Genomic DNA, 72,089 nt, shown 5'->3' on the forward strand with positions numbered 1-72,089 from the left:
CAGAGATGCATAAAGATAAACGAGCATATGTAGATTCATGTCCAGTCTGCACACAACATAAAGTCCTCACCGGGAAAACTTGGGGCCAGTTACAACCCTTACCTATTCCCACTAGACCATGGACATACATCTCCACAGATTTTATAGTAGAACTTCCTCCATCTGATGGCATCACGGTGATATGGGTAGTGGTAGATCGTTTTTCAAAAATGGCTCATTTTATTCCACTCCCCTCCCTCCCGTCTGCTCCACGACTGGCTCAATTGTTCATGCTCCACATCTTTCGCCTACATGGACTGCCTCAACACATCACCTCGGACCAGACTAATACATGTGTGTTTATTATTCCTTCAGGTAAACATGACACCTAATCCGTATGGTTAAGTTAATTCAGGAATCTGCATATTACAACTGGAATTTTCAGTAAGAGCTGCAACATGGTGCTTATTGTCAGAACATTCAAAAAGGATATCAATCAGATGTATTTGCATGCATGCAATCCGGTGGCATAGCCAGAATTGATTTTTTGGGTGGGCACAAGCTTAACATGGGTGGGCTGTAGGCATGCGGGTCTGAGACCTACTAGTTGTTAGGGGTGTGCATTCATTTTCGCAGTATTGGCAATCTGCAACGTATATGTCCCTATTCATTATATTTGTGGGGAGGCGAAAAGCATCGCGACTCCCAACGAATATAACCTGGCGATAGTTATCTCTGTTACCTGTGAACCGGAGTGATATGTATTGTATACAGGAACTTCCGGTATATAAAAACCAAAAATAAATAAATAAATAAACTTACTAGCTGTGCCCGGCCACACGTTGCAGTGGCAAAGTCAGGTTCTTTTCCCCCCCTCCCCCTTGCTCATATACCTCAGTCACACATCGCCCTCCCCCTTGGTCACTCACCCCCCCTTTCCTCCCCTGTCCCCACTCCAGCTCTCTCCCCTCACACTTACCCCTCCCCCTTCGGTCACTAACCCCCCCCCCCCTTCACTCCCCTGTCCCCACTCCAACTCTTACCCCTCACACTCACTTCTCCCCTCTGTGTCTCTCCACTGACACTCACTGCCCCATTCATTCACCCTCCCCTCACTGTCAACTCTCCCCGCCTACTCCCTACCCTTTTGTCAGTGATACCGCACCCTCTCTCAATCTCCTTCCTTGATTCTGATCCCCTCCGGCCGCAATGCCCTCCCAGCTGCACCCCCCCCCCATCCCTCTCCCTCTTGTGCGGTTCTGCGTGGCCCGCTCCCAAAGGCGAGAGGTCAGCGAGGATCCTTCCCTGTCGTGCACGTGAGCCATACCAGATCGCCGCTGCAGCTCCTCCCAGGTGTCGAATTTCGGCCGGCCGACACCACCACGCCCAATATTGCCGCCGGTACACCGCTGCTGCTCCTCCCAGCTCCATGTTGGTCCCGCTGTGCGCGACGTGCACCGCTGCTGCCCCTCCTAGCACCATGTTGGTCCCGCTGTACCCGACGTGCGCTCCCGCCCGTGCATGCGCAGTACAGCAGCTTCATTTCCCAAGGTAGATAGCATGTGTTGCATGTCTGTCCAACAGGTGTCGCTGTTTTCCCCACATACATGTAAAAACATGTTTTTTTCTGTAACCGTGTGACATCTATGTAATCTAGATAGAGAAGAACCTTGCCGAAAGTGAAAGCAAGGTTGTGTCCAAATTTGAAAGCAATTGGTGCAGTAGCTGAGCCTGGTTAAGTTGAAAAAACAGAACAGAGCAGTAAAGGTTACAGTTTGTGTTTTTTATTTATTTTTTTTACCCCAAATGAACAGCACCAGCAAAGAATAGTTTAAATATGCAAGCACGCCTTCCTGGCCCCCTCACCCGCAACCCGGCGAAATAGAGCAACCCACGCTACAGCCCCCCTCTCGGGAGATGTGGAGAATCAGTGCCCCCCCCTGTGAAAAACGTGCGGCGGAAAATAAGAACGGTCCCCCACCGTGCTCCTCCCGGCTACATGTGTAAACTGCCAGCCGGTGGCGAGGGTGTGTGCTAGGGTTTGTTCCACCAGCTGCCATGTCACAAAACTTCACTGGTGAAAGTGGTGCATCATGATTCCTGACCTACAGGTCGATACTGTAAGACCGCGGGAGAGCGGACGAACGCCCGCTCTCCCGGCACGCGCACCGGCCCCTCGCCGGTGCGGGCAATTCTGTATTTAAATGAGGCGACGCGGGAAAAACGGGGAAAAGGAGGCGCTAGGGACACTAGCGCGTCCCTAGCGCCTCCTTTTTCTCAGGAGCGGCGGCTGTCAGCGGGTTTGACAGCCGACGCTCAATTTTGCCGGCGTCGGTTCTCGAGCCTGCTGACAGCCACGGGCTCGGAAACCGGACGCCGGCAAAATTGAGCGTCCGGTTTTCGGCCCGACAGCCGCGGGCCGAATTCAAATTTTTTTTTTACTTTTTTTTACTTTTGGGGACCTCCGACAATATCGCTATGATATTAAGTCGGAGGGTGCACAGAAAAGCAGTTTTTACTGCTTTTCTGTGCACTTTCCTGGCGCCGGAAGAAATTAGCGCCGACCTTTGGGTCGGCGCTAATTTCTTAGAGTAAAATGTGCGGCTTGGCTGCACATTTTACTTACTGGATCGCTCGGGCATACCTAATAGGGCCATCAACATGCATTTGCATGTTGAGGGCGCTATTAGGTGCCGCAGGTGGGCCGCGTGTTTTCCTCCCCTTACTGAATAAGGGGTAAGGGAAAACACGCGTCCAGAGCAGGCTGACAGTGCGCTCCGACGGAGCACACTTTACTGTATCGACCTGCTAGTAAGGGCAAATTTCCGCTGAGGATATGGCGCCGACGGGCTGTTGCCCTTACTATGTCACATGGTGTACCGACGTCATTGTTGTCTCCGTATAGCATAGTAAGGGCAAGGTCCGCCGGCGCCATTTTGGTTGCTGGCATCTGACAGCCCTACTGAATGCGATGTGTCCCGGACCGTTCCTGTGGTGCCGGCGGAGAAGCACGGAATTGTATCAGGTGTAGTGTGTGATCGGCGTGCAGTGCGTGGGTGGGTGGAAGAGGGTACTTTAATTTAAATTCGGAGGGTGTGTGAGATACGTGGCTTCCCATTGTAGCAGCCAGGAATTCATGTTTTGGTGTGTTTTGGGAGAGTGGGTAAAGTAAGTGACATTGGCAGGCGTGTGGGTGGGGGTGTGTGGTGTGATGAGTGTGGATTTCTGTGTGTTATGAGGGAGTGTGAATGAAAGACAATAGCCCTGTGTGGGGGTGGGGTGGGGTGTGGTGTGTGTGTGTGAAAGGTGTAAGAGGTTGCGCTTGTGCTGACGGCCACCAGATGTCACTGTTTTGTGTATGCAATTTTAAAACTTGTATTACCTGTCACAGGTGTGACCTATATGTAATGTAAGTGTATAAGATCCTTCCCGTATGGGACGTGAATGTTGTGTGCAAATTTGATCGCATTCGGTTAAGCGGTTGGCGAGATTAGCGATGATGTACAAACTATTTAACATTTTTATTTATATAGATCATCCGTTTTATCCGTTGCACGGCGCACAGCGCGGACACTTTTCTTCGCCGCCATTTCCAATCAAAGGATGCCATTTTGCTGTATCCACTATCCAGAGCCAAAAAACTGCCCTTTCCTGTGAGTCATCGGTGACTCAGAGGAAAGGGTCAGACAGGTTTGGCACAGATACCGGAATGCAGCGTATTAGCGCTTACATTTTTTTTCATTCACCCTCTGGGTTAGGCTGCAAGCAAACATAATTTGGGTGTTGTGGCTGGGAGAGATATATTCAATTGTGCTAGAATTTGCATGGGAAAATATATTTCATCGATTTTCCTGCTGTGCCAAGAATTCCAGCTTTTTAAAACTGAGTTTGTTTAATTCAACTCATTCACAGGCCGATTCAGTAAAGGCCACAGGAGAGCGGGCGGCGCGAGCACCGGCGAGTGGCCGGTGCACGTGATTCAGTATTTAAATTAGGCCCGGCAGTAAAAACGTGCAAAAGGAGGTGCTAGGGACAGTAGCACATCCCTAACGCCTCCTTTTTGACAGGAGCGGCGGATGTCAGCGGGTTTGACAGCCGATGCTCAATTTTGCCGGCGTTGGTTCTCGAGCCCGCTGACAGCCACGGGCTCGGAAACCGGACACTGGCAAAATTGGGCATCCGGTTTTCGACCCGACAGCCACCGGCCGACTTCCAATTTTTTTTTAATTTTTTTTTTTAACTTTTTTCACGGTGCCGGAAGAAATTAGCGCCTACCTTTGGGTAGGCTCTAATATCTGAAAGTAAAATGTGCGGCTTGGCTGCACATTTTACTTTCTGAATCGCATGCAAAGACCTAATAGGGCCATCAACATTCATTTGCATGTTGAGGGCACTATTAGGTTTGGCGGGTTGGACGCACGTTTTCTTCTCCTTACTGAATAAGGGGTAAGGGAAAATGTGCGTCCAATAGCAGGATAACAGTGCGCTCCGTCGGAGCGCACTGTACTGTATCGGCCTGCCAATCTCTGTGTGCACTGGGCTTCAGTGGGCAGTGGGTAGTTTAACAGACTGAACTTTATTATTGGGACGGTCTGTGCAGTGAAATCCCCAGTCAGCCTCTTTTGTGCTTACAAGCAAGCTCCATGGGTGTGCACACCACACACGTTATATTAGTGCCTAGCTAGGCACCGTGACAGTGGGCAGTGGGTAGTTTAACAGACTGAACTTTATTATTGGGACGGTCTGTGCAGTGGAATCCCCAGTCTGCCTCTTTTGTGCTTACAAGCAGGCAGTGTGTGTGTGCACACCACACACGTTACATCAGTGCATAGTAAGGCACGGTAACAGTGGGCAGTGGGTAGTTTAACAGACTGAACTTTATTATTGGGATGGTCTGTGCACTGAAATCTCCAGTATGCCTCTTTTGTGCTTAGAAGCAAGCTGCATGTGTGTGTGCACCACACATGTTACATTAGTGCATAGCAAGGCATCGTGACAGTGGGCAGTGGGTAAACAGACTGAACTTTATTATTGGGATGGTCTGTGCACTGAAATCACCAGTCTGCCTCTTTTGTGCTTACAAGCAAGCTCTGTGTGTGCACACCACACACATTACATTATTGCATAACAAGACACAGTGACAGTCGGCAGCCAGTAGGCACTAGGCAGTGACATTAAATCCATAATGTCAGGGAAAGCTAGATGTAGTCGAGTGATTGGGACTGGCAGTGGAGGCACTTCAAAAGACACTAGTGCTACTCCCCCATTAAAGTTAAAAAGGCACCTGTAGCAATCTAAACTCTTTTTAGGGGCAGGCATTTCCATCCTGAAAAAAATGAAATCTGACCATGATGCATCGCCATCACCACCACCTGTTTCTGGCCCTGTAGTTTTGGAGGTGAGGGAAGGGGAAGCTGAGTCATGCGAGACAAAATGTCGACACCCAAAAGCAGCAGTCACTGTTTGCTTCTGATTCAGATGAAGAATCATCTTGTGTGGGATTCTAATCTGAAACAGAAACAGAAACAGAAACAGAAACAGAAACAGAAGAAGTAATAGCTGACGAAGCTTTAGGAGGATCAGTTAGTCTTGTCTTAGCCTCCACCAGTGCAGCAGGGGAGAGATGAAACTGAGGAGGAGGAGGAGGAAGAAGAGCAGTCAGCGCAGGCACAGAGGATGACTGAGGCCTCTGGCATTGCTTCTAAGGGTGCACCCACTACCTCAGCTCCAGTGCCAGCATCCACCCCCAAGGTTTTAGAGAAAGGAGGATCACGAAAAACATCTGTGATCTGGAGCCACTTTAAAGTGACAGATGACCTGTGTTTTGTTCAGTGTAATTACTGTGGCAGGGATATTAGCAGAGGCAAGCAAATGGGACATCTATCTAATTTTGGCATGACGCATCATATGAAGAGGCAACACCCAACAAGTGTACTGCCATCTGGGGATGGTGACAGTACCAATCAAGGGACCCCTTCCAAGCAGTGTAAAGTGGTTCAAAAGCAGCAGAGTCAGCCCACGCCCTCATCCCCTTCTAGTAGTCAGGTGGCAGGCCAGCAACCCCCTGACATGTGACAGAAATGACAACCCACCATGGAGGAACTGGGGTGGAGTGCGGTAATGCTCTGCCGGGGTAGGAGGCAGGCAGCCTCAAAGGTTGTAACCAGGATCATTGGGGAAATGATTGCCCTTGATGACCAGCCCTTGCAGTTAGTAGAGAATGTGGGTTTCAAGTGCTTTCTGAAGGTCATAGTTCCAAATTACAAAGTCCCCTCCAGAACCAGATTTAACAGAAAGGTCATCCCCAGCCTGTACAAGCAGTGTCACAGTCGCATGCAAGAGCTGCTAGCTAAGGCAGAGGGGAGAGTAAATTTCACCTGCGATATCTGGACCCCCATGAAGGCTGCACACTCTTACCTCTCCCTGACAGCACACTGCTGGGACCTGGCTGAGGCAGGGGCAGGCACCAGCTCTATTAGTGAAGAAGTATCAGGGTGGAGGTGGGCTTTACTGCACACCCACCTGACGGACCAGGCCCATACTGCAGCCAATATTCTAGCATGCATAAGACAGATGCTGGAGGGCTGGCAACTACACCAGCGAGACAGGAATCCACAGGCAGGATTCTTTGTCACAGACAATGGTGCAAACATGGTTAAGGCAATAAACGATGGGCACTTTAAGAACATCTGATGTTTTGCACACATTCTGCACCTGGTAGGGAAGTCAGCTCTGGGGTTAGAGTCCAATGACAAAGAGAATGAATACCTGCATAGGTTAATACAGAAGTGCAGGAACATAGCAGCGCACTTCCACAGAAATGTGAAGGCGGGGAAGATTCTCCGACAAAAGCAGACTGATTTGGAGATGCCTCACAAGCGTCTCACTCAAGACATTGCCACCCGGTGGAATTCCACCTTTATGATGCTGTTGCGTTCATGCCTGTTCTTGCCCTCGCTCCACCCTCTCTACCTTTGTGGCAACTCCCTTCGGGTCTGACGGACAGATGCTGCCACGGCTTCTCCTCGCATCTTTGCCCCGGAGTTCCCGGGCTGGCCTGATGCTATGGATCTTCCATGTTCCTGATGATGTAAGGGCATGCGTGCGTGCTCCAGACTTTGTACCAGCAAGGGCGCGAACCTCGGGGGCATTCCCCCGTAATGACGTCATCTGCTTCCAACATAAAAGGTCTTTGCTTGCAACTACGAATCAGCAACTCAGAGATCATAATTCCAGTATCTGAGGGCACATCAGCTCACTACTGCCAACTCTAGTGGTTCTACTTCCAGTCTAATAAAGAACTATCTGTGTTTGTCTCCAGCCTAGCCGGTGGTCCCTCTCAGGATCTCCTCTAGGGGGCGCTGTCATCTGCCATCAGCCCAGGGATTCACCATTTCTAGTAAGTGTTTATTCCTTACACTGATAGAGTGGTATTATATCAACTGCCACTCTGTGGGAGCCAACCCACATCAGATCACTAACTCTGCCTAAGGAGTATCACCAATTGTTAACTCCTCCCTTTGGGGGAAGCAGATCCATAACAGATTGTTATTTTCGTACAGAGATTATAATCAGGGTGAGCCATAACAGGTTGCTAATGCCCCGCGGAGATTATAATAGATTGCTAACTCTGCCCTCCTGGCGGAAGAGCGCTGTCATATTGCTAACTCCTCCCCTTGGAGGAGCCGAGCACTAACATATTGCTAATTCCGCCCTCCAGATGGAGTGAGCGCTAACAGATGCTGGAGAGGTTAATGGAGCTGCAGACACCCCTTCATGAACTTTCTGGTACAATGGGCATAGGTGTGCAGAATCCCCTAGGGCATCATGATTGGTTAGTCATGAGTCAGCTGGGAAAAATCCTGCAGCCCTTCAAGGATGTCACAGAGGAGCTGAGTTCCAGAAGTGCCACCTTGGCTGACATCATCCCTATAGTTAATCTCCTGGATGAACATTTGGAGGCCTTTAAACAGGAAGAGGGAATGACAGTTGAGGCGCTGCATTGTCTGGACATTTTGCAGCAGCAAGTGCAAGAGAGATTAAGGTCTTTAACAGAACAGAAGACATACATGCTCGCCACAGTCTGTGATCCCCGTGTGAAAGGGAAACTCGCCCTACAGTACGATTGTCTCTTATTGGTGAAGTACCTGGTGTTAGCAAAAGTCCATGAAGAGGAGCCCCATAGGCAGAGACAGATTAGGCGTGAAGCAGAGGTGGAAACAGTGGGCACTTCAGAGAGTTGTGCTGCTAGCCCAAGCAGGAGCAGCACTCTGTCAGCAACAGATAGTACCTCCTCCTCCACTTCAGAATGCCAAAGGCATATTGCCCATAAAGATTCATCTGTTGTTCGACGGGAGAGAGAGAAAGCAGCTGGCATGAGTGACTCTCAGCCCACCCAAGCAAAGGAGAAACCAGCACAGCTGTCAGTGACATGGTATCTCTCAGAGCCGACAGAGAGCATGCAGACAGATCCGCTGGCATATTGGGCACACAAGTCCACTGTCTGGCCACACCTAGCCAAAATGGCTCAGCATTATCTGTCATGTCCACCAACCAGTGTGCCCAGTGAATGTGTCTTTTCAATGACAGGGGGTATCATGAGCCCTCACACTCACGGCTGGCAACAGAGATGATGGAAATGCTAGTGTTTTTGAAAGTAAACCTGCCTTTGCTTGGGTTTCCAAATGTTCCCTGTGAATGGCAAGATGAAAAAAAGCAATTGAAAGCCTTATAACAGCTCTAACTGCCTCCTATGCTCCAGATAATATAAGCACTGCAGCACATGTACCTGACCTGAAATGCTGTATCTGTCTGTCCACTGTCCAGGCCGTACTTCTCTATAAGGGCCTGACCTCTAACGCTGTACCTGACCGTCCACTGTCTAGGCTGTATGTCCCTACAAGGGCCTGACCTCAAATGCTGTGCCTGTCCGTCCACATTTGGAATGTAAGAACATAAAAAGCTGACAACATATTTGGAGCTTTCATATTTCATATGCTCAATATTTCTCAAGACCTTGCCAACAGTAATGTTTCTAGTACTATTGAAAACTGGTGGTAGTTGTACTCTAGTTCATCCTCTCTGTTCCCATTGTTTACAGAGGTACTGTGTAAACCACAAAGTCAACATAGGTTGATATTGTAGATTTTGACTTGAATAGTGGTTTCCTTATTTCTGAGAGCTCTTTCTGTTCCTTTGTCATCAGCTGAAGTGCATAAGTACAGTTAATAGCTTCTGGGTATTCAAAAGTAATCTCCAGCTCAGTTCTTGCTTCACAAATGGCAGTCTCTATTGCTCTAAAAGCATCCTCTGTTGAATTATCTTTCAGAAATGAAAAAGATGCCATTTTCTTCTCGCAGTGAACCAGTTCAGGAAGAAGTGACAGGTCAAACTGAGGATGAACCTCAGTCTGCTTCACTTTTTGAAGGAGTTAATAAACATGTGGGTAAAGGTGAACCGGTAGATGTAGTATACTTGGATTTTCAGAGGGTGTTTGACAGAGTTCCTGATGAAAGGCTTCTAGGAAAAGTAAAAAGTCATGGGATAGGTGGCAATGTCCTTTCGTGAATTGCAAACTGGCTAAAATACAGGAAACAAAGAGTAGGATTAAATGGACAATTTTCTCAGTGGAAGGGTGTGGGCAGTGGAGTGCCTCAGGGATCTGTTTTGGGACCCTTACTTTTCAATATATTTATAAATGATCTGGAAAGAAATACGATGAGTGAGAAAGTCAGATTTGCAGATGATACAAAATTGTTCAGAGTAGTTAAATCACAAGCAGATTGTGATAAATTGCAGGAAGACCTTGTGAAACTGGAAAATTGGGCATCTAAATGGCAGATGAAATTTAATGTGGATAAGTGCAAGGTGATGCATAAAGGGAAAAATAACCTAATCTATATTTACACAATGTTGGGTTTCATATTGGGTGCTACAACCCAAGAAAGAGATCTAGGCGTCATAGTGAATAACACATTGAAATCGTCAGTTCAGTGTGCTGCGGGAGTCAAAAAAAGCAAACAGAATGTTGGGAATTATTAGAAATGGAATGGTAAATAAAATGGAAAATGTCATAATGCCTCTGTATCGCTCCATGGTGAGACTGCACCTTGAATACTGTGTACAATTCTGGTCGCCGCATCTCAAAAAAGGATATAATTGTGATGGAGAAGGCACAGAGAAGGGCTACCAAAATGATAAGGGGAATGGAAAAGCACCCCTATGAGGAAAGACTAAAGAGGTTAGGACTTTTCTGCTTGGAGAAGAGACGGCTAAGGGGGGGGTTTGATAGAGGTGTTTAAAATCATGAGAGTTCTAGAACGGTAGATGTGAATCGGTTATTTACTCTTTCGGATAATAGAAAGACTAGGGGGCACGCCATGAAGTTGGCATGTGGCACATTTAAAACTAATTGAAGAAAGTTCTTTTTTATTCAACACACAATTAAACTCTGGAATTTGTTGCCAGAGGATGTGGTTAGTGCAGTTAGTATAGCTGTGTTTAAAAGAGGATTGGATAAGTTCTTGGAGGAGAAGTCCATTACCTGCTATTAATTAAGTTGACTTAGAAAATAGCCACTGCTATTTCTAGCAACAGTAACATGGAATAGACTTAGTTTTTGGGTACTTGTCAGGTTCTTATGGCCTGGATTGGCCACTGTTGGAGACAGGATGCTGGGCTTGATGGACCCTTGGTCTGATCCAGTATGGCATGTTCTTATGTTCTTAAACCACAACATACCTGCACAAAGGAAATCCTCTATTGCTGTGCTTGTCCGTCCAGGCCTTATGTTCCTAGGTGGGATTGACTCCGTCCTGTATTGCTGTGCCTACATCAAGGTCTTATGTCCCTAAAAGGGTTTGGCCTCGAATGCTGTGCCTGTCCATCCAGGCCTTATGTCCCTAGGTGGGCTTGACCTCAGTCCTCGACTGCTTTGCCTGTCCGTCCAGGCCATATGTTCCTACAAGGGTTTGACCACGATTGCTTTGCCTGTCCATCCAGCCTTATGTCCCTACGTGGGATTGACTCTGTCCTCGAATGCTGTGCCTGTCCATTCGGGCCTTTTGTCCCTACAAGGGTTTGACCTCGATTGCTTTGCCTGTCTCTCAGTATGTTTGATATTTGATTTGTTATATCTCAGATAGTAAAGTTTGTATGTCAGCAGCTGTGCCATAAGCCTGGCCCCAGGAGCAAGCATCTTCACACCCTTTTCGTGTTTCCTTTCTGGAGTGGATAATGCCCGTCAGTCTCTGATTTGCATAGCAAACTGGGCAGCCGTCTCACACTGCTATCACTTTGCATTGTTTGGCCACCGCCTGATGATTATGGCAGACCTGCTGCATTGGGGGGGGGGGGGGTTTGATGTTTTCAGTATCATATTGGGAGGTCAGGTGGGACTGTAGTGCTGCCCAGCTTAGGTGGGAGTGCTCTGCTCGAGCGTCGACTGAATACTGCTCGGGCTGTTCAGAGGCCCAGAGATGAAATACCAAGACAGCACTAGTTGATTACGTCAAAGATTTTTTTGTAGTTGGTTTTTATGTGCACCATTACAGCTCTGCAATGCCCAGGCAGGTGATGCCAGATCATGAGGCAAAACCAGAAATAGTAGCAGATACTGTTGTGCTTATTTTGACATAAATATTAAATAAGTCCTGACTAGTACTGCAGCAAGAGGCACCATAAAAGCAAAATGGGAAGAACCCTCCCCCCCCCCCCTCCACAGATATTACTCATCTTCCAAAAGTATTGTCAACATGTTTGTAAACAGCACCCCTTTTTGGTTTTTTTTTATAACTTACTAACTAAATGACTTGGTGGGGGGGGGGGGGGGGTGTCCTAGCAGAACCCTCATTGCAAAGGGAAATCTCAGTCTCTGGCAATTCAAACTAGTAATCCTTCACAGCATGGATCCTTAAATAAAGCAAACAGTTTTCTTTAGTTTCAGTGCAGAGAAGAGAACTTCCTCCGTCTTGCTTATGAAGTCGTGATCTGTTTGCAAATGCTTAAATCCTAACAATTTGTACCATTATACACTCTGTGGGCCAACCCATTCCAGGGAGCCGTTTCCTGCTCAAAGGAACGGGAACTCTCCCCATTGTTGCAGCCTATCACTTACCACCTGTTGACCCCTGTTCAGAACAAGAAAAGATCTCCGAAGTACTTAGACTGTGCCAAACATAACACAGTGAGACCATGCTCCCAGTGAGATCCTGCTCCAGGTCGCCACGTTTTGAAGGCTCGTGCTCCATTTTAGGGGCCAACACATTCCTATTGCTGTGCCTGTCTGTCCAGGCCTTATGTCCCTAGGTGGGATTGACTCTGTCCTGTATTGCTGTGCCTGTTCTTCCAGCCTTATGTCACTACAAGGGTTTGACCTCGAAAGATGTGTCTGTCCGTCCAGGCCTTATGTTCCTAGGTGGGCTTGACCTCTGTCCTCGACTGCTTTGCCTGTTCGTCCAGGCCTTATGTCCCTACAAGGGTTTGTTTGTTTGTTTATTTATTTATTTATTTATTTAACATTTTTATATACCGCAATTCATGTAGCAAATATACATATCATTTCGGTTTACATAATAACAATAACAGGCATGTAAGAATGCAATTACATTAAAACAGGGGAGTGAAGTAGGATAAGAGTGAACAGGGTAAAAAACCATAGCTTATAAAATCATAGTTATATTGTGAGTCTTTTGAGCGATTGGCCATAGCTCTGGGTGAGAAATGGGTTAATAAATTTTACGGACTATGGATCATTTATTTGTGATGAGGAAAAAAGAGATGGAGTGTTATTCTAATATGTAAACAGGTTAATAGACTGGTGGGTAGTCTGACGGATTGTAAAGTAAGGTAAGAGTAATTGCTTGGCGTTAATTGAATGCTTGCTCGAATAACCAGGTTTGACCAAGATTGCTGTGCCTGTCTGTCTAGGCCTTATGCTCCTACAAGCGTTTGACCTCGATTGCTTTGCCTGTCCATCCAGGCCTTAAATCCTAGGGGTGTGCATTCGTTTTGAACTTAAATGGAAAACGCAACTTATTTTTTTTTTTTTACTTAAAAAAAAGATGAGGCTTAAACGATCGGATTTCCAACATATTCAACATAGCTATGTTGAATAAGTTGGAAATCGCGATTGTTGATCTAAATAAAAATTTAAGCCCCTCACCCTCCTTAATCCCCCCCCCAAGACTTACCAAAGCTGGCCAAAAGTTCCGTGAGGGTCCGGGAGCGGACGCGTGGGGAATCACGTGATGTCCGCGTCACGTTGGAGTGAGGCGGCGTCACGTGATTCCCCTCGGGTTCGCTCCTGGACCCCTCGTTGGGCCCAAAAGGCACTTTTGGCCAGCTTGGGGGGGGGGGGGGACAGGAGGCCCCCCCCAAGCTGGCCAAAAGTTCCTTTTGAGCCCAACGAGGGGTCCGGGAGCGAACCCGAGGGGAATCACGTGACGCCGCCTCACTCTGACGTGACGCCGACGTCACGTGCTCCTTGCAAAGGAGTTCAGGAATGGCGTCCTGACCCCGCTGGACCACCAGGGAGTTTTGGTAAGTCTTGGGGGGGGGGGGATTAAGGCGGGTGAGGGGTTTAAATTTTTATTTGCACATATGGACATAGACTCAACTTATCGAATTCTCCATATGTCCATATTGACCGCAAATGGGACCCCCTTTTGACTTATGGACTTATGAACTTAAACTTTTGGTCTGCACATCCCTATTAAATCCCTAGGTGGTATTCACCTCTGTCCTCGACTGCTGTGTCGGTCCATCCAGGCCTTATGACCCTATGTGGGATTGACCTCTGTCCTCAATTGCTGTGCCTGTTCGCCCAGGTATTATGTGCCTATAAGGGTTTGACCTCAATTGCTGTGCCTTTCTGTCCAGGCCTTATGTCCCAAGGTGGGCTTGACCTCTGTCCTCGACTGCTTTGCCTATTCGTCCAGGCCTTATGTCCCTATAAGGTTTGACCAAGATTGCTGTGCCTGTCTGTCCAGGCCTTATGTTTCTACAAGTGTTTGACCTCAATTGCTTTGCTTGTCCATCCAGGCCTTATGTCCTTACGTGGGATTGACTCTGCCCTCGATTGCTGTGCCTGTCCATCCAGGCCTTATGTCCCTAAAAGGGTTGGACCTCAATTGCTGTGGCTGTCTGTCCAGGCCTTATGATCCTACAAGTATTTGACCTCGATTGCTTTACCTGTTCGTCCAGGCCTTATGTCCCTATGTGGGATTAACTCTGTCCTTCACTGATGTGCCTGTCTGTCCAAGCCTTATGTCCCTAGGTGGGATTGACTCTCTCCTGTATTGCTGTACCTGTTTGTCCAGGCCTTATGTCCCTACGTGGGATTGACTCTGTCCTCGATTGCTGTGCCTGTTCATCCAGGCCTTATGTCCCTACAAGGGTTTGACCTCGATTGCTGTGCCTGCCTGTCCAGGCCTTATGTTCCTACAAGTGTTTGACCTCGATTGCTTTGCCTGTCCATCCAGGCCTTATGTCCCTAGGTGGGATTGTCTCTGTCCTGTATTGCTCTGCCTGTTCATCCAGGCCTTATGTCCTTTCAAGCGTTTGACCTCGATTGCTGTGCCTGTTCGTCCAGGCCTTATGTCCCAACATGGGATTGACTCTGTCCTGTATTGCTGTGCCTGTCTGTCCAGTCCTTATGTTCCTACAAATGTTTGACCTCGATTGCTGTGCCTGTTTGTCCAGCCTTATGTCCCTACGTGGGATTGACTCTGTCCTCGATTGCTTTGCCTGTCCGTCCATGCCTTATGTCCCTACGTGGGATTGACTCTGTCTAGATTGCTGTGCCTGTTCATCCAGGTCTTATGGCCATACAAGGGTTTGACCTCGATTGCTGTGCCTGTCTGTCCAAGCCTTATGTTCCTATAAGTGTTTCACCTCGATTCCTTTGCCTGTCCATCCAGGCCTTATGTCCCTATGTGGGATTGACTCTGTTCTATATTGCTGTGCCTGTCCATCCAGGCCTTATGTCCCTACAAGGGTTTGACCTTGTTGCGTCCGTCGCTGCTCGATGCCCCCACTCCACCCTCTTTACCTCTGTGGCGACTCCCTCCAGGTCTGATGGACAGTTAGCTGCCGCAGCATCTCCTTGCCGTCTCTTTCCGTCATCCACGGACCGGCTGGACGCTGCTGATCCGCCATGTTGCCTGATGACGTAGGGTGCGTGCGCACGCTCCGATTGATGTACCAGCAATGGTGTGAACCTTGTGGGCGTTCCCCTGAGTTGACGTCATCCGCTTCCAATATAAAAGGTCTTAGTATTCTCTAACGAATCAAGTTAGCAAGGAGAAGGGGATTGAATTGGACTCGCTTGTCTCTCTACGCTACTCTGCCTTCTCGGACTTACCAGGGGTACCCACTCCTCGGGGGCCTCGCGCTCTTTTCTTTATTTCAGATTGCAGATAGTAACCGGTACTCGCTCCTCGAGGGCCCATGTTCGTGGACACTCTGAAGATTCTCTACTGTCTGGAAGCTATCACAGATACAGACATTTGTGAGTTACCATCGCTCTCTCAGAGCTTTCCCTGGAACCAGGTACTCGCTCCTGAAGGGCCTAACCCTTTCCAGCTACTGAGCTTCCTTAAGACCTTATGTGAGTTTTGTCATCTAGTTCTGGCTATGAGCACAGCATACCCTGACTAATCACTATTTATAGTTTCTCTGCAGCTCAGTTATCCTGGGATCACTGTTCCAATACCTGAGGGACATCAGCCCTGGCAGGCATATCAGCTCACTACTGCCATCTCTGGTGATTCTACTAACCTGTCTAATAAAAGAATTATCTGTGTCTGTCTCCATACTCAAGCCTAGCCGGTGGTTCCTCTCAGGATATCCTCCTGGGGGCGCAGTCATCTGCCATCGGCCCAAGGATCCACCTATCTACATTCCTCTACAGCTGAGTGCTCTCTACAAGTACTCCGCTGGTAGCAGATTGCTACTCTTTCCCCATCAGGAGTCTTCAGCATCAGATCCATAACAGATTGCTATCTCCGCAGTCTAACCCTAACAGAATGCTACTCCTCTCTCTACAGGAGCTGAGCTTATCAGATTGCTAACTCCTTCTTCCAAAAGAGCCAGTCATAACAGATTGCTAACTCCTCCTTCCTCAGGAGCAGATTCATTACAGATTGCTAGCTCTTCCTCCATCAGGAGTATCCAGCATCAGATTCATAACAGATTGCTAACTCCTCCTCCAACAGGAGTATCCAGCATCAGAGTCATAACAGATTGCTAACTCTAGTGGATCTGGCTTTAAATTGGAGAAGCAGTACTCCTGGGAATCCAGCTTAAGGTATGGGATGTCAGTAACCCCATGGACCTGGCGCACCTCTCCGCCTTGCAGGCTATACCGGCCTGGCTCAACGCATCTCAGAACAGCAAGAAACCTTGGAGAAACGTACTGCAGCATTTCATCAGCTTCACACACAGAAGATACAAGGCACAGCTTCTACCCAAGAAGGTCAGTTACAGGAGGTATCTTTAAAGACTGCTGTTCCACTGGCGGCACCTATTCGCTTCTTTGGAGAACTCCAGAAGACTCGGGGCTTTTTGAACCAGTGCAGCATGCATTTCACCTTACAGCCTTCATTGTTTCCCACGGGCCTCTCTATGACCGCCTACATCTTGTCATCCTTGGATGGGAGAGCCTTGTCGTGGGCATCTATCTTGTGGGAATGCAAGGACCCTATTTTACAGGACATAGAAAGATTTATGGACTTGTTTAAATCCGTTTTTGATGACCCTGCTCGTATGTCTGTTGCCGGGTTTGCTTTAGTGGACTTGAAGCGAGGCAACAGATCATTGACTGAATTTGCCATAGAATTCAAGATTCTTGCAGCGGAACTTCGCTGAGACCCCAGATGTCTCAAGACTCTCTTCTGCAGAGGCCTGGATACCCACTTGAGAGACGAGCTGGCCACTCACCAGACACCTGACTCGCTGGAAGAATTGATAGCCTTAGCTACTCAATTGATTGTCGGCTCTGAGACAAGGTGAAGGAACTCTGGCCTAAGGTGATAACTGGGTTGAAACAGGCCAGCACCCCTGTACCTCAGATGGGTCCAGCAGTTCATGCTGTTGATAAAGATGGACCGATGCAACTTGGTCATGGTCACTTGACCTAAAGGGAGAGAAGATTTCGGAAGAAACGTGGCCTGTGTCTGTACTGTGGTCAGCCTGGCCATGATGTCTCTACATGCCCCATTCGTCCGGAATATGGACAGGACTAAGTCCCACGGGAAGACTGTTCTTGGGCGATACTGCATTATCTCCTCTGCTTTCTCATTCAGTCTCTGTGACCTCTGAACCAGCTACAGTTCAGACCCCTGCCCTAGTGGACTCAGGGGAAGGATGCAACCTTATTCTCAGACGTCTTGTGGAAGACCTGAGGAGTCCCTTCGTCAAATTAGAAGATCCATTATTGCATCACAACTTGAAGTGGGCTTTGGACGTTCCTTTAAATCGCCACTTCTCTTGAGGATCTTAATGACGTTCACAGCAGTTCTACTCTTGGCTGCTGATATTGATAGCCATGGCTAGATGGCGCTCTACATCTTTACCGTCTTCACGGACTATAACTTAGAGATATTTGCTAAGCTTATTTCACTCGGAAGTCGTGCCTGAAGTACTACAGCACAAGTTGATCCGAAGAAGATATCTCTGGCTACCAGCCTGTTTGATTTGCTGGTGCTGCCACCATTTCTCTTCCAGCATTCTACGGAAGAGTTATCCAGAAGTGGGTTTTGGTCATACTCCAACTTTGCCACTTCTGTTGAAGTTTCAGTGCTGTCCATAGCAGCTAAGCTATTCCTGCTGAATTCTACTATTCATACAGTTACATTACGGAAGAAGTTACCCTTAGAAGTGGGGTTGGATGCTGAAGGCTCAGTGATGTCTTAGTAGCTGAGCTATTGCTGCTGAACTCAACTCCTCATCCTGTTACTTACTGAAGAGTTACCTTTAGAAGTGGGGTTGTATGTACCCTAACATCACCACTTCCGTTGAAGTCTCAGTGGCATCTATAGCAGTTAGCTATTACTGCTGAATACTACCATCTCTCATCCATAGCTCCCTGCTTCAACAGCAGGGGAGAAGAAAAACTGATACTTCACGCATATCCAGCATAGCTCTCTGCTTCAACGGCAGGGGAGAAGAAAAACTGATACTTCACGCATATCCAGCATAGCTCTCTGCTTCAACGGCAGGGGAGAAGAAAAACTGATACTTCACGCATATCCAGCATAGCTCTCTGCTTCAACAGCAGGGGAGAAGAAAAAAGGATTCGCACTCACACAGCGGGGAGTAGCTGGCTTGTTACGGCGGTTACTACCCCAAACCAAATAAGCCTGATACTTCACTTTCAATGCATATCCTGCTTCAACGGCAGGGGAGAAGAAAAACTGATACTTCACGCATATCCAGCATAGCTCTCTGCTTCAACGGCAGGGGAGAAGAAAAACTGATACTTCACGCATATTCAGCATAGCTCTCTGCTTCAACAGCAGGGGAGAAGAAAAAAGGATTCACACTCACACAGCGGGGAGTAGCTGGCTTGTTACGGCGGTTACTACCCCAAACCAAATAAGCCTGATACTTCACTTTCAATGCATATCCTGCTTCAACGGCAGGGGAGAAGAAAAACTGATACTTCACGCATATCCAGCATAGCTCTCTGCTTCAACGGCAGGGGAGAAGAAAAACTGATACTTCAAGCATATCCAGCATAGCTCTCTGCTTCAACGGCAGGGGAGAAGAAAAACTGATACTACAAGCATATCCAGCATAGCTCCCTGCTTCAACGGCAGGGGAGAAGAAAAACTGATACTACAAGCATATCCAGCATAGCTCCCTGCTTCAACGGCAGGGGAGAAGAAAAACCACCAATAAGGGCTGAATAACACAGTCTGGGTAAAACAAATAAGCATGGGTGTAGCTTGCTTATTGCGGCGGTTACTTCCCCTACTACCCATAACTAATCAAGCTTGATATTTCACTTGGTTGCAGCTCCATCACTGCTCTCTACATTAATGGTGGGGGTGGAAGGGAAATAGAACCAAAGAGCTAAGAGAAACAGATAAGTATGAAAAAAAAATGTGAAGCTTGCTGGGCAGACTAGATGGGCCATTTGGTCTTCTTCTGCCGTCATTTCTATGTTTCTATGTTTCTATCCAGCATCTTCTACTGGAGAGTCATCTTTAGAAGTGGATTTTGGACATTCATCAACATTGCCACTTCCACTGAATTCCTCAGTGACGTCCACAGCATCTCTACCCATTGCTGCTATCATCAATAACACTCTGAAAAATTCTTCCAAATCTCAAGATCCATCTGTCACCTTTGCAGAAGATGACTTAGAAATTAAGATCAAAGAGATTCTGGATGTTCATAACAGAGACAAGATCTTTGAATACCTTCTGATTTGGGAAGGCTTCAGCCCCGATTTAATCACTTGGAAGCCTCAGTCCAATATCTAGGATAAAGAGATACTTCATCAGTTTCACCTCTAACATCCTTTGAAACCTAAGCCTGGTACCCGAAGAGGAGATCGCCCTTTGAAGGGGGGTACTGTTGCATCCGTCACTGCTTGATGCCCTCACTTTACCCTCTTTACCTCTGTGGCGACTCCCTCCGTGTGTGATGGACGGTTAGCTGCTGCGGCGTCTCCTTGCTGTCTCTTTCCACAGTCCCTGGACCGGCTCGATGCTGTGGATCCGCCATGTTGCATGATGATGTAGGGCATGCGCGTGTGCGCGCACTCCGATTGATGTACCAGCAAGGGCGCGAACCTCGGGGGCGTTCCCCTGAGTTGACGTCATCCGCTTCCAATATAAAAGGTGTCAATATTCGCTAACGAATTGAGTTAGAAAGGAGAAGTCTTCGCTTCAAGCGGGGATAGGACTCACTTGTCTCTCTAAGTTACTCTGCATCCTCGGACTTACCAGGGTTACCCACCCCTCGGGGGCCTCATGATCTTTTCGTTATTTCAGATTGCAGAAAGGAACCAGTAGTCGCTCCTTGAGGGCCCATGTTCCTGGACACTCTGAAGATTCTCTACTGCCTGGAAGCTATCGCAGATACAGACATTTGTGAGTTACCATCGCTCTCTCATAGCTTTCCCTGGAAACAGGTACTCGCTCCTCGTGGGCCTAAACCTTTCCAGCTACTGAGCTTCCTTAAGACCTTATGTGAGTTTTGTCATCTAGTTCTGGCTAAGAACACAGCAAACCCTGTCTACTCACTATTTATAGTTTCTCTACAGCTCAGATACCCTAGGATTGCTGTTCCAGTACCTGAGAGACTTTAGCCCTGCCGGGCATATCAGCTCACTATTGCCAACTATGGCGGTTCTACGAACCTGTCTAATAAAATAATTATCTGTGTCTGTCTCCACACTCAAGCATAGCTGGTGGTCCCTCTCAGGATATCCTCCTGTGAGCGCAGTTATCTGCCATCGGCCCTAGGATCTACCTATCTACATTCATCTACAGCTGAGTGCTCTCTCCAAGTACTCCGCTGGTAGCAGATTGCTACTCTTTCCCCATCAGGAGTCTTCAGCATCAGATCCATAACAGATTGCTATCTCCGCAGTCTAACCCTAACAGATTGATACTCCTCTCTCTACAGGAGCTAAGCATATTAGATTGCTAACTCCTCCTTCCATAGGAGCCAGTCATAAGAGATTGCTAACTCCTCCTTCCTCGGAGCAGATTCATTACAGATTGCTAGCTCTTCCTCCAACAGGAGTATCCAGCATCAGATTCATAACAGATTTCTAACTCCTCCTCCAACAGGAGTATCCAGCATCAGAGTCATAACAGACCTCGATTGCTTTGCCTGTCCATCCAGGCCTTATGTCCCTACGTGGGATTGACTGTCCTCGATTGCTGTGCCTGTTCGTCCAGGCCTTATGTCCATACAAGGGTTTGACCTCGATTGCTGTGCCTGTCTGTCCAGGCCTTATGTCCCTACATGGGATTGACTCTGTCCTTGACTGCTGTGCCTGTCCATCTAGGCCTTATGTCAGGGCAGAGAAGAGAACTTCCTCCGTCTTGCTTAAGAAGTCATGATCTGTTTGCAAATGCTTAAATCCTAACAATTTGTACCATTATACACTCTATGGGCCAACCCATTCCAGGGAGCCCTTTCCTGCTCAAAGGAACAGGAACTCTCCCCAGGTGTAGCCAGCCTGTATCTACCCTCTGCCGTTGGCAAGTTAAATGTAAGACATTGATAAGACAGGCTACGAGAGAATTTGAAAAGAAGTAGGTCGTAGAGCAAAAACTCACAGTAAAAACTTTTTAAAATATATCCGAAGACTGTGAGTCAGTCAGTTGGACCATTAGATGATTGAGGGGTTAAAGGGGCACACAGAGAAGATAAGGCTATCGCAGAAAGAACCCATACTGGAGAAGGTTTTCATGGGTAGTGATTCAGAGGGACTGAATCAAATCACGGTGAACCTAGAAGATATGGTAGTCCTGATTGACAAACTGAAGAGTAGTAAATCACCTGGACCAGATGGTATACACCCCAGATTTCTTAAGGAACTAAAAAATGAAATTTCAGACCTATTAGTACAAATTTGTAACCTATCATTAAAATCATCCATTGTACCTGAAGACTGGAGGATAGCAAATGTAACCCCAATATTTAAAAAGGGCTCCATGGGCGATCCGGGAAACTATAGACCAGTTAGCCTGACTTCAGTGCCAGGAAAAATAGTGGAAAGTGTTCTAAACATCAAAATCACAGAACATATAGAAAGACATGGTTTAATGGAACAAAATCAGCATGGCTTTACCCAAGGCAAGTCTTGCCTCACAAATCTGCTTCACTTTTTTGAAGAGGTAATAAACATGTGGTTAAAGGTGAACCGGTAGATGTAGTATACTTGGATTTTCATAAGGCATTTGACAAAGTTCCTCATGAGAGGCTTCTAGGAAAAGAAGAATGTCATGGGCTAGGTGGTGATGTCCTTTCGTGGATTGCAAACTGGCTAAAAGACAGGAAACAGAGTATGATTAAATGGACAATTTTCTCAGTGGAAGGGAGTGGGCAGTGGAGTTGTTATGCTCAGGCTTGTGGACCCTTGGGCCGATGGGAGGATGGAACACCTTGGGATGATGGTCCGTAGGTTCTCCCGTCGGGTGGCGAGGCAGGAACAGAAGAAGTGACCCACTGGCCCTCAGCACAGGAGACCGAGGCGACTGTGAAGGCAGATGAAGAGTTTTGAGATGAAGAAAGGAAGTGTGTTTTCACCACTGGAAGTCTGCGATCCCCCCAGGAGGAGCCCGTAGGGACTCAGACCGCTGGGACTTAAGTAGACCTTTGAGAGGTCAAGGAATTGATGCAAGGGCTGACTGGAGCTTTGCCCTGGAAGCCCGCGGTCCCCCCAGGAGGAGCCCGTAGGGACCTGGACTGCTGGGACTTAGACGGGCCCTTGGAGACGGTAGTCCGGAAGAAGTCCAAGGTCAGTGCCAGAGGGTCATCACTCACCAGTCCGAAGTCACGCACCGAGGGATCACCACTTGCCAGTCCAAATTCACACACCAGAGAATCACTGTAAGCCAATCAGAAGTCAGGAACCAGGAGCACCAAGATGAAACAAGAACAAGGATCCGAAGCACAATGAACTCACCGAAGCAAGCAGAGTAGACAGCACTGGAGAATGTTGCTAAGTCAAGGAATGGTCAGAGGAAGTCTCCTTTTATACTTCCTCTGGCCCTGTGGATAGGAATCAGCTGAGAGCACTTAAAGGGACGAGGTCCCTTTAAATCTGGTGAGGAGGCACGGCCTCGTGCCTAAGATGGCGGGTGGCCATCTTGGATCCCGGACCGTGGAGGAAGGCAGCAGCTGCCATGAGGGTGGAGCAGAGATGGCTCCAGACCCGGCGGCTAGCCTGGAGGCCCATGCCGACACACGGGGGCACTGGGCCCGGACGCAGGGCAGTCTGCCCAAATGCTGCCTCCGGCAGCCCGGTCACGAGGATGAGGTAGGGGGTCGTGCCTGTGGACGGCCGTGGACGCGGGACACAACAGTACCCTCCTCTTTAGATTGCCTCCCTGAAGGCCTGGGCTTAGACAGGTGGTCTCTGTGGAATTGCTCCAGCAGAATCCGGTCCAGGATGTTAGCCAATGGTTCCCAGGAGTTTTCCTCGGGGCCGAAGCCCTCCCACGCGATCAGGTACTCTCACTTCTTCCGATGTTTCCTCACATCTAGGACCTCCTGGACCTGATGGTGAGGTCATCTTCGGAGGCAACAGGTTGAGGCATTGGAGGTGTACTGGAAGGCCACGACAATACCAGAGACTTCAGGAGGGAGGCATGGAATGTGTTGTGTATCTTGAGGGACGGGGGAAGACGAAGTTGATACGAGACTGCACCCACCTGCCGGACGATGGGAAACAACCCAATGAATCGCGGGGCCAGTCGAGATGATGGCAGCTTCAAGCGGATGAACTGCGTGCTCAACCAAACCTTTTGGCCCAGCCTGAGAGGCGGGTACGGTCTTCTGCGCTGGTCAGCAAACCTTTTCGCTGCCTGGCCATCCTTGATCAGGGCACGTTGCGTGAATATCTACAGGCGGTGCAACTCTTCAGCAGAGAGCTGAGCTACCGGAGACGTAACTGTAATGGGAATAGGCAGTGGCGGACGTGGCTGTTTTCCATACACTATCTGAAATGGGGAGGATCCCGTAGCTGCAGAGATATGAGAATTTAGCGCGAATTCGGCTCAGGGTAGCAGGATAGCCCAGTCATCTTGTTTCTCATTTACATACAGATGAAGGAATTGTTTCAAAGTCTGGTTTGTTCTCTCTGTGAAACCATTGGTCTGTGGATGGTAAGCGGACGTATAGTCTAAGGTGACATCGAACTTCTGGCAGAGGATCCTCAAGAACTTGGCAGTGAATTGAGGCCCTCGATCTGACAGGATGCCTTTAGGTAGGCCATGTAGACTGAAGATGTGCTGGACGAACAGCTGAGCCAGCTGTGGTGCAGACGGCAATCCTGGCAAAGGCACAAAGTGTGCCATTTTGCTAAAGCAGTCGACGACCAACCATATTAATGTTTTGCCACTGGACAGTGGCAGGTCAACCACGAAGTCAGTTGCCACATGGGTCCATGGTTCAGAAGGCACAGGTAATGGCTGAAGTAAGCCTGGGGTCGAACCAGAGATCCTCTTGTGGCAAGCACAGGTCTGGCAGGACTCCACATACACTCGGACATCCTTATTTACCTTTGGCCACCAGTAGTACCGGCGCACGGTCTGCAGCGTCCAGGATTGCCCTGGATGACCGGAACAGCGGGAATCGTGAGCCCATGCCAGCACTTGTTTCCGCATGTGCGGCAAGATAAGAGTTTTCCCAGGAAGGATGGTCATGGTAGCAGACAAAAGGATACGAGATGGCTCAATGATGTACTGTGGTTCCTCAGAACACTCTGTGGATTCAAATACTTGCGACAGGGAGTCGGCCTTGATATTTTTCCCTGCCAGTCTGTAACGAAGCACAAAGTTAAACCGAGTAAAAAACAGAGCCCAGCGCGCCTGCCGTAGGTTCAGCCGCTGCGCTCGGTGCAGGTATTCGAGATTCTTATGGTCTGTATAGACCGTGAATTGGTGCTGTGCCCCCTCTAGACAAGGACGTCATTCTTCAAGGGCGAACTTGATCGCTAAGAGCTCTTTGTCGCCTATGGTGTAGTTTCACTCCGCCGGGGAGAACTGGCGAGAGAGGAAGGCACACGAGTGTAGTTTATGGCTTTCAGAAATCTGACTCAGAATGGCGCCTATGCCTTCTGAGGAGGCGTCTACTTCAATAACAAACGGCTGCTGCGGGTCCGGGTGCCGAAGGCACGGTTGTTGCAGGAATGCCTTGTTGAGGTGATGAAAGGTGGTCTCCGCTCCCGGAGGCCACTTCTTGGGGTCCGCACCTTTCCGGGTCGGGGGGGCGGTCATCGGGGCCACTATGGACACATAGCGTGGGATGAATGACCAGTAATAATTTGTGAAACCCAAGAATCACTGGAGTGCCTTTAATCCGGAGGGCTGGGGCCATTTGTGAATGACTTTCAATTTCTGGGGGTCCATACAGAACCCTTCACTGGATATGATATATCCCAGGAAGGGAAGGGACTCCTTCTCAAAGAAGCACTTTTCCAGTTTTGCGTAAAATGGCGCCGGCAGGAGATCGACTGCAGGAGGTTGTTCAGCGAGGCGCCGGAACCCTCGCTGAACGACATCCTGCAGTCGATCTCCTGCCGGCGCCATTTTCCGTACGAAAACGATTCGCGGCGGGAAATCGCTCCCTGACCCCCGCTGGACCTCCAGGAACTTTTGGCCAGCTTGTGGGGGGCCTCCTGACCCCCACGAGACTTGCCAAAAGTCCAGCGGGGGTCCGGAAGGACCTCCTGCCGTCCAATCGTGTTCGTCTATGGCCGCCGCCATTTTTCGGTGCCATTTTGGAAAATGGCGCCGGCTGAAGACAACAAGATTCAGGAGCAGGAGCCCATTTCGGACCGCTGCCGTTCCGGACCGCCGCTGGACCCGCAGGTTATTTAACTCATTTGGGGGGGGTTCGGGAGGGTGGGGGATTTAATTTAAAGGGTCGGGGGTGGGTTTTAGGGTGTTTTAATGTGCCGGTTTTGCGATTTTTAGATTTTTAGATTTTTCACGATTTTTTCACGATTTTTCACGATTTTTCACGATATTTTACCCCCCCAAACGGCAACAATACGATTCCCTCCCCCTCCCAGCCGAAATCGATCGTTAAGACGATCGAGGACACGATTCACATCCCTAATAGTTACACAATGTTAGGTTCCATATTAGGTGCCTCAACCCAAGAAAGAGATCTAGGCATCATAGTGGATAACACATTGAAATCGTCAGTTCAGTGTGTTGCGGCAGTCAAAAAAGCAAATAGAATGTTGAGAATTATTAGAAAGGGAATGGTGAATAAAAAGGAAAATGTCATAATGCCTCTGTATCACTCCATGGTGAGACCGCAACTTGAATACTGTGTACAATTCTGGTCGCCGCATCTCAAAAAGGATATAATTGCGATGGAGAAGGTACAGAGAAGGGCTACCAAAATGATAAGGGGAATGGAACAGCTCTCCTATGAGGAAAGACTAAAGAGGATAGGACTTTTCAGCTTGGAGAAGAGACAGCTGAGGGGGGATATGATAGAGGTGTTTAAAATCATGAGAGGTCTAGAATGGGTAGATGTGAATCAGTTATTTACTCTTTCGGATAATAGAAGGACTAGGAGGCACTCCATGAAGATAGCATGTGGCACATTTAAAACTAATTGGAGAAAGTTCTTTTTTACTTAACGCACAATTAAACTCTGGAATTTGTTGCCAGAGGATGTGGTTAGTGCAATTAGTATAGCTGTGTTTAAAAAAAGGATTGGATAAGTTCTTGTAGGAGAAGTCCATTACCTGCTATTAAGTTGACTTAGAAAATAGCCACTGCTATTACTAGCAACGGTAACATGGAATAGAATTAATTTTTGGGTACTTGCCAGGTTCTTATGGCCTGGATTGGCCACAGTTGGAAACAGGATGTGGGGCTTGATGGACCCTTGGTCTGACCCAGTATGGCATGTTCTTATGTTCTTATGTTCTCTGTGCCTTGCTGCCATACACCAGATGACTCACTCAACTCCTTGTGGTATTCTGGCCACTATCATGGTTGCTCAGTGTGTTGGTGCTAGTCTTTCTGCTTGCTATGTTCCTCCTTCCTTGTGCTGTAGGATGTCGATGCCACTTGTCTTGCCGCTTTGCCTGTCGTGCTGCCTTCAAGAGTTCATACATCTCTTATTGGTGCTCTCTTTTGAAGCTGTTGTGTGTTTTTGACACTCTCACTGCTGCTTTGTGCCTCTATTAAAGCACTCTTCTTGCCACTCCTGGTACCCCTTTGCCCCTTTAAAGTACCGTAGGTTATTCATGCCACTTAGGTTCCACTTTGCCACAGTCTAAGTACCTTGGAGCTGTTTTGTTGTTCTGATGATTACTCCCCAGAAGTTTCATCAAAATTGATAATAAAACCCCAATTCTGCAGCCCAAAATAGGCTGCAAATACTTCCCCCATTGACTTTAATGGGAACCAGAAAACGAATGCATGTATCAACTTATTGAGACGCCATTGAACGAATGCAACGTATATTGGCCCCGACGTATACGTATCCCGAATGCAACAAATACTTTCTGGCTGCACATCCCTACTAGTTGTTTTCTTATTGATAAATAATGCCATATACCGCACCCTAGGATGGCTTTCTAAGTAATTTGCAACAGCCATTAGGCATCATGCGTGAAACTTTAAAACTTTTTACCTCAATTATTTCAAGCCCTTACCAGCATTAAAAATTCCTTATTAATCAGAATTTATTTTATATTTATTGCAGTTTATAAATGCACAAGTATAGAAAACAATCAGATCCAATCATGTAATAAAACAAAAATGAATGTATTCTTTCATGAACCATCTTTGCAGAAAACCAGAAATCTTCATAAATACAATAAAATATAATTAATCATCAGAACAGGTGCAGTGCAGAGCTAGGGCAATTCACATTACAACTAACATGAAAAAAAAATTCAGATTCTGGTGTCACCTCAGCAAAAAATAACCCTCCACTGCTATTTTGTGAAGTAACACAAACTCTTGCAAAGAAAGAAGCATCTAGAACCTTGCCATACAGTCACAGCACCTACTCTCAGGATTCAAATAACAGCAAGCTTATGAAAAAGCAGCAATGGAAATAGGCCCTAGAGCATTAATCCATCACCTACGGGAATAACAGCTAGACTACTACTACAGAGAAACTACACGCTAGCAGAAATACTGCATTTCAGTCACACACACAGGCAGAGACCAATCTTTACCTAATATAGAAATAAGAGACCACAAATCAGAAACAGAAACATGCAGATAAAACCAAAATAGAAAACCTGAGAAACTAAAGTCTCTGAACAGTAGAATAATTAAGAAAGAGCAAAATACAAACATATAAGAAATGCACATTCCCAAAGATGGCATGTCTAACATCTCAAAATATATATATATTTTTTATCTTTGTTGTCTGATCTTTATATTTTTCTAATCAGTTGGTCCTGGTTTCTTTTTCCTATTTTTTCCCTTGTTGCTCATTTCCTAATTCCTTTTCAATGTCTTTCTTCTACTACTGTCTTCTTCCCTTCCACACACACACATACACGCTTTCTCTCACAGACTCCCTCACACACACAAGCTCTCACTCACATATGCTCTCCCCCCCACACACACACACAAACTCACATTCTCTGCAGACACATATACAAGCTCTCATTTTCTCACCCCTCCCAGGCTTACATTCTTATGCACACACAGATGCACATCCAGGAACCCATTCTCACCCACACACTCAAACCCAGACTCCCATTCTCACCTACAAACCGATGCTCCTATTCTCACCCACATATACACACATTCAAGCACCCATACCCACCTCCACACACAAACCCAGACTCCCATGCTCACCCACACATACTCACATTTAATGTCCCATTCACACCCACATATACACATTCAAGCACCCATTCTTACTACATATTGAAGCTCCCATCTCACCCACACACAAACCCATGCTCCCATTCTCACCTACATATTCAAGCTTCCATTCTCAACCACACGCAAACCCAGGCTTCTGTTCTCACCCACACATACATACATTCAAGCTCCCATTCTCATCCACACATACATACATTAAAGTTCCCATTCTCACCCACACATGCACATTCAAGTCTGCGTACATCTTCCGTTTCCTCCCTCTACCAAGCAGGAAGATCAGTTGGCCTCCTGCTGCCATCGGCCTCCTGCTATCTTTGGGCTGTACGCCCCACAGATCTTCCTGCTTGGGGGACGAGGGGGAGGAAGCAGAAGCTGTGTGCGGTGCTTCTCCCTTCCCCCCTCCCCCCAAAATAGGAAGATCGGTGGGCCATACGGCTGCAGGATCGCTTCCCCATGTGTGCTGTACAAATACACGGAATGGCGCGCCGGCCCTGGGTCCTCCTCTTTGCTGTGCAGAGATGGGATCCCGTGACGGGCTTGCAGGTCCGGTGCTCCACTTCTGGTTCCAGTTGGGTGGCCTCGGTCCAAATTGGGTGGGCAGCTGCCCACCCAGGCCCACCTGTGGCTATGCTACTGATGAAATCCAATAACAAGGATAATTTTGCATAGGTTGGTTACACTGAAAACTGGACTTGTTTGTGACCTTCCAGTCCTGGAGTTGAGAACCCCTGAATTTTGTTATCAAGCTCAAACCTGGAAGTTTTCAGTCTGCTTCAAGTTTTAAAACATTATACAGATTTCCCTGAAATATGCTGGAAAATATGGGAGATCTCATATGGAGCCAAGGTGGATCTACATATATGTAGAATCGCTCACCAAATTAAGTTCAGATCTGTGTCATATTTCCACAGATCTGTATTGTATAGGCCACTCTAAAAGAGGTCAATTGAACTAATCAATGAAAATGAAAGATTTTCTGCAGTTTCTTCCAATTAACTTCAGAGCCTTCTTCTAAAAGGTTTGAATGTTCCCACATTAGCTACTGGTTACAGGGCCAAGTCATAACCACCCTGTATGAGATGAATGATAGCTCAAACATCAACTCTATCACATTATCATATAGCTTATACTCCAAAAATCCCTAAGGCTATATTTTAAAGTCAGATATATTCATCATAAAATATTTCTGGAACTCACTAAGAGGCAGATTTTAAAGATCCGGTGGCACACGTAAAGCCCCGGGAGACGTGTAAGTCCCGGGGCTTGAAAAAATGGGTGGTCCAGGGGGTGGGGCGGGGCAGGGATGTGGCCAGAGGCAGGCATAACTTCTGAAATAAAGGTGCACGGGAGGATTTCAGGCTGGGGGGGGGGGGGAGAATGGGACAGGGAGGGGAAGGTGGGGGGGGGGGAAGGAAAGTTCCCTCCAAGGCCGCTCCAATTTTAGAGCGGCCTCAGAGGGAACGGGGAAAGCCCGCTGGTCTCCCCGAGGGCTCAGCTCAAGCAAGGTGCACTAGTGTGCACCTCCTTGCACGCGCTGACCCTTGATTTTATAACATGCGCACGGCGTACATTTGTGCACTCCGGGTAGCGTGCCCAAATGTACCCCACGCATTTATGTTTTAAAATCCGGCCCTATGGCTTAAAATCTGAAAAAATTATTGAATGTAATTAATTGAATATTTGGCTATTGAGCCTATAATAATTTTCTCATGTTGCAAAAGAAATATTTGAGCCAACTCAAAATGTATTCATATACATGCCCCATGTAGGTACATGCCAATGTGTATTATTTGCACACCTTCATATTTTCTAAATAATCATATATGACTCTTGCTATGCACCTAGAAGATTTGGGGGCATGAGAATGGTCTATTTTTAATTGAGTGAAATCCATTTATCCTATCCTACTAAAGTATGTAAATTGTATAGTATCTGTACCAATATAACTTCACTGTCAGTATTTTATTGGCCTAAGATGTTTTGTGATCAATCATATTAAAATGGACTTGGGGAAAGGGGGAGAAGAGGAAATTGAGACTGTCAATTGATTTTCTTTGAATAGTTATAAACTTCTTATATGGAGTCAGTGTAACATTTAGGTGTAAAGAGTGCAATATGATGGAGTTTCCACCTAATTATTTTATATGATTGATATTTAACATTCATAAGATGAAAAGTTTTGACATTATTTATTTCCAATTCATCGTATTACATGAATGGAATACAGATAAAAGAGAGAGAATGGGAAAAGTAAACAATGATTATTTATTTATTTATTTATCGGGTTCTATACCGTCACTCAGAATCCATCGTAACAGTTTACAGGAAAAGATTAATTGTATAAACTTCTTCACATCCAATCAAAATTAAAAATGGGATTTTAACTTTAGAGGATCTTTTTTGAAAATGGGTGTGTTTTCCTTAGATAAAATCAATGAGAAATTACTATTTGGTAGATGTGGAATGGATGTGAATTGGCACTATGAGGTAGATTTTAAAAGCATTGCTCATGCAAAAATGGCCACATATGTGCAGCAGTCACGCAAATTTTAAGAATCTGAGAAGAGCACGCATACATGCATGTATGCGCACCCAGAATAAGGAGGCAGAAAACAGTGCAAGTCAAGGGCATTCCACAGGCGGGCCCAACACTGATGCACGTAATCATAAATTTTGCCCAGGCAACACATGTATGTTGCCTGTGTAACTTTGCTGTTGCTCCTCATGAGGCAAGAGAGAGAGAGAGAGAAAGAGTGCTTTTGTATAAAGTCACTCTGATACTCTCTATATATGGAACACTCTAGAGAGGCACTTTGAATCAGGGTGGATACTCTCTCTCTCTCTTTCTCTCTCTCACAAGAAGCTGTAGCAAAGTCACATAGGCAGCATGCGTGTGTTGCCAGGGCAAAATATGTGATTATGTGATTATTACCCGTCTCCAAAATGCCCATGACCTGCACCTTGTTATGCTCCGCGGTCGCAGGCGACTGTGACCTCTGTTGCTTACCTCCTTCTTTTCAGCTTTGGCTCCTCTCGTTGGCCCTCCTCCCTTCGTTCCGTGGCGTTTCAGGGCAGCATGGGCGCTGCCAACTGCCATCTTGGCCTCAGGGTCCTCTAGGTGTGCGCGCACACATCCAGGTTAGCATTAACCACGTCATGGCACAAACCTCAGGGGCAACCCACTCAGATGATGTCATCCAACTCGGGTATTTAAACCTGCAGCTCCAGACTACCTACGACTTGGCAACGAGTTCACCTAGATGATTTCTCCTCATCGCTTCAGTTTCGTTCTGGTTCCCGTTCCGTGGCATGAGATTTCCAGGTGCCCACTCCTCGGGGGCCTCTCCTGACTCTCGACTATCCACTACTTGGAGGGCATTTGCCCAGATTCCTGCCTGCCTGCTTCCAGAGGCCTTCTCCGGAATTACTTTCTCATCTCCAGCTACTGTGAGTACCTCACTGAGAACTACTGCTGTGAAACCTACTGTGATCTCCTCTCTGGTTTACCCCGCGCTGTGAGCCACTACCACGTTATCGCTAAGAGAGCTCAGCGGTGCACCCTGCCCTGCGGGCCATCTCAGGACATCACTAGATGAGTCTTTCCGGGTATTCCCTGTTCTACGGACCTTTGGTGTGCTGTCATCTACTCAAGACCTCGCCGGTGTATCCCGCTCTGTGGACCAGTGCCGCGATTCCTAGAGGAGCCTCGATGGTGTACCCCACTCCGCGGATCATTACCGTGCAACCCACCGAGGTATCTGCTTGTGTTTCACCTCTAGGGACCAGTGTAACCACAGTGACTGTATTGGGCCTCCCGCTTCTCGGGTAGCCCGCTCCTATCATCACAGACCCCAGGAATCTCTACCTGAGTTCTACGTCAGCCTGGAATTGCCATCCCATGACCCACCTCCCATGACCCACTGCCATCCCATGACCCACCCCACTCTTGTTCATGTTCTCTCCTTGAACAACCTCTGTTGTAATACATCCTGTTGCCGAGACCTAGTCTATCCGATGGTGAGGCCCTGAGGGGCTCCTGCCCTGGGCTATCCAAACTCTCACCTCGGCCTTAGGGTTCACATGCATGCATCTACCTTCAGATGCCGACGGCCTGAGCCCAGGAGATTACTCCAGGACACTCCCTGGACCACCAAGGGACTTTTGGCAAGTCTTGGAGGGGATATGACCCAGACTGGGTCCTGGATCTGACCCAGGAGGGGTCCTGGAGTGATCTCCTGGGCTCGGGCCGTCGGCTGCCAGTATTCAAAATGGCGCCGATAGCCTTTGCCCTTACTTTGTCACAGGGGCTAACGGTGCCATTAGTCGGCTCCTGTGACATGGTAGGAGCACAAGATGGCGCCGGCCATTCATTGCTCCTACCATGTGACAGGGGCCAACCAATGGCAGCCAACGGCCCCTGTGACATAGTAAGGCTATGGCTATCGGTGCCATTTTGGGGTGAGGCAGGCCCGACAGCCTGACGGCACAGAGAGAGAAATTGCTGGACCCCGCTGAACCACCAGGGATGTTAGTATGTCTTCTGGAGGGTTCAGGATGGTGGGGGAAGTTGTATTGTAGTAACCTTTAATGCTTGGGGTGGTTTTTTATTTAAAAAAATAAAATGTGCCCCTCCCCCCGTACAAACCCAAAAAAGAAATTTTCCCCGAAGTTCGGGGAAAATCCGTTTCGGGGTTCGGGGCCACCGAACCTCAATGAATTAGGCAATTTTGTTGAAATTGCCTAATTCATCATAAACAAAGGCACATCTCTATAATAGATGTTACAAATTATATACAAGGTTTGTGAGCACATGTAGGTATTGTAAATACAAATAAGAATTGCAAGTACATCTCAGTGTTTTCGGTATTCATGTCCATAATCGTGATAGTATAATATGTTTAAAAACCATATAGGTCCCTTCTTTAGATATACATCTGATGAGAGATCTTATGGGGTCTCAAAAGCACCTGGAACAGAACATCTTTTGATTGTTTTTAAACTGGTCAAATAAAAAGTATCACTATATGGAAAAAATTCAATAAAATATGAAATTCTGGTATTGCTTAATCTACAATATAAATGGGCTCTGACTGGCCCGCAAATGCTCAGTAGGGAGCAGCTCTACCGCGTATGCACGGGCGAGAGAGCACGTTGGTCAGAACGGAGCAACATGGCGCTGGGAGGAAATGGAGCCATGTGAGGGCTGCCTTGGAAGCGGCGGGGAAGAGCAGCGGTGGCAGTATGCAAGCGTTGGGTGGTCCAGCAACAAGCCTGGTGGTGAGGCGTGTGCAAGAGAGAGACCCCCGGAGACCTCCCATCTGCACCGTCCAGCGGGCCACGCTTAACGGGACCCTGGGGTGGCGGGCAAGCGGCTGAGGGAGAAGGAAGGGGTTGTGGAGCAGGTGAGAGGGGAAGGAAAGGGAAGATGAGAGGGGATGGAAGGAAGAGGATGTGAGTTAGTAAGTGGGAAGGGTAAGACGTTCTAGAGAAGAGAAAAAGGGTGAGTGGAGGAAGGCTGAGGGAGAGGGAAGGGTTGTGGATGAGGTGAGAGGGGAAGGAAAAGGAAGATGAGAGGGGATGGATGGAAAAGTGAAGAGGATATGGGTAGTAAGTGGGAAGTGGGAAGGGTAAGAAGTTGTGGAGAACAGAAAGTCTCTAACCGTGCCGGTCTGACCAATGGAATCTCACCTGTTTTAACGGGCTTAACGACTTGTATAATATAATGCATTTATCTAGTACTAATGAAAAAACTTTGTAATTTAAATATATCTTAGTCAGGCAACATCACCAAAATTATAAACCTTCCATGTTATCAACATTAAATAAGCTTTAATTAATTACATTTAATAAACATAATTTTGTGATTTAAATTAGCTCATAGTTGCACAGCACATCATGCTGAGAGAACACTCACAGTGATGACGTTTCTAAATAGTTTAGAAGAACAAATCATAAATCTGCTGCCCTTAAATCACAACATGCATATGAAAGTGAACAAAACAGGTAGTATATGATAAGAACACTATATATGTACATATAGTAATGCAATTTTATTCTGAAATCTTTCCATAGATAGTAGATGCCTGACAGCAACCTGACCATGAAAGGTAAGAAATACACTTGTTTTTTGGTAATGCAAGTCACATTTTAAAGTAGCATATTATGGGCCACATGTTAAATGGATTTCTTCTATTTTATGCTTATGGGAAAAATGATCAGTGCCTCTATCACTATGAGCTTTTATTCATTTAAATCCTATAAAACAATTGTTTTAAATGTTGTATTTATATTAGGGCAAAGTTTTTGTACATTTTCCTTGTTATTCAGTTGATATTATTGATCTTGCACACTGCAGATATGAAATTCTATAATTAAAATCTGCTGGGGTTTTGAATACTGGTAGAACCCTTGGTTGGATGTGGTGGCAGATGGGAGATAAGGGGGGAGAGGGGAGATTTCTTGGGACCGATGTTCAACCACTTTTCTTCTTCTGTTTGTATAAGCTATGGAGATGGGTGGGGGTTTGCTATGGGGAGAAAAATGTAAATTACATCTGTATTACATCTGTCCTGGTGTGCATAAGAAACAACTGCACACTGGGTGTTATTTCTATGGTTCTTGTGTTATATAATTAAAAGATATAAAGAAAAATAAGCATTAGCAAGAGGACTAGGTGTCAAGACAAATGGACAGGATAACATACCTTTTACTTCTAGGTCAATAGTTAAACTTAACTCAGGTTGGGAGAGACCAAATGCCATTACTATATGTAAGTTATTTGGTGGTCGTATTGAAAAAACTGGTGGTCTCAGCTCTGCGTCAAGTGGTTAGACATCCAGATTACTAAAATGGTCATTATAAATTGATACTATTTTACATTGCTTATTTAAATGATTGAATTTATAAGCCATTTCCATATCCAAAGCTTCACTCCAAGCAGGGAGGCCAAAATTATAGGATCAATGAGCATAGGTGGAATTTAGTAGGGTGTGGTGGTAGAAATGCTCCCTCAAATATAAGAGACCAGTCTGAGGCTGGATTGTGTTGCCAGCAGGAGCTCATTATTAAAACATTTGGTCCAGAGACTAAGCTAGCATGCTCCTGTCAAACTCTGGCCCCATCCCTCCAGGCTTCTGTATGGACCTGGAAGAGAACAAACTAATTCAGTTTCTAGCCATCTGCCTTCAAAATGAGTTACTGTTGCTGAAACAACTGGGCTAGAGATTTCCTCTGCTCTGAAATAAAAAGGTACCCAGAGCAAGGGAGATTGCTGCCTATCAGGTCGATACAGTAAAGTGTGCTCCGTCGGAGCGCACTGTCAGCCTGCTCTGGACGCGTGTTTTCCCTTACCCCTTATTCAGTAAGGGGAGGAAAACACGCGGCCCACCCGCAGCACCTAATAGCGCCCTCAACATGCAAATGCATGTTGATGGCCCTATTAGGTATTCGCGTGCGATTCAGTAAGTAAAATGTGCAGCCAAGCCGCACATTTTACTCTAAGAAATTAGCGCCGACCCAAAGGTCGGCGCTAATTTCTTCCGGCGCCAGGGAAGTGCACAGAAAAGCAGTAAAAACTGCTTTTCTGTGCACCCTCCGACTTAATATCATGGCGATATTAAGTCGGAGGTCCCCAAAAGTAAAAAAAAGTAAAAAAAAATAAATAAATAAATTTGAATTCGGCCCGCGGCTGTCGGGCCGAAAACCGGACGCTCAATTTTGCCGGCGTCCGGTTTCCGAGCCCGTGGCTGTCAGCGGGCTCGAGAACCGACGCCGGCAAAATTGAGCGTCGGCTGTCAAACCCGCTGACAGCCGCCGCTCAGGGCTAAAAGGAGGCGCTAGGGACGCGCTAGTGTCCCTAGCGCCTCCTTTTCCCCGTTTTTCCCGCGTCACCTCATTTAAATACTGAATCGCCCGCACCGGCGAGGGGCCGGTGCGCGCGCCGGGAGAGTGGGCGTTCGTCCGCTCTCCCGCGGTCTTACAGTATCGACCTGTATAGAAGATGGGGGGAGGTAGATGGAGAAATGGAGAAGAGTAAGTGGCTTTTTTAATTTTTGAAAATTGGTAACTCTATACCCACTGTTTCTCAATCATCATGGTGGCAAACATGGGTCTTTATATATATACACATGTATACATATATTCATATAGTCATATATGTATATATTTATTATTTATTTATTTATTTAAAGCTTTTCTATACCGGCATTCATGATACAATCATATCATGCCGGTTTACAAATAACAGGGGGTGCAATAACTTTGTTCTTTTAACCTAACCAGTGCAGAGAAAGCAAAAAAGTTACATTATAACAGGGTTGTTGAAACTGGGGGAGGAAGGAGACAAGAATAGACAAGAATAATATAATCTTTACAGAGGTGGGTTATTTACATTGTGCAGTGAGGTCTCTCAATGGATATTAGACTCGGGAGAGGCTTGATTGCGGTAGGGTCTCCCCTGGGTATTAGACTCGGAAAAGGCTTGTTTCAAAAGCCAAGTCTTAAGCCTTTTTCTGAATGTCAATAAGCAAGGTTCAAGTCTAAGTTCAGGTGGTAAGGTATTCCAAAGAGCGGGGCCCGCTGTGGAGAAGGCCCGGTTTCTGAGTACAATATGGAGTGTAGATTTAGTTGGGGGAACAATCAGGGACTTGTGTAGGAGCACTGGACTGCCAGCCATCCAGTGCTCCTACCATGTTACAGGGGCTGGCCAATGGCACGGATTCCCTGTCACATGGTAAGGGCAAAGGGCCATCGGCGGCATTTTTATTAACGCAGCCGATGGCCAGAGAGCGGGAGTTCATTCCCCGTGCCCCCACTGGACCACCAGGTAACTTTAAAACGTTTTTTGGGGGTTCGGGAAGGTGGGGGAGGGTTTTTTTGTTATCGGATCGGGCACAGCCGATAACAAAAAAAAAAATCGAGCCGGACGATAAAATTTTTAAGATTTGGATCAGAACCGGAACCGATCCGATTCCAGTTCCGATTCACATCTCTAGTTGGCAGCCAGTGTAGATTAATTAGAATGGGAGAGATGTGGTCTCTTCTTCTGGAATTTGTCAGGATTCTGGCTGCCGCATTCTGGAGCATCTGAAGTGGTTTGATGGATGAGGACGGGAGACCTAGCAAGATAGAGTTGCAATAATCTATCTTGGAGAATATTACAGATTGTAGGACTGTTCTGAAGTTATGCAAGTGTAAGAGTGGCTTCATTCTTTTGATTACCTGCAGCTTGTAGAAGCCGTTCTTGGTTGTATTGTTAATGAAAGTTTTTAGATTCAGGTGTTTGTCTATTACTACCCCTAGGTCTCTTGCTTGTGTAACAATGGTGTTAATTGGAGCAATTTGTGGGGAGTTGCTGTTTTCGGGGTTGATGAGGAGGAGTTCCGTTTTGGCAGAGTTTAGAATCAGGTTTAGGTTTGCGAGGAGTCCGTTGATCTCTTGGAGGCAGTTTTCCTAGTATTTGAGGGTTTTTGTGATAGATTCTTATATATATGTGTATATATGTATCTGTATATGTGTATACATATAAATGGGTCTATACATACATACATATAGTCTATATATGTATATATGGGCATATATATGTATGTATATAATGGTCTATACATACACATATATAGATACATATATACATATATGTATATATGAATATATGTATAAATGTGTATATATGTAAAGACCCATGTTTGCCACCATGATGATTGAGAAACAGTGGGTATATATACATAGAAACATAGAAATGACGGCAGAAGAAGACCGAACGGCCCATCCAGTCTGCCCAGCAAGCTACGCACTTTATCTTTTTTTTTTTTTAATCTTTTTCTCTAACTCACCTGTTACTATTGGCTTCCAGTACCCTCCAGCCCTAATTCCCCTCCACCCCAGCACCAATGTAGAGAGCAGCGCCGGATCTGCATCCAAGTGAACATCCAGCTCAATTAGGGGTAGCAACCGCTGCAACAAGCAGGCCACACCCCTGCCCCATACTCTTACCCACCCCTGTTTTGTTTTTTTTTTTGGAGATGGCAGCCCTCCATCCTTCCGCTCCGTGAAGGTGGAACACCAACCACTGGCCACTGGCATCCTGCTCCGTGAATGCCTCTGTGGCTACTGCCGCTCCGTGCAGTGTTTTGCTGCCTCCTCTTTATTCACGTCCTCTAGACTTGATGGACCCAGAGTGTTTATCCCACGCCCCTTTGAAGTCCTTCACAGTTTTAGACTTCAAAACTTCCTCCGGAAGGGCATTCCAGGCATTCACCACCCTTTCCGTGAAGAAATACTTCCTGACATTGGTTCTTAGTCTTCCTCCCTGGAGCCTCAGCTCATGACCTCTGGTTCTGCTGATTTTTTTCTGATGGAAAAGGTTTGTCGTAGTCTTTGGATCATTAAAGTTTTTCAAGTATCTGAAAGTCTGAATCATATCACCCCTGCTCCTCCTTTCCTCCAGGGAGTACATATTTAGATTCTTCAATCTCTCCTCGTATATCATCCGATGAAGACCCTCCACCTTCCTGGTCGCCCTTCTCTGTACCGCTTCCATCTTGTCTTTGTCTCTTTGTAGATACGGTCTCCAGAACTGAACACAGTACTCCAGGTGAGGCCTCACCAAGGACCTGTACAAGGGGATAACCACCTCCCTTTTCTTACTCGATATTCCTCTCTCTATGCAGCCCAGCATTCTTCTGGCTTTTGCTATCGCCTTGTCTCATGGTTTCGCAGACTTCATATCATTAGACACTATCACCCCAAGGTCTCTCTCCTGCTCTGTGCACATCAGCCTTCCCCCCCCCCCCCCCCCCCATCTATATATATATAGAGAGAGAGAGACACACACAGGCAATCAATCTATAACCTAAAGTGATTCAATATAGACAAATGCTAAACTAAGCACGACAATAAACAATAATGAAAACAAATATTTCTATTTAAATAAAAAAAGTATACATCTTTTGTTTTTTAACATACAGTAAACACATTAGTCAATGACTCTTTCCTACAAATGTCTTTGAAAAAATCTTTAAAAATGTCCATATTTATTAAACATGTAAAAACAAAGTAAATGTGAAAATCAAGTGAATGTCTTAAATCAATAATCCAATCCACTGTTAGCCTCCAAATAAAAGTCCTTGCACAACCACTTTTGGCTCTTTAAAGTTATTGTCATCTGAACACCCAAATCTTCTTTTCATATGCAGATGGTTAGATGATATATCAGAGATCTTGTTTGAATCATCCCTCACATGTAGCTGATACTGAAATGTCACTTGATTTGTTTGGTGAGATTTGAAGCTCCATCTATTGTTGGCTGTTGGTAAGCCTGCCAGGGTGTTGGCCTTTGATCCTAGCCCCCTTCTGGGAGGATGGGAGGGGCTGCTCCCTCTGCCTGTCCCCTGCTGTATTGGGAGGTGCAGGTATGTGTGTGTGTTTAGTGAGAGACTAGGGCTGTATTTAGAATCTAACACCTCTGCTCTTCCCATGCCTTAAACATTTCCTGAGGTTCTGCTAAACTCTCCCCATCTTGAAAAAAAGGCTGATTGTGGCTCTGTGTTGTGCACCCCCACCGATCCTTAGGGTGGTGTGGGGTAAGGGATACTGCTTGAGTTGTGATTGGATATTCTGATGTCTGCACACTCAGCTTTGGAGAGACAGGATTTAGCATTACATTAGCTAGTTTTTCCAATAATTGGATCATATTTTGGGACAGTTGCAATTGGTACCTAGATTCTTTTAAATCAGATATCAATTCTTGGTTTTCTTGCTCTAACTTTAAATTGTCTTCATGTAACTTTAAATTCTTCCTGGAGCGGGTAAGGATGAGCTACATATGTTTACTTTCCTTGTCTGCAGAGAGCTTCTAATCCTCATTTGAATCTCTGCAAGATGGATTAATTTTTTATTTACAGCTTTTAGCAATTCAACCTCAGTAAGATGTGTCTCCTGAAGAGACAGGCTTTGGACTTCAAGCTGTTGGATTATTTGATCCTTCTGACTATTTTGGCTATCAGTTGCAGCTAATTGTGGTTTAAATTCTGTCAACTGATTTTCTAAAGACTTAATCTTTATTTCTGATTCTTCTTTCTGCATTTTAATAGCTCTAGAAATTCTATAAATCACAAGTAGCTCAGAAGCTTAATCACACAGACAGTTTAAGATACCAAACACAGAGTTCCCACTTTATAGCCTCATCCCATAGCTGACAAATGTTTGCATGTCGAGTTATGTATCTGTACTTTTTCTCTCACATACAGGTCAATACAGTACAGGACAATACAGTACTGTTAACCCACGTTTGGATGTGCGTTTTTGACGCGCTAGCTTTACCCCTTATTTAGTTAGGGGTCGAAAACGTGCGTCCAACCCTCCCGAAACTAATAGCACCTGCAACATGCATGTTGATGGCCCTATTAGTTATTCCCACGCGATTCAGAAATTAGCACCTACCCAAAGGTAAGCATTAATTTCTGCCGGCACCGGGAAAATGTACAGAAAAGCAGTAAAAACTGCTTTTCTCTACACCCTCCAACTTAAAATCATGGCAATATTAAGTCGGGGGTCCCAAAAGATAAAAATAATTAACTAATTAAAAAAAAAAAATTAAAATCGGCCCGTGGCTCGCGGGTTGAAAACCGGACACTCAATTTCGCCTGCGTCCGGTTTCCGAACCCGTGGCTGCCAGCAGGTTTGAGAACCGACACCGGCAAAATTGAGCGTCGGCTGTCAAACTTGCTGATAGCCGCCGTTCCTGTCAAAAAGAGGCGCTAGGGATGTGCTAGTGTCCCTAGCACCTCTTTTTACCGCGGGCCCTCATTTAAATACTGAATTGCGTGCACAGGAGAGTGGCCTGTGCGCATGCCGGGAGAGTGGGTGCTCGCCCACTCTCCCGCGACTTTTACTGAATCGGCCTGTTAGACATGCAAAGATATTGCTGACAGCACAGCTGACATCAGTGCTCACTTAGAAAGCCTTCACGTACAGCCTTTACTGAAGCATCTATGCAACAATTATTGCATTCCCACATTGGTCACAGGACCTTACAAGCTCTTTGTGCTTGCGTGCACCCATACACAGATGCTCCGTGCTACACCTACCTCAACTAATTGTCAAATATCATGTCCGATGGTGTGGTCCTTGGCAGTTGGAATGTCATGTTGGTGAGGTAAGCTTCTTGGGGAGGCAGCACAAGGATGCTGGGCATACTATTTGAATACAGGATTGTGAATCAGATGCTGTCATTCCTTGACTAGGGATGTGCAGCCAAAAGATTTTCATTGCATTCGTGATACGTATTCGGGGGGCATTTCCGTTGCATTCGGACGTATGGCGCCCCCGATACGTTGATATGTGAATTTGTTTTCCGGTTCCCATTAAAGTCAATGGGGGAAGGATTTCCAGCCTGTTTTTGGCTGCAGAATTGGGGTTTTATTATCAGTTTTGATGAAACTTCTGGGGAGCAATCATCACAACAACAAAAGTGCTGCAAGGTACTTAGACTGTGGCAAAGTGGCACCAAAGTGGCATGAATAGCCTAAGGCACTGTAAAGGTGCAAAGGGGTACCAGGAGTGGCAAGAGTGCAGTAAGAGTGTAAAAAACACACCACAGCTTCAATAGAGAGCACCGATAACAGATGCATGAACCCTCGAAGGCAGCATGACAGGCAAAGCGGTAAAACAAGTGGCATTGACATCCTACAGCACAATGAAGGGGGAAAATAGCAAGCAGAAAGACTAGCACCAACACACTGAGGAACCATGATAGTGGCAATAACACCACAAGGAGTTGAGTGAGTCATCTGGTGATTGGCAGCAAGGCAGAGTGGCAGAAAGTTGATAGGGGCAAGACAGGCTGGCAGAGCCGAGGTAGTCAGTTCCCTGTGGTTTGATAAGGGAAAGACAAGGAGGCAAGACAAGACGAGGCTCAGCATGTGGTGGGACTGTCAACTGTGCATACTGTGCACCCAAACCTTCTTGAAACAGGGACCAGGGAGTCTAACACGAGTGCTAGGACCTGAAACATGATGAACTATGCCTGGGTGGATTGGATCATCTGCGGGTGCCGATTTTGGTGGTAGTAGCAAATATTCAAACAAGAGCCCTGGGGAGAGTTCCCTTTCCTATGAGCAGGAAAGGGCTCCCTAGAATGGGTTCGCCCCTAACATGGAGTGTTTCCATTGGCGTCCAGTGAGCTCTCGCTGGTCTTTTAAAATCCGGTGGATGTAGCTGATATACAAACGAGAGTTTTCAAGGCCGAGACAGAGGAGGGTGAATGTGAACAGCGGTGCAACATGGGTCAGAGGGTAGAAACAGGCAGGCTATACCTGGGGAGAGTTCCCTTTCCTATGAGCAGGAAAGGGCTTCCTAGAATGGGTTTGCCCCTAAAGTGGGGGGTTTCCATTGGGGTCCAGTGGGCTCTCGCTGGTCTTTTAAAATCAGGCTGGCTGCACCTGAGATTCCCAGGGACTGTAGGGTAAGAATATCCTTGACAAAAGACAGGTAGGCCGGAAAGCAGTCAGAGTACAGCTTGGCATAGAAAGAGGCTGATTTCAAAATGGAACAGCGGTTCACCATGGGTCAGAGGGTAGAACCAGGCTGGCTACACCCGGGGAGAGTTCCCTTTCCTACAAGCAGGAAAGGGCTCCCTAGAATGGGTTCGCCCCTAAACAGTGGTTCAACATGGGTTGGAGGGGAGAAAAAGGCAGGCTACACCCGGGTAGAGTTCCCTTTCCTATGAGCAGGAAAGGGCTCCCTAGAATGGGTTCACCCCTAAACAGCAGATCAACATGGGACAGAGGGCAGATACAGGCAGATTAAACATGGGACCCCGAGGGACTGTAGTGTGAGAATACCCTTGACAAAAGACAGGTAGGCCGGAAAGCAGTCAGCTTGGCATAGAAAGAGGTTGATTTCAAAATGGAAGAAACGACTGGAGGTAAAACACTAATAAAAAGGACTTCATCACGTGAAGTAAAATCCCAAATGCCAGCTGTTGATTTAGTAGAAACAGAGGCTTTGAAGAACTTTACTATTCCGAAGCTAAGAAGAAGTACTAATAAAGGGGTAGATTTTCAAAAAGCGCGAATAGGCCTACTTTTGCTTGCGCATCAGACTCAAGCAAAAGTACGCCTGATTTTAGTAGATACGCGCGGAGCCGCGCGTATCCACTAAAATCCCTGGATCGGCGCGCGCAAGGCTATTGATTTTGTATAGCCGGCGCGCGCCAAGCCGCGCTGCCTACCCCGTTCCCTCCAAGGCCGCTCCGAAATCGGAGCGGCCTCGGAGGGAACTTTCCTTTGCCCTCCCCTCACCTTCCCCTCCCTTCCCCTACCTAACCCACCCCCTTACCTTTGTCGGGGGATTTACGCCTCCCGGAGGGAGACGTAAATCCCCGCGCGCCAGCGGGCCTCCTGCGCGCCGGGCCGCGACCTGGGGGCGGGTACGGAGGGCATGGCCATGCCCCCGGACCGCCCCGGGCCGTAGCCACGCCGCCGTACCCGCCCCCCAAACGCTGCCGACACGCCCCCGAAACGCCGCGACGACCGGGCCCGCCCCCGACACGCCCCCCTCTGAAAACCCCGGGACTTACGCGAGTCCCGGGGCTCTGCGCGCGCCGGTAGGCCTATGTAAAATAGGCTTACCGGCGCGCAGGGCCCTGCTCGTGTAAATCCGCCCAGTTTTGGGCGGATTTACGCGAGCAGGGCTCTGAAAATCCGCCCCGAAGTGTGCTTGGCACCTAGCAACACAGATAGAAGAGGAGGAATTGCCTAGTGGTTAGAGCAGTGGACTATGAACCAGGAGACCAAGGTTTAAGTCCCGCTGTCGCTCCTTGTGACCTTGGACAAGTCACTTTACCCTACATTGCCTCAGGTACAAAAACTTAGATTGTAAGCCCTCTGGGGATAGAGAAATACCTACAGTACCTGAATGTAAACCGTGTGATGTCTCAATTGAGATGAATGTCGGTATATAAAATAAATACAATAATTAAGAGAGTACATAGAGATGAAGTATACTTTAGAAGAATCAAGATTTGATATGTGCTATCATCTGCACTCTTCCTGGCATTTTGGTGATATGAAACTTGAATATACATACGACAATCGTCAGTGCCGAGGCGGAGGAGGTTACCATGTAAACAAACAGCGGTTCAACATGGGTCAGAGGATAGATAGATACAGGCAGGCTATACCCGGGGAGAGTTCCATTTCCTTTGAGCAGGAAAGGTCTCCCTAGAATGGTTTTGCCCCTAAACAGCAGTTCAACATGGGTCAACAGGTCCTAAGAGATAGGCTGCAACAGTGGGGAGAGTTCCCTTTCCCAAGAACAGGAAAGGACTTCCTTGGAATGGGTTGCCCTTAGAGTGGAGCACAAGCCTTCAAAGCGTGGTGACAGGGAGTAGGGTGCCATGTGAACAGCGGTTAAACATGGGTCAACAGGTCCTAAGAGAGAGGCTGCAACACCGGGGAGAGTTCCCTTTCCTAACTGCAGGAAAGGGCTTCCTTGGAATGAATTGGCCACTAGAGTGTATAATGGTACAAATTGTTCAGATTAAATCATTTGCAAACAGATCATGACTTCATAAGCAAGACAAAGGAAGTTCTTTTCTCTGCCCTGAAACTAAAGAAAACTCTGTTTTATTTAAGGATCAATGCTTTGAAGGAGTACTAGTTTTAATTGCCAGAGACTGAGGTTTCCTTTTGCAACGAGGGTTCAGCCATTAGGACTGGACATAAGGCCTGGATGTACAGGCAGAGCAATTGAGGTCAAACACTTGTAGGAACATAAGGCCTGGACTGACAGGCAAAGCAGTCGAGGACAGAAGTCAATCCCACCTAGGGACATAAGGCCTGGACGGACAGGCACAGCAATCGAGGTCAAACACTTGTAGGAACATAAGGCATGGACAGACAGGCAGAGCAATCTAGGTCAAACACTTGTAGGAACATAAGGCCTGGACTGAGAGGCACAGCTTTCAAGGTCAAACACTTGTAGGAACATAAGGCCTGGACAGTTGACGGTCAGGCACAGCGTTTGAGGTCAGGAACATGTGCTGCAGTGCTTATATTATCTGGAGCAGAGGAGGCAGTTGGAGCTGCTGCAAGGCTTTGAATTGCTTTTATTCATCTTGCCATTCACAGGGAAAATTTGGAAACCCAAGCAAAGGCAGGTTTACTTTAAAAACACTAGCATTTCCATCAACTCTGGTGCCAGCCTTGAGCGGTGAGGGCTCATGATATACCCTGTCATTGAAAAGACACGTTCACTGGGCACACTGGTTGGTGGACATGACAGATATCGCTGAGCCACTTTGGCTAGGTGTGGCCAGACAGTGGACTTGTGTGCCCAATATGCCAGCGGATCTGTCTGCATTTTCTCTATCAGCTCTGAGAGATACCGTGTCACTGATAGCTGTGCTGCTGTCTCCTCCTGTGCTTGGGCGGGCTCAGAGTCACTCAAGCCAGCTGCTTTCTCTCTCGCCCGTTGCACAACTGATGAATCTTTATGGCCAACATGCCTTGGGCGTTCTGACGTGGAGGAGGAGGTACTATCTGTCGCTGACACAGTGCTACTCCGGCTTGGGCTAGCAGTACAACTCTCTGATGTGCCTGCTGTTTCCACCTCTGCTTAAAGCCTAATCTGTCTCCGCCTATGGCGCTCCTGTTCACGGAGTTTTGCTAACAGCAGCTCCTTCACAAATGACAGACAATTGGACTGTAGGGCGAGTTTCCCTTTCACACGGGGATCACAGACTGAGGCGAACGTGTATGTGTGGTCGTCTGTTAAAGGCCTTAATCTGTCTTTCACCTGCTGATGCAAAACGTCCAGACACTGCAGCATCTCAACTGTCATTCCATCTTCCCGTTTAAAGGCCTCCAAATGTTCATCCAGGTAATTAACTATAGGGATGATGTCAGCCAAGGTGGCACTTCTGGAACTCAGCTCCTCCGAGACATCCTTGAGGGCCGCAGGAATTTTACCAGCTGACTCATGACTAACGAATCATGATGCCCTAAGGGATTTTGCACACCTATGTCCATTGTACCAGAAAGTTCATGAAGGGGTGTCTGCAGCTCCAGTAACCTCTCCAGCATCATAAAGGTGGAATTCCACCGGGTGGCAATGTCTTGAATGAGACGCTTGTGAGGCATATCCAAATCAGTCTGCTTTTGTTGGAGAACCTGTCCCGCCTTGACACTTCTGTGGAAGTGTGCTGCTATGTTCATGCACTTCTGTATTAACCTATGCAGGTATTCATTCTCTTTGTCATTGGAATCTAACCCCAGACCTGGCTTCACTACCAGGTGCAGAGTGTGTGCAAAACATCGGATGTTCTTAAAGAGCCCATCGGTTATTGCTTTAACCATGTTTGCACCATTGTCTGTGACAAAGAACCCTGCCCGCGTTTTCCTGTCTCGCTGGTGTAGTTGCCAGCCCTTCAGCATCTGTCTGATGCATGCTAGAATATTGGCTGCCGTATGGGCCTGGTCCGTCAGGTGGGTGTGCAGTAAAGCCCACCTCCACCCTGATACTTCTTCAGTAATAGAGCTGCTGGATGTCCCTGCCTCTGCCATGTCACACCAGTGTGCTGTCAGAGAGAGGTAAGAGTGTACAGCATTCATGGCGGTCCAGATATCGCAGGTGAAATGCACTCTTCCCTCTGCCTTAGCTAGCAGTGCTTGCATGGAACTGTGATACTGCTTGTACAGGCTGGGGATGACCTTTCTACTAAATGTGGTTCTGCAGGGGATTTTGCAATTTGGAAGTACGACCTTCAAAAAACCCTTGAAACCCACATTCTCCACTAACTGCAAGGGCTGGTCATCAAGGGCAATCATTTCCCCAATGGTCCTGTTTACAACTTTTGAGGCTGCCTGCCTCCTACCCCGGGATAGCGTTACCGCACTCCACCCCATTTCCTCCATGGTGGATTGTCGCTTCTGCCACATGTCAGGGGGTTGCTGGCCTGCCACCTGACTGCTAGAAGGGGATGACTCTGATGTTTTCATACCACTACACACTGGTTGGAAGGGGGTCCTCTGACTGGTACTGCCACCATGCCCAGATGGCAGTAATCTTGCTGGGTGTTGCCTCTTCATATGATGGTTCATGCCAAAATTAGATAGATGTCCCATTTGCTTGCCTCTGCTAATATCCCTGGCTCAGTAATTACACCGAGGATAATGTGGGTCTTCCGTCACTTTAAAGTGTCTCTAGATTGCAGATGTCTTTCGTGATCCTCCCCTCTCTAACACCTTGGGGGTGGATGCTAGCACTGGAGCTGAGGTAGTGGGTGCACCCTGAGAAGCAATGCCAGAGGGGACCTCAGCCTCCCTCTGTGCCCGTGCTGACTGCTCTTCCTCCTCCTCGTTATCACTTTCATCTCTCCCCTGCTGCACATTTGTGGAGGCTAAGACAGGACTAACTGATTCTACCGAAGATTCGTCAGCTATTACTTCTTCCGTTTCTGATGAGAATCCCACACAAGAAGATTCTTCATCTGAATCAGAAGCAAACAGTGATTGTGCTACCTTGTCAACGCTAAGTGTTAGTCAAGACTTCTGTCGACCTGCTGCTTTTGGGTGTCTTCATTTTGTCTGGCATGACTCTGCCTCCCCTTCCCTCACCTCCAAAACTACAGGGCCAGAAACAAGTGGTGGTGATGATGATGCATCATGGTCAGATTTCATTTTTTTTGGCATGGAGCTGCCATCCCCTACAAAGAGTTTAGATTGCGACAATTTCTTTTTTAGCTGTACTGGTGGTGTTGCACTAGTGTCTTTTGAGGTGCCTCCTCTGCCAGTCCCAATAACTCGACTACTTCTCTCTTTCCCTGACATTATGGATTTAATGTTACTGAGTAGTAACACTACCCACTGTCACGGAGCCTGGCTGTGCACTAATGTGTATGGCGTGCACACAGAAGCTGCATGCTTGTAAGCACAAAAGAGGCAGACTCCCTGGGCACTTGACTGCACAGACCCACCCAATAGTTTAGGTTCAGTCTGTTAAATTTTCCCACTGCCACGGTGCCTGGTTGTGCACTAATGTGTGTGGCGTGCACAAAGAAGCTGCTTGCTTGTAAGCACAAAAGAGGCAGACTCCCTGGGCACTTGACTGCACAGACCCACCCAATAGTTAGGTTCAGTCTGTTAAAACTACCCACTGCCCACTGTCACGGTGCCTGGCTGTGCACTAATGTGTGTGGCATGCACACAGAAGCTGCTTGCTTGTAAGCACGAAAGAGGCAGACTCCCTGGGTACTTGACTGCACAGACCCACCCAATAGTTAGGTTCTGTATGTTAAAACTACCCACTGCCCACTGTCACGGTGCCTGGCTGTGCACTAATGTGTCTGGCGTGCACACAGAAGCTGCTTGCTTGTAAGCACAAAAGAGGCAGACTCCCTGGGCACTTGACTGCACAGACCCACCCAATAGTTAGGTTCAGTCTGTTAAACTGCCCAGTGAAGTCCAGTGCACAGAGAGATTAAGTAATTTGAATTAAAAAAAATCAGTTTAAAAAAGCTGGAATTTTTGTCACTCCAGAAAAATGGATTAAATTGAAAATAATCTCTCTCTCCAAGCCAGCCCAACACCCTAAATTGTGGTCAATGCTAGCTGACCTAGCACAGCTTCTCTTCTCAGTCAGAGATCACCAAAATAAACAGCTTGAAAGAAACAGGACTAGCTGGCCCTGGCACTGCAGCAAAACAATGAATAATTAGCTTTTTCTTTCCTTAACTAGCCTATCTCTCAGTGCAGCCTTCTCTTACACACAGCCCACCTCCCCACAGCATCGCTGGAAATAAGTGTGTGGCTCCTCGTGCTCATGTTTATATAGTGCTGGCTCATCAGTAAAATCAACAGAGAGCACTGAATGACAGCGCGATTGGTTGCATTCAGTGCATGTCACAAAATGTCAGCGCGGATACGCTGCATTCCGGTATCCATGCCGACCTGTCCGACCCTTTCCTGTGAGTCACTGTGACTCACAGGCATGGGTCAGACAGGTCGGCATGGATACCAGAATGTAGGGCATGGGCGCTGCCATTTTGTGAAAATCATAGGTAGCTAGTAGCTAATGGGGGCGATGAAAAGCGCGCGTCGCTGGGCACACCGAATTAAACTGATAATAAGTTAAATACGTGGGGAGTCGCGATGCGTTTTGCTTCCCCACGTATTTAACGGATAGGACAAAATATGTTGCGGATCGCCAATACGTCGAAAACGGATGCACACCCCTAGCCTTGACTTATATTTGCAAGTCTGCTCAGAAATGTCAACATCACAGTATAGTTTCTAATAACTCTAAAAGCACCCAAATGTCTCCTAAGAAAGGTTTACATCATTGAATTGAACACAAAGCTGTGTTATAAGCTAGTTGCCTCACTTGTCGCTGGTAGCCTTAGTCAGATATGGAGATGTCACAGTGCTGCAAGGTTGTTGGCCAGTCAAGCTCAGGGCTAGTCATGTGGTGCTGTTGTATGTATGTACCTAGAAAATAATGCGGAGTACTTTGCTTGTTGCATTAGCGAATATCAATTACCATCCTTATGCTATCTGTGGCACATAGGATGAAGACTCCTGAGTCAAACTGCTTGCAGAATGATTCAATTCCAAGGTTGGTCACCACTTATTGGGGGTTTTATAATTGCTGGCCGTTACTAATCCACATGGCTAAGAGGACTTGGGGCCAAACAGGAAAAGTTGCTGTCTTAAAGGCTGTTCCTCATGTGTTGTTTGTCATAAGAACATAAGAAATTGCAATATTGGGTCAGACCAAAGGTTTATCAAGCCCAGCATTTGGTTTGCAACAGTAGCCAATCCAGGCTACAATAACCTGGCAAGTACCAAAATACTAAGTAGATCCCATGCTATTGATTCCAGTAGTAACAGTGGCTATTCTTTAAGACAATTTGATTAATAGCAGTTAATGGACTTCTCCTCCAAGAACTTATCCAAACCTTTTTTAAACCCAGCTACACTAACTGCACTAACCACATCCTCTGGCAACAAATTCCAGAGTTTAATTAAGCACTGAGTGAAAAATAAATTTTTCGATTAGTTTTAAATGTGCTACTTGCTAACTTCATGGAGTACCCTGTAGTCCTTCTATTATCCGAAAGAGTAAATAACCTATTCACATTTACCCATTCTTTACCTATCATTATTTAAAAAACCTCTATCATAGCCCCACTCAGCCATCTCTTCTCCAAGCTGAACAGCACTAACCTCTTTAGCCTTTCCTCTTAGGGGAGCTGTTCCATCCCCTTTAACATTTTAGTCACCTTTTACAGTTAGTGTTAAGCAGGACAGGTGTGCTGATAAGACTCTCAATAATCAGCTCTGTGTATGGCACAAAGGGTAGACAAGTTGTTGACAGCTGATGACTTCAGGGGCCCATAACATGCCTCATTGGGAAACCTGTCATTGGTGCTGAATGTCTGGGCAACTGCTCCCAGAGGTGTCATGGAGTTGTCATGATGGCTTATATACTTTCTTTGTTGGTCTCTTTCAAGTCAAGCATTTCCTGCCTTCTGAAGGCTTGAAGGGCCCATATCAGTATTTCTAATAAACGGGCCGATACAGTAAAGTCCGAATGCCCGCTCTCCAGATGCGCACACAGGCCACTCTCCTGAGCACGCGATTCACTATGCAAATTAGGCCCGGTGGTAAAAACAGGGAAAAGGAGCGGAGGCTGTCAGCGGGTTTGACAGCCAATGCTCAATTTTGCCTACCTTTGGGTAGGCGCTAATTTCTGAAAGCAAAATGTGTGGCTTGGTTGCACATTTTGTTTTCTGAATCACACGGGAATACCTAATAGGGCCATCAACATGCATTTGCATGTTGCGGGCGCTATTAGGTTCGAGGGGTTGGACGCGCGTTTTTGGCCCCTTACTGAATAAGGGGTAATGCTAGCGCGTTGAAAACGCACGTCCAACAGAGGGTTAACAGTGCGCTCTGTTGCCACATCTATGCATACCCCAGAGTAGGCAGTGTGTGTATATCCATTTTGCACAGACTGTCTTCCATCACAGGGGATCCTATGCTTCCACTGTTTAGAACAGAGGCCACAGAGATGGAGAGAAAATAGGCTCACAGTTATTCAAAGATCATTCAACCTATGGCTCACACTCTTTATTCCTTGTGTTGAGGGGGTGGGGATCTGAAACTTAACAGTGTCAGACCTCAGATATGCTGTGTCACATTTCTGGATGAATAGATATCTGCCTGTAGTGTACCCATTCTACCCTCCCAAAGCCTGATGCTTTTCCACCTAATACTTGGAGTGGGCCTACATTTCCTGTAATTTGGGGGTGTACACAGGTCCAAGACAGTGGCGTAGCCAGAAATGAATTTTTGGCTGGGCCCAAGGTTAACATGGGTGGGCACTAAACAAAGTCTGAGCCATGGAATTCATATTCTTATTGATAAATACTTTCACACACACACCTGACAATAGATTTCTAAATAATCTGCTACAGCTGTTATACTTTTAATATAAAGTAAAGTCCTGATATGACCACCTCTATGCTTGTCGATTTGGTACTGTGCACTAATTCTGTATATAGTTTTGTTGTAAATAGTTTTGATGTAAGGGCTCCCCCCTAATTTCAATTATATGTTTCCTAGTTCAGTATATTATCTGTTTTATGTAAGGGCCCTGCCCAATGGTTTTGTGTTCACTGTAAACCGATGCGATGTGCGAACGGTCATCGGTATAAAAGAAACGTTAAATAAATAAATAAATACATATTTTAAACTCAATTACTTCAAGCAGCTACCAATGCTAAACCTAATATATAGTTATGGAAGCATTTCAATTATACTTAGAGATCTCAAGTGGCAGTATCTCATAACTTACAAAGAACCATATACTAGTCTACTATAAAGACAGATATCTCATCATGCATCACAGTATTCTGTTTTAAAACCCTCTGGAATGTTGTACCAAAATATTTATAGCACACTATCACCGAATATACTTATGTGAGACCCTCTATTCACGAGCAGGCAATTATATTATCAACTCGTTTGTCATAGGGGTCTATATTACTTTAATTATCAATCCTCCGTCTATTTTGTTTTCTTAATTTTTTAGTTTTTTTAAAAAGTTACCACGAAAATTATAGGGAAAATCCCAACTGAACAAGTCACATGGGTAATATTAGAACGGATACTTATCCACGCTGAAAAGGTCCCAGATAACCCGACATGGCCATGTTTCGGACAGCAGTCCTGCTTCAGGATCTGCACGGACAAAATCGCCGCAAGAAGATGGATTGTTGAATTGGTTTCTGCTTTTCCCCTGAAGCAGGACTGCTGTCCGAAACATGGCCATGTCGGGTTATCAAACAGTTTAGCCTGGGACAAGCTGGGTAAAGCAGGGCACTACTGGACTGTTGTCTTTGCCTTTTGGTCAATTCTTTTTTTAAAAAAACAGTCTTTATGCCCCAGTTTTTTAGTTGTGCCAGCTAACCCCAAACTAGAGAGATTTTCCCAGTTTAAAAGCTTATAGCTTTGCAGACAGGAAATAATCAACAGAAGCTTTCTACACAAGCTTCTACACAAAATGAAACAGACTAGAAAGAAGTTAAAACACAGGCAGTAAATAATCACAGAAGCTTTCTACACAAGCTTCTACACAACTTCAGATCAATAAGCAAAAAGAAGTAAAAATAAGCAGAAAATACTTAGCCAGAATGAAGATTTTGCAATGCAGTTAAACAGTTCCACCAGAGAAATCCCTTAGCATGTGCTCAGGACAACAATGGCTAACAATGGCTCCCTTCCTTGCTCTGATTACCTTGCACAGGTCTGAGCCACACCCAATTTAGTTAGATTACGTCACTTCTGGACTGTTGTCTTTGCCTTTTGGTCAATTCTTTTTTTAAAAAAACAGTCTTTATGCCCCAGTTTTTTAGTTGTGCCAGCTAACCCCAAACTAGAGAGATTTTCCCAGTTTAAAAGCTTATAGCTTTGCAGACAGGAAATAATCAACAGAAGCTTTCTACACAAGCTTCTACACAAAATGAAACAGACTAGAAAGAAGTTAAAACACAGGCAATAAATAATCACAGAAGCTTTCTACACAAGCTTCTACACAACTTCAGATCAATAAGCAAAAAGAAGTAAAAATAAGCAGAAAATACTTAGCCAGAATGAAGATTTTGCAATGCAGTTAAACAGTTCCACCAGAGAAATCCCTTAGCATGTGCTCAGGACAACAATGGCTAACAATGGCTCCCTTCCTTGCTCTGATTACCTTGCACAGGTCTGAGCCACACCCAATTTAGTTAGATTACGTCACTTCTGGACTGTTGTCTTTGCCTTTTGGTCAATTCTTTTTTTAAAAAAACAGTCTTGACCTATTTACTCTCCTCTCTATAGAACAGATTCTGGACACTCCACAACAGACCACATCCTTTGTGCCTTACTCTGCCAGCTGAATGGGCATGTGTAGCTCGATATGTTGAGTGTGCATACATAGAAGTGGTGGCACATTTCTGCAGTTGAATTTTGGGGACTGGGTTAGCGATTTTCCCAGCATGACTAGACTGTATACAACCTGTGAATTATACACCTCTGTCTATTTGCTGATTGCTCTAACACCATATCAGCAGCTGTGTGACAACTGAGGAGGAGTGATGGAGTTATTTAGGTAACATCAACACCACAGCATAAGAGCAGACAGCTCAGGTGCCTGCTGTTGCTTGAGAGCAAGCAGACTTCCACAGACTGGCTGCCTCCCCTGTATTGGCCTGGCATGTGGATCTGAATAATACTTGTTAGCTAAGGCTGATATTTTGTCAAGATTGCCTTTTATGTAAAGTGAAGACCCTAGTAAGGTTTCCAATGTAAAGTCTTGTGGGGGTGATTAATTGCCCTTAACACCACTCAGGTTTTACATTTACAGTATTTACTAGGGATGTGAATCGTTTTTTGACGATTTAAAATATCGTCCGATATATTTTAAATCGTCAAAAATCGTTAGGGCCACGATACAATACCAATTCCCCCGATTTATCGTCAAAAAATCGTAAATCGGGGGAAGGGGGAGGGCAGGAAAACCGGCACACTAAAACCCCCTAAAACCTACCCCCGACCCTTTAAATTAAATCCCCCACCCTCCCGAACCCCCCCCCCAAATGCCTTAAATTACCTGGGGGTCCAGCGGCACACTAAAACACCCTAAAACCCACCCCCGGCACACTAAAATCCCCTAAAACCCACCCCGACCCTTTAAATTAAATCCCCCACCCCAAATGCCTTAAATTACCTGGGGGTCCGTAGCGGCGGTCCGTAGCTTAAATTACCCCCGGGTCTGTAGCTAAATCGGGGGAAGGGGGAGAGCAGGAAATCCAGCACACTAAATCGTAGTGTCTTCAGCCAGCGCCATTTTGCAAAATGGCCGCCGCAAAATGGCGGCGGCCATAGACCAATACGATTCAACGCAGGAGGTCGTTCCGGACCCCCGCTGGACTTTTGGCAAGTCTTGTGGGGGTCAGGAGGCCCCCCCAAACGAGGGTTCCGGACCCCCGCTGAACGACCTCCTGCAGTCGATCTCCTGCCGGCGCCATTTTCCGTATGGAAACGATTCGCGGCAGGAGATCGCTCCAGGGCCCCCGCTGGACCCCACAAGACTTGCCAAAAGTCCAGCGGGGGTACAGAATGACCTCCTGCATCGAATCGTATTGGTCTATGGCCGCCGTCATTTTGCGGCGGCCATTTTGCAAAATGGCGCCGGCTGAAGACACCACGATTTAGTGTGCCGGATTTCCTGCTCTCCCCCTTCCCCCGATTTAGCTACGGACCCGGGGGTAATTTAAGCTACGGACCGCCGCTACGGACCCCCAGGTAATTTAAGGCATTTGGGGTGGGGGATTTAATTTAAAGGGTCGGGGTGGGTTTTAGTGTGCCGGGGGTGGGTTTTAGGGGGTTTTAGTGTGCCGCTGGACCCCCAGGTAATTTAAGGCATTTGGGGAGGGTGGGGGATTTAATTTAAAGGGTTGGGGGTGGGTTTTAGGGGGTTTTAGTGTGCCGGTTCACGATTTTAACGATTTTAACGATACTCTAAACACCCAAACGGTGACGATACGATTCCCTGCCCCTCCCAGCCGAAATCGATCGTTAAGACGATCGAGGACATGATTCACATCTCTAGTATTTACTCTCTGTCCATGACACCTGTAGCTGCATATTTCTGTTCCCTAGAGATAAAACACACCTAGGGATTTATGTCATTTTCAAGTAGCCCTCTGACTGAAGACTTATGTCATGATAGTATTTGGTGCCAGAGCCAGAGAGAAGGGTCATTGCTTGGACAGAGGTAATATATTAGGGATGTGCATTCATTTTCATGCATTGGCAATCCGCAACACATAAGTCCCTATTTGTTGTATTTGTGGGTTCGTGAAATGCATCGCGATCCCCCACAAATACAACATATCATATTAGTTACATTCTTTTGGCTCACAGTGATTTATTAGCGGCCGTTTGAAATAGGAGATAGCAAAAACCAGCCCTTTCCTGTGAGTCATAAGTAACCTCATAGCCCTGTCATAGAGTGGGTCAGACAGGTTGGCAAGGAGACCAGAATGCAATCTATCAGAGCTAAGCATTTTTCTAATGCAGCCAATCACCGCTTTCACACAGTGCTCTGTGACGCTATTCCTAATGACGCAGCACTATTTATAAGTTAAGCACGCAGCGTGCCATGCACTTTCTTTGCGGGGATGGTCTGGGGAGGTGGTCCGGGGAGGTGGCTACACTGAGAGCTAGTCTGAGTGTCTGAAATCTGTATTCAATTGCTCGCTACTTTGATAGAATTTTCCATTGAAAAAGATATTTCTTCGATTTGGCTGCAGTGCCGCAGCTATCCATACTTTATTTGACCACACTTTTTTTTTTTTATTTAACTCTGGCTGTCTCTCTGTTTGAGCCACTGAGACAAGCTGCTAGCAGTGGCATGTTGCTGGTTATTTTTATATTTTACCCCCTGGGGTAGGTTGCAGGTAAGATTTGGGTGCTGTGGGTGGGAGATATATTCAATTTTTAGCTAGTTTGATAGAGTTTTCCATTGAAAAAGATAGTCCTTCTTTTTTGCAACTGTGCCAAGCAGGCCATTCTTTTTATTTAACTGCAGTTTTTTTTTTTTTAAATTTAACTCAGGCTGTGTCTTTGTGCTCTTTTAAGCCAAGAAGACAGTGAGTAAACTCACTGGGCATCAGTGGGCACTGGGCAGTTTTGCATACTCACACATATGACATACTGACACCCCAATCAGTCGACACAGTCTGTCAATTTCACTCCCATTATGTCTCTTAATCAATTTCGCTCCTATTATGTTTCTTAGTCATCTTTCCCCTCACTTTCCCTAAGATGCCAAGTTATGTTATGATATGTCTGGTTATGTTATGCTGTCTATCCTAAGCGCACTTCTAAGACACCTTGTCTGTTTCAAAATATGACGATAAGTTGAGTTATACGATAAGTTAAGTTATAGTTATGATATGTTACGATATGTTATGTTATGTTACGATATGTTAAGCTATATGATATGACAAGACACAGTTACGATATGTTAATTTATAACTTGTTTCTTATTTAATCGCCTCACTATTCTATGTAATGCTCCTTAGCGAATTTTTGTAGTTACATTGTAAACCGGTGTGATTTGTATTCTTACAGGAACATCGGTATAGAAAAATAAAAAATAAAAAATAAATAAATAAATATTTTATTGGGACAGCAGTGCTCTCTGAAACCAAATCCCCAGTGGGCCTCTTTTGTAGTTACAAGCTTGGTGTGTGCACAATTCAGCGGTCCCAGTTTTAGTGTACATCCAGGCACAGCCTCATGGACCAGTGGGCACTTTTGCAGACTCACATATATTGGGACAGCAGTGCTCTCTGAAGCCAAATCCCCAGTGGGCCTCTTTTGTAGTTACAAGCTTGGTGTGTATGCATACAGCGGTCCCAGTTTTAGTGTATATCCAGGCACAGCCTCATGGGCCAGTGGACATAAGTAATTGCCATGCTGGGTCAGACCAAGGGTCCATCAAGCCCAGCATCCTGTTTCCCACAGAGGCCAAACCAGGCCACAAGAACCTGGCAACCACCCAAACACCAAGAAGATCCCATGCTACCGATGCAATCAATAACAGTGGCTATTCCCTAAGTAAACTTGACTAATAGCTGTTAATGGACCTCTTCTCCAAGAACTTATCCAAATCTTTTTTGAACCCAGCTACACTAACTGCACCAACCACATCCTCTGGCAACAAATTTCAGAGCTTTATTGTGCGTTGAGTGAAAAAGAATATTCTCCGATTAATCTTAAATGTGTTACTTGCTAACTTCATGGAGTACCCCTTAGTCTTTCTATTATTCAAATGTATAAATAACCGATTCACATCTACTCGTTCAAGACCTCTCATGATCTTAAAGACCTCTATCATATCCCCCCTCAGCCATCTCTTCTCCAAGCTGAACAGCCCTAACCTCTTCAGCCTTTACTCATAGGGGAGCTGTTCCATCCCCTTTATCATTTTGGCACTTTTGTAGACTCACGTATATTGGGACAGCAGTGTTCTCTGAAGCCAAATCCTCAGTGGGCCTCTTTTGTAGTTACAAGCTTTGTGTGTGCACAATACAGCGGTCTCAGTTTTAGTGTACATCCAGGCACAGCCTCGTGGGCCAGTGGGCACTTTTGCAGTCTCACGTATATTGGGACATCAATGCCCTCTGAAGCCAAATCCCCAGTGGGCCTCTTTTGTAGTTACAATTGTGGTGTGTGTGTGCATACAGCGGTTCCAGTTTTAGTGTACATCCAGGCATAGCCTCGTGGGCCAGTGGGCACTTTTGCAGACTCATGTATATTGGGACAGAGGTGCTCTCTGAAGCCAAATCCCCAGTGGGCCTCTTTTGGAAATAATTCTTTTAATTGAAATCCCTAGTAGGCAGTGACATTAAATCTATAATGTCAGGAAAGCTAGACATGGTCGAGTGATTGGGACTGGCAGAGGAGGCACTTCAAAAGGCAGTGCCAGTCCCCCATTAAAGTTAAAAAGGGACCTGTTCCAATCTAAAATCTCTGGAGGGGCAGGCAGTTCAGTCTGTAAAAAAATTAAATTTAAAGATGATGCATGATTACCACGTGTTTCTGATCCTGAAGTTTTGGAGGTGAGGGAAGGGGAGGCTGAGTCATGCCAGAGAAAATGGCGATACCCAAAAGCAGCAGTGCGACATCAGACTCGACTTAGCATTGATAATGTAGCACAAGCACTGTTTACTTCTGATTCCGATGAAGAATCATCTTGTGTAGGATTCTCATCATAAGAAATGGAAGAAATAATAGCTGAAGAAGATTTAGGAGGATTAGTTAGACCTGTCTTAGCCTCCACTTCAGTGCAGCAGAGGAGAGATGAAACTGATGATGATGAGGAGGAAGAACAGTCACCGCAGGCACAGAGTGTGACTGATGCCCCTGGCATTGCTTCTCAGGGTGCACCCACTACTTCAGCTCCAGTACCAGCAACCACCCCAAAGGATATAGAGAAGGGATCACGAAAGAAATCTGCAATCTAGAGCAACTTTAAAGTGACGTAGGACCACATTTTGCTCATTGTAATTACTGTGCCAGGGCTATTAGCAGAGGCAAGCAAATGGGACATCTATCTACATAGAAACATAGAAACATAGAAATGATGGCAGAAGAAGACCAAATGGCCCATCCAGTCTGCCCAGCAAGCTTTTGCACTTTTTTTTTCCTCTCTCATCTGTTACTCTTGGCTCTTAGTAACCTTTTTTATTCTATTTTCCTTCTACCCCTGCATTAATGTAGAGAGCAGTGTTTGAACTGCATCTAAGTGTTAGACTCGTGGACCCTTGGGCCGGTCGAAACCAGAAGGTGAACTGCTGAGCGAGGTGGCAGCAGGGGTTCCGACCGGGAGGAGGCAAGGACGGAGTTGTGGATGGCCGAAGGAGGACCCTAGGAAACCCTATGCGACCAAGGGCTTTGGCAAGGAAGAAGGAAATGGTGGAACTGGCACAGTGGTGAGAAGATCTTTGCCCTGGAAGCCGAGCCTCCCCCGAGAGGAGCTCGTAGGAGTTTGGCCGCTGGGGCTTAGGAGATTCACCCTGGAAGCCGGAGTCCCCCCAGGAGGAGCCCGTAGGAACCCAGCCGCTGGGACTTAGGAGGGCCCGCGGGGGCTGAGTCAGACGGAGTCCAAGGTCGAGTGCCAGAGGGTCGTTGCTCACCAGTCTAGAGTCGTGTACCAGAGAATCGTTGCTTGCCAGTCCAGGGTCGTGTGCCAGAGGAAGGTCGCTTGCCAGTCCGGGATCAGAAACCAAGGGAATGCCGTAAGCCAAACCGAGGTCAGAAGCCAGAGAGTCGTCGTAAGCCAGTCCGGGGTCAGAAGCCAGGGAACACCGTAAGCCAGTCCAGGATCAGGAACCAAGAAGACTAAGAGAACACAGGAATGCAGCAACTGAAGACAGGAACACCTGGGAACCTCGTTGCAAGGCAGGGAATGGCTGCAGCTGCAGGGCTTAAGTAGCCCTGCAGCGTCTGACGTCATCCAGGGCTGATTTGAGCCTTTCCCGTGCTGGGCCCTTTAAATGCAGGGCAGGAACGCGCGCCTAGGGGGGCGGAGCCAACCGCGGGGAACGCCGGCAGTGAGAGAGAGGCCGAGGCGCGGTGCCTGAGGGCCCTGCAGGCCCGGGAGAGCTGGCCACGCGCTGGGGACGCTGCGACCGAGGTCCCTGCAGCCCCGGGGCGCGGGAGACAGAAACGGGACCGCGGCGGGGTGAGTGCCTATCCCGGGGCCGTACCGGGATCGCAACAGTACCCCCCCCTCCTACGCCCCCTCCCGGGGGGCCGCGGCTTATCCAGATGTGCCACATGAAATTGGCAAAGGAGATCCTTATCCAGAATGTGGGCGGAGGGTTCCCACGAGTTCTCCTCAGGACCGTATCCCTCCCAAGAGAGAAGATATTCCCAGCGATGACGACGGAACCGAACATCCAACACCTCCTTAACCATGTACGTGGCCCCGGTTTCAGACGCAACCTCGGAGGGCTCCGGAGGCAGAGGTCGGAAGCGAGAGAGGACCACCGGCTTGAGGAGGGAAACATGGAAGACGTCGTGTATCCGAAGGGTGGATGGAAGACGTAAGTGGTAGGAAACCGCTCCAACTCGCTCGGCCACCCGGAAGGGTCCAATGTAACGGGGCGCTAGCCTCATGGAAGGAGTCCGAAGCTGGATGTTTTTGGTACTCAACCATACCCTAGATCGGGGCAGAAATACTGGATCGGGTCGCCGAGTCCTATCCGCGTAAGCCTTGAACCGGGCGGCGGACCGGTGAAGCTTCTCCTGTGTGGAGTGCCAAAGCTGCTGAATCTGGCTGGCCGTCAGTTGCGCTGCTGGTGAGGAGGTAGACACTGGTAACGGTAGAGGAGGTTTGGGAACCTTCCCATAAACCAACTGGAAGGGAGACTGTAGCGTGGCGGAGTGTCGATGGCGATTGTAAGAGAACTCGGCCCACGGAAGGAGAGCGACCCAGTTGTCCTGCTGCTCCCCTACAAAGGCTCGGAGGAATGTTTTTAGAGTTCGATTCGTGCGCTCAACTTGACCGTTGCCCTGGGGGTGAAAGGCCGTGGTTAAGTCTAGCTGAACCCCAAATTTCCTGCAGAGCGCCCGCCAGTACTTTGCCGTGAATTGGGGCCCTCGGTCCGAGGCAATATGTAGAGGCAAACCATGCAGTCGGAAGACATGCTGGATAAACAGTTCGGCCAACTCAGGAGCCATAGGTAACTTGGCAAGTGGCACAAAATGGGCCATTTTTGAGAAGCAGTCCACAGTGACACAAACCACAGTCTTCCCCTGGGATGGGGGCAACTCCACCACAAAATTCGTGGAGATGTGAGTCCACGGTTCCGCGGGTACAGGGAGTGGTTGGAGGAGACCCCAGGGGCGGCCTGGTAACGGCTTCTGCTGCGCGCAGGTGGGACAGGACTGGACATATAGGCGAACATCCTCCCTCACCCGTGGTCACCAATAGAATTCTGTTAGTAGCCCAAGAGTCCGGGCGATCCCGGGATGGCCAGCCGTCAGGGAGTCGTGTTCCCAAGCTAGGACCTTCCTCCTTGAGCGTACGGGGACTATCGTCCTCCCCGCTGGTGCAAGTTCGGTGGCAGTCAATTGGACCTTCGCCGGATCCAGGATGTACTGAGGGGTTTCAGAAGTGTCCTCAATCTCAGTAGTGCGTGAGAGGGTGTCTGCCCTAACATTCTTCGCCGCCGGTCGATATCGAAGGGAGAAATTGAACCGACTGAAAAAAAGAGACCAGCGGGCCTGCCGGGGGTTGAGCCTTTGCGCATGGGATAGATACTCCAAATTTTTGTGGTCCGTGTAAACTATGATTGGATGTTGGGCCCCCTCCAGCCACTGGCGCCATTCTTCAAAGGCTAGTTTGATGGCAAGTAGTTCCTTGTCCCCGATACCGTAGTTCTTTTCGGCAGGTGAAAACTTACGGGAGAAATAGGAACATGGACGAGTTTTACCATCCTTGGAGATATGGGACAGGACAGCCCCAACAGCCACATTGGAGGCATCCACCTCCACTATGAACGGGTGTACGGGATCTGGGTGTCGGAGACAGGTGTCCTGAAGGAAGGCCTCCTTAAGATCCTGGAAGTCCTGCACGGTGGTTGGAGTCCAGTTTCGGGCATCGGCACCCTTACGTGTGAGAGCTGTTAGAGGCGCCACCAGGGTGGAGTACTGCGGGATGAAGTGGCGGTAAAAGTTGGCGAAGCCTAAGAAACGCTGGAGTGCTTTTACTCCCATCGGTTGTGGCCAGTTCCGGATAGTGGCGACTTTATCGGGATCCATGCGGAAGCCGGTAGAGGAGACGATGTACCCCAGGAAGGGTAAAGATTCCTCCTCGAACTGGCATTTCTCCAGCTTGGCATACAGTCGGTTCTCTCTTAGCTTTAGCAAAACCTGGCGCACATGTTGACGATGTTCCTCAAGGTCCCGGGAGTATATTAATACGTCGTCCAGGTAGACAATGACTGAGGTGTAAAGGAGGTCGCGAAGCACCTCGTTCATTAGATTTTGAAACACAGCTGGGGCGTTACAGAGACCGAATGGCATGACGAGGTACTCATAATGACCGTCCCTGGTATTAAAAGCGATCTTCCACTCGTCTCCTGGTCGGATCCGTACGAGGTTGTACGCCCCTCTAAGGTCCAGCTTGGTGAAGATGCGGGCCCCTTGCAGACGATCCAGGAGTTCCGGAATCAGGGGCAATGGATAGCGATCTCGTCAGGTGATCTGGTTCAGGCCCCGGTAATCAAAACAGGGCCGAAGAGACCCATCCTTTTTGGCCACAAAGAAGAAGCCGGCTCCCACCGGGGAGTTGGATGGTCTTATAAACCCTCGGTCCAGGTTCTCCTTAATGTAGGCAGACATGGCCTTGGTCTCTGGTAGAGGCAGAGGGTAAACTCTACCGCGAGGTGGCGTGATATCCGGCAGCAACTCAATCGCACAGTCGAAGGGGCGATGCTCAGGTAGTAATTCAGCCTTCTCTTTAGAGAATACATCCCGGAAGGCCTGGTACTGAGGTGGCACCGTCAGTGGGGCTGCCAGAAGCGGAAGTATCTGTAGCGGACGAGCAGGAAGACAGCGATGGGAGCAGGCTGGCCTCCATGACGTGATCTGAAGCGAGTCCCAGTCTATCACCGGGGAATGTTTCCGTAGCCAGGGCAGTCCTAAGATGAGCGGGTGAATGGATCTCTCGAGGATGAGAAAAGAGATCTCCTCCTTGTGAAGAAGCCCGACCTGAAGCTGGAGCGGATGCGTACGAGTGGTAATGGCCCCTGGGAGGGGAATCCCCTGGATGGACGATACCCGCAAAGGTGGTTCCTGAGGCAAGACCTCGAGCTGCAGTTGTTGTACCAGATCTCGGAGGATAAAATTCCCCCCGGACCCGGAGTCAAGCAGTGCCATAGTATCGAATCCTCCTCCTGGAAGACAGAGTTTCACCGGGACTGTACATGGGGAGTTCGGAGAGGTACTGCCTAGAATCAACTCCCCACTAGACTCTAGGTTCGGGCGTTTCCCGGACACTCTGTGCAGCGAGCCAGAAAGTGCCCCTTTCCACCACAATAGAGACATAATCCCTGTGAGCGTCGACGCCTCCGTTCTTCGGCAGAGAGAGGGCCCCGGCTCAGTTGCATGGGTTCTTCAGGCGGTCCGTGGAGAATTGTGCAGGCAGAAGGTCAAAGCGGATATAGCATTGGTTGAGAAATCCCCGACACGCCTTCGGATCTCCAGAATACCGGGGCGGTGATGGCATCTGTACCGGGGCAGAGGTACCCGCATTGGCCTGGGACGAGGGTGCTGTGGAACGGGTTGCAGAGGCCCCCTCAACCCGATCCGCCAGGCGTTGGACGGTTGACATCAAGGTCTCGAGGCAGGTTTGTTGTTGTTGTAGCTTCTGGGCGATGCCCGGAATTGCCTTAAGGCCGGCTAGGTCCGCCGGGTCCATGGCCTTGCAATCTGTTAGACTCGTGGACCCTTGGGCCGGTCGAAACCAGAAGGTGAACTGCTGAGCGAGGTGGCAGCAGGGGTTCCGACCGGGAGGCGGCAAGGACGGAGTTGTGGATGGCCGAAGGAGGACCCTAGGAAACCCTATGCGACCAAGGGCTTTGGCAAGGAAGAAGGAAACGGTGGAACTGGCACAGTGGTGAGAAGATCTTCGCCCTGGAAGCCGAGCCTCCCCCGAGAGGAGCTCGTAGGAGTTCGGCCGCTGGGACTTAGGAGATTCACCCTGGAAGCCGGAGTCCCCCCAGGAGGAGCCCGTAGGAACCCGGCCGCTGGGACTTAGGAGGGCCCGCGGGGGCTGAGTCAGACGGAGTCCAAGGTCGAGTACCAGAGGGTCGTTGCTCACCAGTCCAGAGTCGTGTACCAGAGAATCGTTGCTTGCCAGTCCAGGGTCGTGTGCCAGAGGAAGGTCGCTTGCCAGTCCGGGATCAGAAACCAAGGGAACACCGTAAGCCAAACCGAGGTCAGAAGCCAGAGAGTCGTCGTAAGCCAGTCCGGGATCAGAAGCCAGGGAACACCGTAAGCCAGTCCAGGATCAGGAACCAAGAAGACTAAGAGAACACAGGAACGCAGCAACTGAAGACAGGAACACCTGGGAACATCGTTGCAAGGCAGGGAATGGCTGCAGCTGCAGGGCTTAAGTAGCCCTGCAGCGTCTGACGTCATCCAGGGCTGATTTGAGCCTTTCCCGCGCTGGGCCCTTTAAATGCAGGGCAGGAATGCGCGCGCGCGCCTAGGGGGGCGGAGCCAACCGCGGGGAACGCCGGCAGCGAGAGAGAGGCCGAGGCGCGGTGCCTGAGGGCCCTGCAGGCCCGGGAGAGCTGGCCACACGCTGGGGACGCTGCGGCCGAGGTCCCTGCAGCCCCGGGGCGCGGGAGACAGAAACGGGACCGCGGCGGGGTGAGTGCCGATCCCGGGGCCGTCCTGGGATCGCAACACTAAGTGAAATAGCTTAATTAGTTAGAGGTATTAACCACCGCAATATGCAAGCTACACCCATGCTTATCTGTTTATCCAGACTATGTAATTCAGTCCTTGTTGGTTGTTGCCTGAATATAGATCCACATTTCTTCATTCCCGCCCCCCCACCCCATGCTGTAGAAGCAGAGAGCCATGCTGGCTGTGCATTGAAAGTGAAGTATCAGTCTTGCTCCCCTGCCGTTGAAGCAGAGGGCTATGCTGGATATGCATGAAGTGTCAAACTTTCTCCCCTGCCGTTGAAGCAGAGAGCTATGCTGGATATGCGTGAAGTGTCAGACTTTCTCCCCAGCCATTGAATCAGAGAGCTATGCTCGATATGCATTGAAAGTGAAGTATCAGGCTTATTTGGTTTAGGGTAGTAACCGCTGTAACAGGCAAGCTACTCCCCGCTTTTTTGTGAATGCAAATCTTTATTTCCACATTTCCTCATTGCCGCTGAAGCTTAGAGCAATGTTTGAGTCATATTAACCGTGTGTATGTTTATTGAATAAGAGTATTATCACCAGGTAGTAGCCTTCATTCCCGTGACCCACCCACTCTTTATTCACATCCTCTAGACTTTATGGATCCACAATGTTTATCCCACGCGCCTTTGAAATCCTTTACAGTTTTGGTCTTCACCACTTCCTCCGGAAGGTCATCCAGGCATCCACCACCCTCTCCGTAAAGAAATACTTCTTGACATTGGTTCTGAGTCTTCCTCCCTGGAGTTTTAAATCGTGAACCCTGTTTCTGCTGATTTTTTCCAATGGAAAAGATTTGTCGTTATCTTTGGATCATTAAAACCTTTCAAGTATCTGAAAGTCTGTATCATATCACCCTTGCTCCTCCTTTCCTCCAGGGTGTACATATTTAGATTCTTCAGTCTCTCCTCATAAGTCATTCGATAAAGACCATCCACCTTTTTGGTCACCCTTCTCTGGACCACCTCCATTTTGTCTCTGTCTCTTCGGAGATATGGATTGTAGAACTGAGCGCAGTACTCCAGGTGAGGCCTCACCAAGGACCTATACAAGGGGATCATCACTTCCTTTTCTTACTCGATATTCCTCTCTCTCTATGCAGCCCAGCACTCTTCTGGCTTCAGCTATCGCCTTGTCACATTGTTTCGCCGATTTCAGGTCATTAGACACTATTACCCCAAGGTCTCGCTCCAGCTCTGTGAACATCAGCCCTTCATCCCCCATTGAATACTGTTCTTCCAGATTTCCACATCCCATGTGCATGTCTCTGCTCTTCTTGGCATTGAATCTCAGCTGCCATATCTTTGACTACTCTTCCAGCTTCTTTAAATCCTCTCTCATTCTCTCTACTCATTCTGGTGTGTCCACTCTGTTGCAGATCTTAGTGTCATCCGCAAACAGACAAACCTTAACTTCTATTGCGTCCACTATGTTGCTCACATAGATATTGAACAGGACCGGTCCCAACACCAATATTTGCGGCACTCCGCTTAACACCGCTCTTTCTTCAGAGTAAGTTCCATTTATCATCACACATTGTCTTCTGTCCATCAACCAGTTTATAATCCAGGCCACCATCTCGGCACTCATGCCTAAGCTTCTCATTTTATTCACCAGCCTCCTGTGTGGGACCATATCAAAAGCCTTGCTGAAATCCAAGTAGATGACGTCGCGCGCTCTTCTTTGATCCAACTCCCTAGTCACCCAGTCGAAAAAGTCAATCAGATTTGTCTGACAGGATCTTCCCCTGGTGAATCCATGCTGCCTCTGGTCCAGCAATTCTCCTGACTGTAGATAGTTCACTATTCTCTCTTTCAGCAGCGTCTCCATCACTTTTCCCACCACTGAGGTGAGGCTATGTGGCCTATAGTAACCAGCCTCCTCTCTGCTACTACTCTTGTGAAGCGGGACCACCACCGCTCTTCTCCAATCACTCAGCACCACTCCCATTTCTAGGGATCTATTGAACAGGTCACACAGCGGTCCCGCCAGCATGTCTCTGAGCTCCCTTAGTATCCTGGGATGAACCTCATCAGGCCCCATGGCTGTGTCAGTCCTTCTCCTGGGTCCTCTTTAGTGAACACTGAACTGAAGTATTTGTTTAATATTTCTGCCATTTCTTTGTCTCTCTCTACCCATTGATCCTTTTCACCTTTCAATTTCACTATACCACTTTGAACTTTTCTCCTTTCTCTGATGAATCTGAAAAATGTTTGTTCACCTCTCTTTATCTCTTTGGCAATCCTTTCTTCCGCTTGACTTTTTGCCATCTTGATTACTTTCTTCGTCTCTCTCAGTTGTACCATATATACTTCTTTGTGCTCCTTCCTTTTAGCTTTTATTTTGTCAGCCACCTCCTCTGAGAACCAGATAGGTTTCATTTTCCTTTTGCTTTTATTACTAATCTGACATATAGATTAGTTGCCTTGTTGATTGCTCCTTTTAGATTGGTCCACTGTTGGTCCACATCTTTCTCGTTCTCCCAGCCTCTTAGTTATTCCTCCAGGTACTTCTCCATTTCATCAAAGTCCGTATTTTGAACTGCAAAACTCGGGTCTTCGTACTTCTTCTACATAACATGTGTGTGATATGAAACCATACCATTTGATGATCACTGGTGCTGAAGTGGGCACCCACCTGAACATCAGAGACATTATCTCCACTTGTGAGCACTAAATCGAGTATAGCTACCTCTCTCGTGGGTTCCATTACCATTTGTTTGAACAAAGCCCCTTGCAGGGCATCCACTATTTCTCTACTATTGTTAGATTCTGCAGAAGGGATTCTCCAGTCTACATCCAGCAAATTAAAGTCCCCAACGATCACCACTTCTCCTCTTTTTCCCATCTTTTGGATGTCTTCAACCAGATCTCTGTCATGCTCTCCCTTATGGTTTGGAGGCCTGTAAACCACTCCAATATAAATGAATGCTCCATCATCTTTTCTTAGGTCGGCCCATAGTGCTTCTTCATTGCCCCATCTTCCTTGCAGCTCACATGCTTGGATATTGTTTTTGACATAAAGAGCCACACCTCCCACTTTCATAACCACTCTGTCCTTCCTTAACAAGTTAGAGCCTGGTATTGCCGTATCCCAATCATGAGATTCTGTGAACCACGTCTCTGTGATAATTTTGGCATGAATCATCATATGAAGAGGCAACACCCAACAACAATACTGCTATCGGGGGATGGTAGCAGTACAAGTCAGGGGACCCCTTTTTCTAGGCAGCGTAAAGAGGTTGAAAAGGAGCAGTCACCCCATGCCCTCAGCCCCTTCTAGCAGTCAGGTGGCAGGCCAGCAGCCCCCTGCCATGTGACAGAAGCGACAACCCAACATGGAGGAAATGGGTTGGTGTGCGGTAACGCTATCCCAGGGTAGGAGGCAGGCAGCCTCAAAAGTTGTAACCAGGAGCACTGTGGAAATGATTGCCCTTGATGACCAGTTCTTGCAGATAGTGGAGAATGTGGGTTTCAAGCATTTGCTGAAGGTCTTAGTTCCAAATTACAAAGTCCCCTCCAGAACCACATTTAGCAGAAAGGTCATCCCCAGCCTGTACAATCAGTGTCGCAGTCACATGCAATCACTGCTAGCTAAGGCAGAGGGGAGTGTGCATTTCACTTGCAATATCTGGACCACCATGAATGCTGCACACTCTTACCTCTCCTTGATAGCACACTGGTGGGACCTGGCTGAGGCAGGGGCAGGCAGCAGCTCTATTAGTGAACAAGTATCAGGGTGGAGGTGGGCTTTACTGCACACCCACCTGACGGACGAGACCCATACCTCAGCCAATATTCTAGCAGGCATTAGATAGATGCTGGCGGACTGGCAACTTCACCAGCGAGACAGGAATCCTCAGGCAGGGTTCTTTGTCACAGACTGGTGTAAACATGGGTAAGGCAATATATGATGGGTGCTTTAAGAACATCCAATGTTTTACATGCACTCTGCACCTTGTAGTGAAGTCAGCTCTGGGGTTGGAGTCCAATCACAAAGATAATGAAAACCTGCATACATTAATACACAAGTGCAGGAACATAGCAGTGCACTACCACAGTACTGTGAAGGCGGGGAAGGTTCTCCAACGTAAGCAGACTGATTTGGAGATGCCTCACAAGCGTCTCATTCAAGACATTGCCACCCAGTGGAATTCCACCTTTATGATGCTGCAGAGGTTAGTGGAGCTGTAGACACCGCTTCATAAACTTTCTGGTTCAATGGAAATAGGTGTGCAGAATCCTCTAGGGCATCATGATTGGTTAGCCATGAGTCAGCTGGTAAAAATCCTGCAGCCCTTCAAGAAAGTCATGGAGGAAATGATTTCCAGAAGTACCACCTTGGCAGACATCATCTCTATAGTTAATTACCTAGATGAAAATTTGGAGGGCTGCATTGTCTGGACTTTTTGCAGCAGCAGGTGCAAGAGAAATTAATAGGGATGTGAATCATTTTTGAACGATTAAAATTATCATCAGATAATTTTAAAATGGTCCAAAATCGTTAGAGTGCACGATACAATACAAATGCCCCCGATTTATTGTCAGGGGCATTTGTATTGTATCGTTAAATAGGGGGCGGGAAAACCGGCACACCAAAACAACCCTAAAACCCACCCCGACCCTTTAAAACAAATCCCCCACCCTCCCGAACCCCTCCCCCAAATGTTTTAAATTACCTGGGGTCCAGTGGGGGGGGGGGGGGTCCCGGACGCGATCTCCCGCTCTCGGGCCACGACTGCGTTGAGAAATGGCGCCGTGGCCCTTTGCCCTTATCATGTGACAGGGCAAAGGTAGCGCCAGCGCCATTTTGGTTCCTTGCTCCTGACGTGACGCGTGCAGGAGATCGCTCCCGGATCTCCGCTGGACCCCCAGGGACTTTTGGCCAGCTTGCGGGGGCCTCCTGACCCCCACAAGACTTGCCAAAAGTCCAGCGGGGGTCCGGGAGCAACCTCCTGCACGCGGGCCGTATTGCCAATCTTCAAAATGGCGCCGGCGCTACCTTTGCCCTCACTATGCCCGTATGATTACATTCTGCAAGACAAAGAAATATAATTTCACATGACATTTTAACTTAAATGAATAGCACATTGCTTGAAGACCTCTGCATATATTTTTACAAATGGCAAAAGTACATATACAGTATTTGCATCTTATCCTTTTGCACAATCATGATTACATCAAAGAACATAGGAATTGGAAGTGGCACCCCGGTAGCTACAGTACAGCTCTAATGTTAGAGCTGATAGCAGCACAACTAGGTGATGTAAACCAAAAGGTTTCCAGATAGTCCATGTTGAAAGAACACACTCAAATGGGGACAGTCTAAGGGCCAAAGTCAAACAGGGGGTGCCAGAGCAAGAACAGGCTGAAGCCTGAATAGGCCAAGTCCAGGACATAGAACTGAAGAGGTATCGTAGAGCAAGCTAGAGTCAGGGCAGGCAGCAATCATGAGGTCCTGGCAAGACAATGACAAGGAGAGAGTCAATAGCATAGTCAAGCAATGCAGCGGCCCTGGATTGGAGAGAATCAATGGTGTAGTCAGGCAAAGCAGAAGTCTTATCCAAGGAAGCAATCCAAAGGGAGGATAGGAATCAAGAATGCAGGAACAAAGGAAACCAGGAACAGGAACTTACGAGGAACAGGAGCGCAGGAGGATCACCAGGAGGCAACGAGTACATGACCAGCATGAAGACCTGTTGCAAAGGCAATTTTTGGGAGCTGGGCCCGGCCTTAAGTATCGGAGCTCCGGCGATGTCATCATCTGGGGCCGTGGTCAAGTTCCCACTGTGGGCCCTTCATAAGAGTCAGTGATGCGCATGCGCCTAGGGAGGGGCGTGGCGCTGGACGGCAGCGTCTCTCCATGGGCCATGTGAAGAGGTCCAACGAGGAGCACAGAAATATGTAACTGAAGTTGAGGCACCAGGGGTGGCCCAAGGACAGAGCCGTAAGTCCACCACCGCCAAGGATGAGGAACCAGGCAATGGATTAACCAAAGAGAGGTGAGGGGACTGAGCTGCAGGTCTGCCGTGGCCGGCACATGTATCACACCACAGCTTGAAATCAGGAACACCAGGAGAAGACACAGCATCATGGAGGCAGGAGTTCCAGGCAAATAGATCGCAGCATGGAAGTAGCAGCCTGAGGAGAAGACGCAGCAGCATGGAGGTAGCAGCAGCATGAGATGAGATGATATGAGACACTGCAGCATGGAGGTTGCAGCAGTATGAGATGAGATGAGACATCAGCATGGAGTCAGCAGCAGGATGCGATGAAATGAGACATACACCAGCATCAGGAGCAGGCAATGAGACAAGATGTGAAGAGGCAGTATAAGAACATAAGAAATTGCCATGTTGGGTCAGACCAAGGGTCCATCAAGCTTAGCATCTTGTTTTCCACAGAGGCCAAACCAGGCCACAAGAACCTGGCAAGTACCCAAATACTAAGAAAATCCCATGCTACTGATGCTGAACCATGACTGGAGACTGCATCAAGGAGGCTGGAGTATGGGCAGAGCATCAAGGAGGGCTTTAGAACTAGGCAGCAGGACAACAGTGGCAGACAGAAGACCATCCCCTTCAGCAAGCTGGCACACGAACTCTGTAGTGATTATGGGCCTAGCTGTTTCTTTTCCATCTTGCTGGCACAGAAACTCTGTAGGGTGGATGGGCTCAGCAGTCTTCTTCCATCTAGCCGGCACAAGAACTCTTTTGAGAGTCCCGGTCAAGCTTGTTGAGCAAGCCTTGTTTCTAGGCATTCCAGGACATCATTTGTGAATGTTCATGGTCCTTTGCCACACCGTGGATTCTTGGAATGCTGTGGAAAGCACTGGTGGAGGCTCTGGCATTCTTTGTAGAATCTGTTAGGACACTGGTGAGGTTATTTAAATACATTGCCACTGTGGAGAGAGCTTGTGTGTGGGCTACCATCTAGTCACACATGTCCTGGATCTGCACATCGACAGGCCTCCTAAGGTGAAGTAGCTCTGCCAGTATGTGA

This window comes from Rhinatrema bivittatum, chromosome 3, assembly GCF_901001135.1.
Source record: "Rhinatrema bivittatum chromosome 3, aRhiBiv1.1, whole genome shotgun sequence".
Classification (NCBI taxonomy): domain Eukaryota; kingdom Metazoa; phylum Chordata; class Amphibia; order Gymnophiona; family Rhinatrematidae; genus Rhinatrema; species Rhinatrema bivittatum.